Here is a 72089-nt window from a genome sequence, read left to right as displayed (position 1 = left end):
CAATTTTGCATTCCTATCTGCAATGAATGATAACTCCTGTTGCTCCATATCCTCTTCAGCATTTGGTGTTGTCAAAGTTCTGTTTTAGCTATCCTGGTAGCTCAGCTGGGAAAGAATCCACTTGTGATATAGGGCACCCCAGTTCAATTCCTGGGTCAGAAAGATCCCCTAAAGAAGGAATAAGGTACCCACTCCAGTATTCTTGGGCTTCCCTGGTGGCTCAGATGGTAAAGAATCTGCCCACAATGTAGGAGACCAAAGTTCAATCCCTGGGTTGAAAGATCCCCTGGAGGAGGGTATGGCAACCCACACCAGTATTCTTGCCTGGAGAATCCCCATGGACAGAGGAACCTGGTGGAATACAGTCCATGGGGTTGCAAAGAGTCGGAAAGGACTGAGCGACTTTCACTTCATTTTTCTAATAGGTGTGTTGTAGTATCTTATTTCTGCTTTAATTTGAAATTCTTTAATGATATATAATATTAAGCACCTCTTCATATGCTCATTTGCCATCTCTCTTCTTTGGTGAGGTGTCTATTCAGATCTTTTTGCCAAGTTTTAAATCGAATTTTTTGTTGTTGTTAAACTGTAAGAGTCATTTGTGCATTTTGGATACAAGTCTTTTATCACATTCATGTTTTACAAAAACTTTCTCCCAACATTTGGTTTGTATTATCATCCTCTAAACATTGCATTTCACAGAACAAAAGTTTTTAATTTTAGTGAAATTCAGCTTTTTTATTTCTTCTTTCATGGATCATATCTTCGGTGGTATATCTAGAAAGTCATTACCAAACCTAAAGTCACCTAGATTTTTATCCTCTGTTATCTTCTAGGAATTGCAAAGTTTTGCATTTTACATTTAGACCCATGATCCATTTTGTTTTCATTTTGTGAAAGGTGTAAGATCTGAGTCTAGATTTATTTTGAGTGTGGATGTCGGTTCTTTCAGCACATTTTGTTAGAAAGACTATCCTTTCTCTATTGAATAGCTTTTGTTCCTTTGATAAAGATCAGTTGATTATATTTGTGTGAGTTTATTTATGGCTCTTCACTCTGTTCCATTGATATATTTTTCCCTTTTCTTTCACCAGTACCATGTTGTCTTGATTACTGAAACTGCGTGGTAAATCTTGAAGCTGGGTAGTGTCAGTCTTCCAACTTTATTCTTCAATATTGTGTTGGCCATTCTGGGTCTTTTGCCTTTTCACATAAAGAGTAGAGTCATTTGTTAGTATCCACAAAATCACATGCTTGAATTTTGATTAGAATTGTGCTGAATCTATAGATCAGGTTGGAAAGCACTGACTTCTTCCCAAGATGTTGACTGATATCATGAATTCAATTCCTCAGTAGACTTCTGCCTTGCCTTCCACTTGAGGAATAAAGTCATATGCGAAGGAACTATAATATCTGGGCAGGAAGTATTTTTAAAGATTTAATATATTTGAATCTTTAGAACAATTTTAGATTTGTAGAGTAATTGGGGTATAATGCAGAGAGTTTTGAATAGTGAAATATAGATTTTAATATAATGATAAAAGGAATATCCCATTTGCTAAATACATATAATTATATGAGATCAATTGCTCTGTACTTGATTCAACCATTTTAAAGTGCTTTTTGACCTTTCAAATTATAATTGTGATGTCAATTATACTTAGCAGGGAACTTTGTATCCTTCACCTATATATATTTCTTTAATTAGTAATGTTATTCCTTTTAACTTTCTAAAATAAAACTAAAGACAGACATCTAACCAGATTGCATACAAAAGACTTTCAATACTGGTTTGTTGTAGAGCATATGCTGTAAGAGAGAAAAGATCAAATGGGAATGACCTTGGGGGGCCTCAGCCTGCGGCAACTTGAAGTAGGGCTTCAGTTCCTGGCCAGAGATTGAGGTCATTTGTAGCAATGAGAGCACTGAATCCTAACCACTAGACCAGTGGTCAGTGACAAAGCCCTGACTCTTAGGCTTTGTAGAAAAAAACGTTCCCACAATGATGGAAAATAGTAAAACAAGAATTTATTAGGAGAAAAAATAGTACAGTACATGTGTATAGAAATAATTGGACTCAGAGAGAGAAAGAGTCATGCTGTCATAGTAGTTTGAATTAGTTTTATGGGACATTTCATCTGGGTTTGCCTGGCTTTCAGTCCACATTTGGTATGTTTCAGGGTCCTCCCATATGTGCATGCCCATCTTTTAGCCAAGATGGATTCTAGCAAAGAGGCCTATGGGTAGTTACATCAGGACTTATAAGATGATGCTTCCTTTTATGACCCCCAATCACTGCAGATGGTGACTGCAGCCATGAAATTAAAAGACACTTACTCCTTGGAAGAAAAGTTATGACCAACCTAGATAGCATATTGAAAAGCAGAGACATTACTTTGTCAACAAAGGTCCATCTAGTCAAGCCTATGGTTTTTCCAGTGGTCATGTATGGATATGAGAGTTGGACTGTGAAGAAGGCTGAGCACCGAAGAATTGATGTTTTTGAACTGTGGTGTTGGAGAAGACTCCTGAGAGTCCCTTGGACTGCAAGGAGATCCAACCAGTCCATTCTGAAGGAGATCAGCCCTGGGTGTTCTTTGGAAGGAATGATGCCAAAGCTGAAACTCCAGTACTTTGGCCACCTCAGGCAAAGAGTTGACTCATTGGAAAAGAGTCTGATGCTGGGAGCGATTAGGGGCAGGAGGAGAAGGGAAATACAGAGGATGAGATGGTTGGGTGGCATTACTGACTCGATGGATGTGAGTTTGAGTGCGCTCTGGGAGATGGTGATGGACAGAGAGGCCTGGCGTGCTGAGATTCATGGGGTCGCAAAGAGTCAGACACGACTGAGCAATTGAACTGAACTGAACTGAGTGAGCCTTTCCTCTCATGTGTAGGCAGGGAGGTCTTCTTAACTTCAAGAATAAGGAGTATATGGTCTTTTATCTCTTATTTGAGAGAGCCCAGCCTCCTCCATTATCTTGCTATTATGGAGTTTCTTTCCACAGGGAAGAAACTGTTCAGCCTAGGGCTCATGTATCTCTTACTTTAGGAACATTGTCTTCTAATGAGGAATCTTTACAGTTAAATATTCTTCTTTATAAAGAAGTCTATAAAATTTACAGCCTCCTAGGCATGAAAGTTATGATTTCTCCAGTAGTCATGTGAGGATGGGAGAAGGCAATGGCACTCCACTCCAGTACTCTTGCCTGGAGAATCCCATGGACAGAAGAGCCTGGAAGGCTGAGTCCATGGGGTCACTGAGGGTCAGACACGACTAAGCGACTTCACTTTAACTTTTCACTTTCATGCATTGGAGAAGGAAATGGCAACCCACTCCAGTGTTCTTGCCTGGAGAATCCCAGGGATGGCGGAGCCCAGTGGGCTGCCGTCTATGGGGTCACACAGAGTCAGACACGACTGAAGTGACTTAGCAGCAGCAGCAGCAGCAGCATGTGAGGATGTGAGAGTTGGACCATAAAGAAGGCTGAGCAATGAAGAATTGATGCTTTCAAATTGTGGTGCTGGAGAAGATTCCTGAGAGCCCCTTCAACAGCAAGGAGTTCAAACTAGTCAATCCTAAAGGAAATCAACCCTGAATTTTCATTAGAAGGGTTGATGCTAAAGCTGAAGCTCCAATACTTTGGCCATCTGATGCAAAGAGCCAACTCATTGGAAAAGACCCTGGTGCTGGGAAAGAATGAAGGCCAAAGGAGAAAAGAGCAGCAGAGGATTCGTGGGTTATATAGTACTACCCACTCCCCTATTCTTGCCTGGAGAATCCCAGGGACAGGGGAGCCTTTTGGGCTGCCGTCTGTGGGGTCACACAGAGTCTGACACGACTGACGCTACTTAGCAGCAGCAGCATAGCATTACCGACTCAATGGGGAGGGGGGGATTTACCTGATAGCTCAGTTGGTAGAGAATTCGCTTGCAATGCAGGAGACCCCAGTTTGATTCCTGAGTCTGGAAGATCCACTGGAGAAGGGATAGGTTACCCACTCCAGTATTCTTTGGCTTCCTTTGTGGCTCAGCTGGCAAAGAATCCACCTGCAGTGCGGGAGGCCTGGGTTTGATCCCTGGATTGTGAAGATCCTCTGGAGAAGAGAACGCCACCCACACCAGTATTCTGATCTGGAGAATTCCATGTATTATATAATCCATGGGGTCACAAAGAGTGGGACATGACTGAGGGACTTTCACTTTCACTGACTCAATGGATGTGAATTTGAGCACATTCTGAGAAATAGTGAAAAGCTGAGGAGTCTGGTGTGCTACAGTCCATGGGGTTGCAAAGAGCCAGACACGAACAACTGAACACCACCACCACCAAGATATAAAAATAATTTTTTTCTAATATAACCATATCTACTTTTTTTTTTTCCTAAAAATAATGCTGCTACTGGATGTGACTTACTTTTGCTATAAATCCTTTCCATGTTATATCCTGGTCTAGGATCTCATCTTACCATATTCACATTAATGTGACAAAAAATATTTTAAAATATTAACTGATTTTTTCCTTGCATTGTGTATGACTTTTGGACCCTTGTGGGGTTTTTTGTTTGTGTGTGTGTGTGTTTGTTTTGGCTCCAATGTGCAGCATGTGGGATCTTAGAACCCTGACTAGGGCCTGAAGCCCCTGCATTGGAAGTGGAGTCTTAACCACTGGGCATCCAGGGAAGTTCCAAGACCCTTGGGTTTTGATTCAACACTTCTTCACCAATACCTAATCAGTTGCCAGCATTACCAATCTAAATATTTTACCTCTTGGTAAGGATGTGAAAAGCAGCCCTGTCCCCCAAAAAAATATTTCAAGTTCTTGACATTTTCAAAGCTATGCTCTACTGCCAAATGTAAGGATGCAGATCAAAGACAATAGATTTGGAAGTAGGGGAATGTTGACAGATGATAGTTCTTCTCATTGCTGAGGCTAGAAAAGAGAAAAGAATTCCCTGAGGTGCAGGCAGATTGAGGCAGGACCATGCAAAAGAGAAATGCTGCTGGATGATGGGTCCCTTCTTCTTAGGCTAAATTCCAGAGGAAAAGAAGAAAAAATCATTCAAGAAAGAACCAGGCAGAGTAAAACATTTTAAGGAAGAAGAGGAGTTATGGCTGTTTACTAGTGCTGCTTGCACTTGGGGAGAGCCCAAAGAAGTGAAAAACTGGGCTTTAGAGAGACCCTTTGTAGCTTGATTTTCCAAATCACTTATTTATTTCTGGAATAAATCATGAGCTCCTACAATTGATACAGGTTTGGGAAGACTGGAACAGATTTAAAGGAGACTGTAGAGGGGATATTTGGTGTCAATCTGAAAAGACTAATGCCTGGAGACTCAGTTCAGCTCAGTTCAGTCGCGCAGTCGTGCCTGACTCTTTGCGACTCCATGAATAGCAGCACGCCAGGCCTCCCTGCCCATCACCAACTCCCGGAGTCCACCCAAACCCATGTCCATTGAGTCGGTGATGCCATCCAACCATCTCATCTTCTGTCGTCCCCTTCTCCTGCCCTCAATCTTTCCCAGCATCAGGGGCTTTTCCAGTGAGTCAGCTCTTCGCGTCATGAAGCCAAAGTATTGGAGTTTCAGCTTCAACATCGGTCCTTCCAATGAACACTCAGGACTGATCTCCTTTAGGCTGGATTGGTTGGATCTCCTCGCAGTCCAAAGGACTCTCAAGAGTCTTCTCCAACACCACAATTCAAAAGCATCAATTCTTCTGCACTCATCTTTCTTTATAGTCCAACTCTCACATCCATACATGACCACTGGAAAAACCATAGGCGCTACTCTAGATAATGTGCATGACGGTGACAGTATGGACAGATACCTTTAAAGACCCTTCAGCTCCCCTCATTCCCTCATGGCATGTACACTGTGAGCCCCCTTTGGACCTTGGTTACAAACCTTGGAAATGGATGAAAACACAAACTGTAAGTGATGCGTTCATTCATTCATTCTACTTTAGTGAAATAAAAGTTATAAAAATGTAAAATAATTACTATGGAAATAAAATGAATTAAATGATTAAACGTAAAAGCAGTTACCTTCCAACACACCCTATTACTTGATTGTATTCTTATCAACAGTTTGACATGATGTTGTTCTTGACATTTTTGTAAACTGCTATGCTCTGTTTCTGTTTTCCCTTCTCAGATACACTGCAACTGATTAACTTATTCTATGTGTGACTGCCCATGCCTTTCTTTAACTTTGTGCTCATTGACTACCCAATTGTGTAACAAATCAATTGGGCATGCTCCTAACTTTTCATTTGGAACACTGATCCAGAGAAATCAACCAACCATATAAAAATAAAAACCTCAGTGAATTCAAGGGCCTAAGTGAACACAGAATGTATTATTTCATTGCTATTTCAATTATTTCAGTTATCAATGAATGCTTTCAGAAACAGACACAAGCATACAAATACATGTGGTTAAACATAAACATGGAATGCTATCTAGCAGATATGGATTTTGGAGAAGATATATTATGTTATTATACATATAAATCTAATCATACTCAGGTTGGCATAGTCTTGCATGGTCTGGCTTAGGCTTCCTCTTTAGACTGTACTCCCTGGACCCCAGAAATATTAACATCTTTTTCTTTCACCTCAAGCACACAAGTTAGTTTCTGCATTATAGATTTTGCATAAATGTTTTTTCCTGATTCTAATGTTGCTCTCCAGATCTTCAAAAAGATGTCTCCCACCTATCTTTTGATATGAGCTGTTATGACACTTCCTTAGGGATAGTTCACATTTTTGGTATACCTCACACCAGTTAGGGCTTCCCAGGTGGGACTACTGGTAAAGTACCTGCCTGCTAATAATGCAAGAGATGTAAGAGATGCAGGTTCAATCCCTTGTTTGGGAAGATCCCCTGGAGGAGGGCATGGCAATTCACATCAGTTTTTTTTGCCTGGAGAATCCTATGGACAGAGGAACCTGGCAGGCTTATAGTCCATGGGGTTGCAAAGAGTTGGACATGACTGAAGCAACTTAGCATGCACACATGCACAGAAATTATCTGTGTGGCCTTTATAATTTTATTCTGATCTGACATATAACCACTTTACTCTGATCTTTTAGTTTTCATAGCACTTATAAGCTTCTATAATTTACTCATATGTTATGTAATTATTGCTAGAATGCAAGCTATATAAGATAGAGATTTTTATCTGCTTTGTTCAGTGGTCTAACTGAGGGATTCAGTTAGACCAGGGTCTAATTTGAGGGATTCAAATATTTCTTGAACTTTAATAAATGACTTGTTATGCTTTGTTATTGTTAATCTATTTATTAGTTTTTTATATGCATCCCACCATTAGAATTTATGGTCTATAAGGAGATCTATATTTCCCACCATAAATTTTTTTTCTTTCTTTTTTTTATTTTTTAACTTTACATATTGTATTGGTTTTGCCATATATTAACATGAATCTGCCACAGGCATACACGTGTTCCACATCCTGAACCTTCCTCCCTCCTCCCTCCCCATACCATCCCTCTGGGCCGTCCCAGTGCATCAGCCCCAAGCATCCAGTATCGTACATCGAACCTGGACTGGCAACTCATTTCATATATGATATTATACATGTTTCAATGCCATTCTCCCAAATCATCCCACCCTCTCCCTCTCCCACAGAGTCCAAAAGACTGTTCTATAAGCCAGAAAGAAAAACACCAATACAGTATACTAACGCATATATATGGAATTCAGAAAGATGGTAACAATAACCCACCATAAATTTTAACCCTATGGGACTTTGCCTGCCTTCATCACCACATAGATCCAATGTTTATTTCACACCTAACACACATAGTGAGTATTCAACAAATATTTGTGAAATAAAGAGCTTCATTTTTGTTGCAGCATGCAATTATTTCAATTCAATTTCAGAATTTGTAATAAGGCAACCTCATAAATACTTGCAATATATCTGAGAAATTAAAAATTCATTTTGTTAGCTGCTTCTCACATTTATTTATACTTAATAACTAGAGATTTAAATACTTCAGAAGAATATATTTATTAATATAACCACATAACAAAAATTATCAAAGATTATCAAAATAAAACTCTTAAACAGGATCCATGAATTTTAAGAAAATATTTTAGAATAATTCATAAATGCTTAGAAGAAGGATTGGCATTTAAATTGTTTCAGTTATCTGTATAATTCAAGTATGTGGAAAAGTGAATTTACTAATGACCCTACTTAATTATTATATTACTGTAAATGATTTCCTGGATTTCTGTGCCCTGTCTTAAAAAAAGGCATAGAATAACCTACTTTTATTAAAATTCTTCTGACATTTTAACAATTGACCTAATCTTCTATTATGTTTTTATTGAAATAATAATGTTAAAGTAGACATACCTCATATTGACTCATTCCTTTTCTATTTTGTAGTAGTTCAAGAAGTGTAGCTTTGTAATGTACCTTTAAAATGTACTCCTGCTGCTTTAAGCAACAACCAATCAGAAAACAGAGAATAATGCTAACTTCACATTGAAGGAGGATGCTGTTTTCCCAAAAAGGAGCCGTGTAAACACTGCCCTCAAGGTGACAGCCACAAGGACCACAGAATCAAGAAGAATTCTCCCTCTTGCCTCAGGGAAACTTTTCATTTATTTCTTGATATCGTAAACTCTGAAAGTTCTCTACTGAGGAAAATGTCCATTTGCAATAGTAATTGAGGGACTTCCCTGCCAGTCCAGTGCTTAAGACTTCACCCTCCATTGCAGGGAGTGCAGGCTTGATTCCTAGTCCGGGAACTGAGATCTCACATACCTTGCCACCAAAAAACTAAAATATAAAACACAAGCAATATTCTAAAAAATTCAATAGAAACTTTAAAAATAGTCCACATCAAAAAAAAAATCTTAAAAAAAAAGAAATGGTAATTGACTTTCATTTATGCTTCTTAAGGACCCACTGTGTGTGTGCCATCCCAGTAATGATAAAATTACACTGTTTAATTTCAGGGCAAACTTTTGTTATTAAAGAAATCAAACTTGCCTGTGCTTTACCTTCTGGGACAATATGAACACTGCATTTCATTTTCCTAAATCTACTTACTATAAGTTTCATTGATAAAGCATTTAGCATTCAATTTAACAGTTTGTTTTCTGTATGCATTATATATTACTTTGGCCACCTGATGGGAAGAACTGACTCATTGGGAAAGATCCTGATGCTGGGCAAGACTGAAGGCAAAAGGAGAAGAGGGTGGCAGAGTGTGAGATGGTTAGATAGCATCACTGACTCAATGGACATGAGTTTGAGAAAAGTCTAGGAGATAGTGAAGAACAGGAAAGCCTGGCATGATGCAGCCCACGGGGTCGCAAGAAGTCAGTTAGTGACCGAATAACAACAAATGCATGTGCTCAGTGGCTCAGTTGTCTTCAACTCTTTTTGACCCCATGGTGGTGGTAGCCCACCAGACTCTGTCCATGGAATTTTCCAGACAAGAATACTGGAGTGGTTGCCACTTCATACTCCAGGTGATCTTTCTGACCGAGGGATCAAACCCGAGTCTCTTGAGTCTCCTGCATTGGCAGATGGATTCTTTACCACCAGTGCCACCTGGGAAGTCCCATGTGTATGCATATGTACATGTAATCTATATATGTTTTGATAGATATATTCATTAAGTTCTGACTACATTTAAAGTAATTTAACATATGGTCTCTAAGCTCCAGTGATAAAATACCCCCTGCCTACTACGCTTATCCACTGAAGCTTTCTAAAGAATGTATTTTGTGGGCAAGACGAGAGGCCATGTATCTCATATAAAACCAAGGCCACTTTTTATGGCTTTGCCATGCCTGCTTATGCCCTATTTGGGTTGTTGATGTCGAATATTTTCTTCCTTTTCTCAGGCTAGTGTTCAGCCCATTCAGGGAGGCCCCATATCAGAGACTGTCTTTGGGAAGCATATTGTGAGTTTTACCTCAAACCTCTCTCCTTCTTTGATAGATATACAAAACAGGGTCCAAGACACAGTGAGTTCATAAAATTATTTCATACTGTCTCAGGACAATTAAACCCCTATGGTATCTAAGCTTTCGAGCTGAGTTTATTTTGTCATAGGTTTTATCCCTGGTAACTCAGCTGGTAATCTGCCTGCAATTCAGAAGACCTCAGTTGGATTCCAGACTTGGAAAGATGCCCTGGAGAAGGGAACCGCTACCCACTCCAGTATTCTTGCCTGGAGAATCCCATGGACAGAGGAGTCAGGCAGGCTACAGTCCATGGTGTTGCAAAGAGTCAGACTTGACTGAGCAACTTTCACTTTCACTTTCCTGTTTACTGTGAGATTTTATTTTTCTTGAGGCAATATTTTTTCCTCTTCTATATTCTGGATTTCCTTAGGGCTCCACTAAGTTCTGGAGCCCCTATATTGGTGCTGTGACTCTGACTTGATACTTTAAATTTATGCGCCAATGAAAAGCGTGTTATAACATGGCAGAGTTCTACAGCTTTTAAATAACAATTTAATGATATAATTTCTAATATAAAGATGAATTTGCTTTAAGGAAGCTCTCTAATGATTAAATCATGCAGAGTCAAATACTCCAAGTCATGAGTTTCTGAAATAGTTGTTTTTTTTTTTTTTAATTATGTGTGATTGTGGGAATATATGTCATTTGGCAAAGTGATAATTTAATGCTGATGTGAATAATAATGCTGACTGAAACTCCTAATTTTTACTCTTGTTGACTTATTCTAAATGTTTTCAGTTTCAACTATTTTAAATGAAATGACATCTTGTTGACATCATCTAGTAAGAAGTAGAAGTAGTATTCAAACCTGGTCTTTGTGATTTTATAATTAGCATGGTTTCTCTGAGCACACAGCACCTTCTGTGACAACATGAGCTTTGGAAGCAGAATTTTTTCCCTCACACCATATGGTTTCCATCAGAGATAGGAACTTAGAATGTTGCTTCTCTTTAAGATAGTCAGCATTTACCAAGAACAAACTATTATACCAAACAATGTAAGTGAACACACTGCATTAGTATTTCAGTTAAGTTTAACTATTTATCACTTTTAGGTGTACACATGCTGATTAAGTTTATACAACTTCTGAATGATTGAACAAGGATTTGAATTCAGGCAGTCTCATTCTAGATTTTTCATCCTTGTCCACTCTACTCTTGTTTGGAGTATTGTAAGTATTGCATCCAACAATACTTAACATGTACATGTGTGTGTGCATGCTAAGTCACTTCAGTCATGTCTGATTCTTTGTGACCCTATGGACCGTATCTCGCCGGTATTCTCTGTCCATGGAATTCTACAAGCAAGAATATTGGAGTGGGTTGCCATGCCCATCTCGAGGCTCTTCCCAACCCAGGGATCAAACCCATATCTCTTATGTCTCCTGCATTGGCAGGCGGGTTTTACACCACTAGCGCCACCTGGGAAGCCCATATAGAGTCCCATACATTAAGGTAAACTCTTATGGTAACAATAACCCTGTGTACGAGACAGCAAAAGAGACGCTGATGTATAGAACAGTCTTATGGACTCTGTTGCAGAGGGAGAGGGTGGGAAGATTTGGGAGAATGGCATTGAAACATGTATAATATCACGTATGAAACGAGTCGCCAGTCCAGGTTCGATGCATGATGCTGGATGCTTGGGGCTGGTGCACTGGGACGACCCAGAGGGAGGGTATGGGGAGGGAGGAGGGAGGAGGGTTCAGGATGGGGAACACATGTATACCTGTGGTAGATTCATTTTGATATTTGGCAAAACTAATACAATTTGTAAAGTTTAAAAATAAAAATAAAATTAAAAAAAATAAAAGAGAAAAAAAATGAGTGGCTTGATAGAAATTCACTGGTAATTGGGCCATCAATATTTCAACATCCTTTTTCTCTTCTAATTTTCTCCCCTTTGTGACTGATATAAGTGATACATTAACAGTGCCAAGTCTTTAGTCAATTAGACTCTCTAGTAAAAGATAGTTTATCATGATCACTCTTCCTTTTATGATCTAGTTGCCCTTAACCAGATCTTGTCCTAATCCTCAACCTTAAATGATACACTGCATCTCCCAATGCCATTTGATGTCCTGCCCCCACTATTTACAATCCTAACTGGGCACTCTTGGTCTTTATAAGATTGATGTGAAAGTGAAAGTCACTCAGTCACGTCCAACTCTGTGACTCCACGACTGTAGGCTGCCAGGCTCCTGTATCCATGGAATTCTCCAGACCAGAATACTGGAGTGAGTAGCCGTTCCCTTCTCCAGGGGATCTTCCCAACCCAGGGAAGGAACATATGTCTCCTGCATTTCAGGTAGATTCTTTACCGTCTTAGCAAATAGGAAGTCCAAGATTGATGTGAGATATTTCAAATAACAGATGTACAAATGTGTAGCTAATTATTTTAAGAGGGTAGAAAAGAATGTCTGTGGGCTTTGCAGAACCATGTCATAAACGGAGGTTCCTCTGTCACTGCTACAGATAGATTAAAAACACTTAAGCTGTTGATTCTTCTGTGAGTGACTGCCTGCACAATGTTTGACAAGAGGTCCTTAATAAATGCATCTTTTGTAGGAAATTTGTTCTTGTTTACTTCTGTTTCCTAAAACCAGTAAGGGAAAGCTGAAAAAAAGCCTCCCCAAACTGAAAAAGACATATATTTACACATGAAAGAGTGAACACATTCTTTTTATTTACCAGTTAACAGTATTTATTCAACTTATTTTTCCCCCTTCTGCTTCATAATATGTCATTGTCTTCTTAATCAATTCAGTTAGCATTAGCTTCCCCTGAATATACTGGTCATACCCTACCATGTCTAATAGTATGGTGAAAAGATTAGTAATCAGCATTTATTATATTACTGAATGTAATTTGAAAGAAATACAGAAATACACAAGAAACCATACATTTATTTGTATATAGAACTTACAAATTGCTAACTTATACTCTTACAAATGAGAGTAAGAGGCCAGGTTTTCAGATTCTACTGGTTTCCATCAAATTAATGAGCAGCTTCTAAAAGATTGCTCTGTTTCTTGAAATGTACACATTTCTTTTTGCTATTTGGAAATAAATGTATAATATTGTGTTATAAATTGTTATCCATCATTGATGAACCATTTAGGCACTCTGAAGTAAAATAGTATAATATTTTATTCTGCCTTTGATGGAGCTGTTTCTCCACTTAAGTAAGCAAACTTATATGTGACATTTTGCAAACTCAGTAAAGATTTAAGGGAGTATTTTGCTAAAATATTTGTTTTGTATTTTTGATTGTATACAGATTCTTAGTACACTAGAATTCACAATTCATCTGGGCAATCATATTAAATTTTTAATTATTTAATAAGTGTATTATTTAATAAGCTTATCCTTGACAGAAAAATGTGAAAAGCAACCAGTATTAACTCTGGAAGGCATTTATCAAGCTAAATATGTGAAATGTCTCTGCATATATATTCTTATAGCTGAGAAGGAAATTATGAAAATTTAGGAGGAAAATACAGTACATTTAATGTATGCTTCTGCTCAACACAGGGCAAATCAAAAATTAAGTTCCTCATGAATCTGATGCTGCAATAATGATACTTTAGATATGCACAGAGCACAAAATAAAAGTGAAGTAACACACTGATAATACATTTCATCAGATTTTGGCACAGAGGAGCATAAAACTGATAATCAAATTACCTCATACTAGAGAGGAGAAAGACAAGAACAATGCTATCATTCTTTATGGTTGATGAAGCCTGGAGAGTTGTGTTGACATATGCAATATCATATAGCAAGTGGCAGACCCTGGAATAGATCCTTACTCTTATAACTCTTGGTCTCTTGATGCCATTCCAGGCCAGTGGAAATTGGTCAATTAAGCTGACCTCCCTGCATTAACTTTAGGGCACTAGACAATTAAAGACCTCAGACTATATTATGTACTTTTTCAATACTTTCTAACAAAAGACTTTGCTTTAAAATAGATTATTTTTTCCAGTTATAATAAGAATAAAATACTGATTTAATTTTGAACAACACTGATATCTGGCCATATAACTTATTTGCTATGGAATTAAGGGGGTCAAGGAAAATAGTTTCTTGATCCAGTATGAGATTATCTTACCATTCACTGATAGACTCAAGCAGAAGTGCTTTTTCTTAGCATAATGTATACATGTGCTAGGCTTACTATAATTACTGTCCTGGAAAAACTCTACAATCAGTTTTAAAAATCATTTGTCCATAATGTCAGTGCAGTTGAGTGTGTTAAGAATATGGGCAAGGAAGTGAGGCAGACCTGAATATAATCTTAGCATCACCTCTATTTAACGTAACACTTAAAGTCAATTTTTCTCAGATTCCATTCTTCATCATTAAAGTGGAGATCACTAATTTTACTTCCTGATTGTGAAAAATCAAATGAAATTATTTTATATATCACCTTCAAAACACTACCTTAGTAAATAGTAACAATTTTAACATATTGACACTGTCATTATTACTATAGTTACATTTCTAAAACATAAGGTAAGACAGTATGCATGTTCATCCATGCTCCATCGCTTAACTGTGTCTGACTTTTTGCAACTCTATGGACTGTAGCCTGCCAAGCTCCTCTGTTCACGTGATTTTCCAGTCAAGAATACTGGAGTGGGTTGCCATGCCCTATTCCAAGGGATAGTCCTGACTCAGGGAACAAACCCATGCCTTCAGCATTGCAGACGGATTCTTTACTGCTCGAGCCACTGGGGAAGCCTTCGCTTCCCATTAGCGAATCAAACCCTGGTCTCCCTCATGACAAGCAAGGACACCTACCACTATACTAATGATGAATCTTTTTGAATTTATCCCCAAACTCCAGATTGATACAGAGCTGTACAGAATTTTAGGGAATATTTAGATACCTTGATTCTCACATGATATTTGTTCCTCTGTCTGGGAATACCACACTACCTTACCTGCATCCTGAGAAACCTGTATGCAGATCAAGAAGCAATAGTCAGAACCAGACATGAAACAATGGACTAGTTCCAAATAGGGAAAGGAGTATGTCAAGGCTGTATTGTCACCCTGCTTATTTAACTGATATGCAGAGTCAATCAGTCAGTTCAGTCACTCAGTCATGTTTGACTCTTTGCAACCCCATTGACTGCAGCATGCCAGGCCTCCCTGTCCATCACCAACTCCTGGAGTTTACTCAAACTCATGTCCATAGAGTTGGTGATGCCATCCAACCATCTCATCCTCTATTGTCCCCTTCTCCTCTCGCCTTCAATCTTTCCTGGCATTGGGGTCTTTTCAAATGAATCCACTCTTCACATCAGGTGGCCAAAGTATTGGAGTTTCAGCTTTAACATCAGTCCTTCCAATGAACATTCAGGACTGATTTCCTTTAGGATGGACTGGTTGGATGTCCTTGCAGTCCAAGGGACTCTCAAGAGTCTTCTCCAACACCACAGTTCAAAAGCATCAGTTCTTCTGCACTCTTTTTAGTCCAGCTATCACACTCATACATGACTACTGGAAAAATCATAGCCTTGACTAGATGGATGTCTCTTGACAAAGTAATGGCTCTGCTTTTTAATATGCTGTCTAGGTTCATCATAGCTTTTCTTCCAAGGAGCAAGCATCTTTTAATTTCATGGTTGCAATTACCATCTGCAGTGATTTTGGAGTCCAAAAAAAAAAAAAAAATCTGCCACTGTTTTCACTGTTTTTCCATCTATTTTCCAGGAAGTGATGGGATCATCACTTTGCCATGATCTTTGTTTTCTGAATGTTGAGCTTTAAGCATATTTTTTCACCCTTCTCTTTCACTTTCATCAAGAAGCTCTTTAGTTCTTCACTTTCTGCCATAAGGGTGGTGTCATCTACATATTTGAGGTTATTGATACGTCTCCTGGCAATCTTGATTCCAGCTTGTGCTTCATCCAGCCCAGTGTTTCTCATGATGTACTTTGCATATAAGTTAAATAAGCAGGATGACAATATACAGCCTTGATGTACTCCTTTTCCTATTTGGAAACAGTCTGTTGTTCCATGTCCAGTTCTAACTGTTCCTTCTTGAACTGCATACAGATTTCTCAAGAGGCAGGTCAGGTGGTTTTGTATTCCCATCTCTTGAAGAATTTTCCACAGTGCAGAGTACATCATGCAAAATGCCAGGCTGGATGAAGCACAAGCTGGAATCAAGATTTCTGGGAAAAATATCAGTAACCTCAGATATGCAGGTGACACCACCCTAAAGACATAAAGTGAAGAGACTCCAAAGAGACTTTTGATGAAGGTGAAAGAGGAGAGTGAAAAAGCTGAGTTAAAACTCAGTGTTCAAAAAACTAAGATCATGACATCAGGTCCCATTACTTCATGGCAAATAGATGGGGAAACAATGGAAAGAGTGAGAGACTATTTTCTTGGACTCCAAAATCACTGCAGATGGTGACTGCAGCCATGAAATTAAAAAACAGTTGTTCCTTGGAAGAAAAGCTATGACCAACCTAGACAGAATATTAAAAAGCAGAGACATTACTTTGCTGACAAAGGTCCCTATAGTTAAAGCTGTGGTTTGTCCAGTGGTCATAAACAGATGCTAGGTTTGGACCATAAAGAAGGCTGAGTGCCGAAGAAATTGATGCTTTCAAATTGTCTTGCTAGAGAAGACTCTTGAGAGTCCCTTGGACTGAAGGAGATCACACAAGTCAATCCTAAAGGAAATCAATCCTGAATATTAATTGGAAGGACTGATAATGAAACTGAAGCTCCAATACTTTGGCCACCTAATGCAAAAATCCAACTCATTAGAAAAGTCTCTGATGCTGGGAAAGATTGAAGGTAGGAGGAGAAGGGAATGACAGAGGATGAGATGGTTGGATGACATCACTGACTCAGTGGACATGAGTTTGAGCAAGCTCCAGGAGATGGTGAAGGACTGGGTGGCCTGGAGTGCTGCAGTCCACGGGGTTGCAAAGAGTCTGACATGACTGAGGGACTGAACAACAACAAAATCAAACCAAGATGTCTACTAAAAAAAAAATACATATCAAAGACTATAACTTCAAAAATGATGGTTTCTTATCATCCTGATTCCAGGGGGAAAAAATGTCAGTGAGAAGTGTTTTGCATATGCATTTCTGAAGTTTATTTTTCTAATGTGTACACTGTAACTTGAAAAACAGAAATGGGGTCAAGCCATGCACATTTCAACTGCTTGCCTGGCATATGATTATTTAATTATGTTTAAACCTTATTTATATATCTATCTCTTTTCTCATGTATGAGTGTGCATATTTGTGTGGTTTTTTACTGATTGAAAGTTTTTGTTTTTTATTTATATATTCATTATTATTTAAGAATTTATATTTTGTTTCTGTTATGAAAGAATGCTGTAGTAAAGAGCTTTATAAAATTCTGAGATTCTCTATTATTCAGGGTAAATTCTTAGAACTATATTTTTATGTCAAATAATTGGGTCCCCTAGTAAATGAAGGGAGAAGGCAATGGCACCCCACTCCAGTACTCTTGCCTGGAAAATCCCATGGACGGAGGAGCCTGGTAGGCTGCAGTCCATGGGGTCACTAGGAGTCAGGCACGACTGAGCGACTTCACTTTCACTTTTCACTTTCATGCATTGGAGAAGGAAATGGCAACCCACTCCATGTTCTTGCCTGGAGAATCCCAGGGACGGGGGAGCCTGGTGGGCTGCCGTCCATGGGGTCGCACAGAGTCGGACACGACTGAAGAGACTTAGTAGTAGTAAATGAAAGTGTCTATCTTTCACTTATCACTTACTTTCAGAATCTGTGAGAGTTATCAAACTGATTTAATCATTGACATTCAAGTAAGGAGATGAAAAATGACATTTAATTATTGCTATACTCTGAATTAGTTTAATTATTAGTGAATTTTGCAGGGGAAACGACTTTTAATTCTAGCAGATTGTGTGTACAGATCCTGTATTACCTAATGCATACAATCCTACCATGATGTCAGTAGAAGAGCATTTCATACTCATCTGGTACTGCAACTTTTAAAATTGATAATATCATATTTAACTTCCCATTATTACAAAATTTTTGAGTGATTGGTGAATTTATCAGACTACATTAAAGAAATGCAAAGTCAACAAATATCCATATAAAGATCCTGTCAAAATCATTATGATGTCACTGCAACAATTTGAAATCTAATTAAAAATAAGTTACATCTCCTCTAAAAAAACAAAGGATACAATTGAGTGCATTGAGAATGAATGCAATCAGTATGAAATGCTATAGGTATATTAAAAACATAGCACTCCAGGGTGATCAAAGACAACTTGATTAGCACTTGAAGAATGAACTTTAAAATTTTCTCAAGTTCTGGCTAAAAATTCTCCCCTTTTCTGTTCCCAAGACTCATATAGGGATTATATATTTTTAGTACAGGGATTATGAAAAAAAGTGTGGAAAAATCAGTCATTTTTTCACCTTATTTTTCTCCCTAAAATTGGGGATGAAAATTTTTGCCTGACTCTTTTATGAGATTATATGTAATGAATACAAATGTCTTCAGGAGAACTATTTACATTCAAAATGCTGCTAATATTATAAGTACTAGTATAGTCTAAACAGCAGAACTTTATTGGTATCTCTGTACAAGCACAGTGGTTTTATTAAAATGCTGCTGTATTGTAACATTTTGTATCTTGTCTGATTTTCTCTTTAATAACAATCTGGAATTCTGTCAAAGTTAACTTGATATAAAGAATAAATAAACATATAGAATGGCATGACATGAAAAATAATTTCATTAGTCTGTATTAAAAGAAATTTTAAAGAATGTGCATGGGTTGATATGAAATTTTAATAATGCAATAAAAATTTCAAGCAACAGTATATGAACCATATGATGCATTTTAGATTTATTATGGCATGACTAATTATGATAAAAACCCTAGAGTTAATGAAATTTCTCTATGTCTTGCTATGACAAATATTTATTGCAATAGTCACTAAAGCATTAACTTAAAATTATTTTTTAATTTACTTAAGAAAACATTTTGTTATGAAGAGCATGTGCTTATTGTTTATTTTTTAGATTTGTTTTTGTTTCAGTATCATCTAAAGCACAGCACACTCTTACAGAAATATTTTGGTTAATCATTTTAAAGCATATAACATAGGATAGACATATTAAATGCATAATGGTTTCCCCAGGAAATAATATTGACTATGTAAACAAAGGCAGCAGTACAGCTGATAAAAATACTTCAGTAAATCCAGCAGTGACTGTCGACATTATAGTATAAATAGTTTATAATCTGTTGTTAGGATACTGCAGGAAAAATAATGATACAGCCATGCTGACTCAATGTGCTGAAAGCATAGATTTCCATCCAGCAGAGCCAGAGACTAGAGTCTGAGAGTAAGAAAGAATGAATTAAATAAAATAAGGAATGTTACTCTTAGAAATGAGACAGTCCTGATCTACCATCAAAACTGACACTGACATCCTCCCTGGTAATATCAGGAGACATCAGGAAGGGTCAGCTTCCTTGATTACAGTCTAAATAAGATGATTTCAAAAGCAAAATGGAAGATAGTAATAATTTACTGTAGAAACAGAGAAACTACACTCAATTGCAGTACAGTAATTATATTTTATTAGAAGTGAGCCTTACAGGCTTAAAGATAGTATATTTGAAGTTTAAACACTTTAAGATACTATTCCACAACATTACCACTGCATTTTGCCTTTGTGTACTGACTCATCTTTACCTGTTGGATACTTGTGTGTGTGTGTGTGTGTGTGTGTGTGCACTATGTTAAATGCATGTTAGGTTATAGAAGTTGCCGTTTACCAGATAAATATTCTGCGTCATGATTTTACACCCTATGCCATACTATCTGAGCAGGATATGAATAGTAAAAAATAAACTGAGGCATATTAAAAAGATTCAGTAAAGACTGATTTGAATAAGGGAAGGCCACATGGCAAGTGGTTAGGAATGCTCCACTGATAGCTGGGGAGACACTTGTATAGAAAAAAGGCAGGAGGAAAGTAAGGAAAATATCAATTGTCTTTAGCTTAAGCCAAAGTGGCTCTTTGCGATTGGTGATCTTTAGGTTTCAATTTCATAACCTTAAAGTAATTACAAACCTAGATTTCCGATTGCTGGCCTAGGCTACCACAGCAGCTAACAAGCATTAGAATTCCAGGCTTTGTCTGTGGGTTCAATGTGCAGAGACAAGAATCTGTGACCTGAAACAGTTTGTTTTACAAAAACTGGTTTCCACAGTGGGACAGACATAATTAGGCAGATGAGCAAATCTATTCAAAAATTATCCCCAATTGTAACCTGGAACATCAATATCAAACTAAATTTTAAAAACTTTGTGTGTATGTGTGTACACGCACACATGTACAGTGTTTTAATGGGATAGATTTTTGTTGTTGTTGTTTTAACCCAGTTTATTTATCTGTAGGGAAATCTACCCAAGGAGAATACATTTGAACTCTGTCCATGAGAAAGTTCACCAAGTTGGGGAAAAAAACAATGTTTTCAATGAATGCCTCTAGGGCATGTCACCATTTCGTATCCCACTTGTTGAGGGAATAAAGATTACCACTAAACTTTACCATCCATCTGTCACTACCCCTTGGAACAGACTGATTAAAGTTTGGGCAGTGTGAAATTGCTACACATCTATCTGTCTGTGAATTTATGTGTGAAGAATTGAAACAAATAAGAGAGCTTATTATGGACTATGATCTGGTTGACATGATTTCTAGAGCTGCTTCAGCCATAGTTATAGTCATGAAAAAAATTAGTTTATATAGCAAGATACAAAAGTTGAAGGAAATAGGAACAAAATGTATAATTGTTTATAAGATAGTTCACAGAGTCTACTATAATATGAAATTTTGATAGGGTTAAATCTTTGAAAAGCTATTGTATTACCTGAATAAACTAAGGTATTTCATTGTTGTTCAGTTGCTCAGTCATGTCCGACTTTGCTACTCCATGGACTGAAGCACGCAAGATTTCCCTGTCCTTCCCTATCTCCCAGAGTTTGCTCAAACTCCTGCCCATTGAATTGATGATGGTATGCAACCATCTCATCCTCTATTATCCCCTTCTACTCCTGCCCTCAATCTTTCCCAGCATCAGGCTGTTTTCCAACTAAGATATATTTAGTGCTACTTAGTGCACATGAGAGGAAAGTTATCACACAGCATCAGAAAAGATATATTAGGTTTCTCGTGTTATAATCAATGTGCTAATAATATAAAATAGATATAGAGAGTGTTAAAAGCAAGCAAACAAGGCACTCTTAAAACACACACAGTTTGTGAAGTCTGAACCCAGTCTGAGGGTGAGCATCTTGTATTTCCTCCCAGGTGGAGGAGTAGGATTTCATTCAGACCTCTGACACACCATGGGAGAAATAGAAAGTTATGGTCTAACCCCTGTATTTTAGACAAACCTGTCACTCTGGAAAAACTGCCACGCAGAAAACTCTAGGTATACGTTAACCACCTATCTTCATTTTCCTGTTTCATTCCTCAAAGCCCTGTTCTTCTGTCTTCTCCTACCTTTTCTAATATCCATAGTAAGTTTCTGATCATATTCTTTGTTTCTTTTTCTCCCTCTAGACAAGTAAATCTTTCAGTGGAGCTCTCCCTGTTACTGGGTAAGGATTCTGCAAAACCACAAGTGGAACTTCAGGGTAGCTCACAGCCATAATATTTCCCCTGGAAAGATATGGATGTCTTAATGGAATAACACATGAGTGTAATTTACACCACGAAGTACAGTTTTCTTTAGGAAAATTTAAATATTCTTGTCTTTCTAAAACTAATATTTTATAAACTGTTATATACTTGAAAAAAAATGGTCAAGGTAAATGAAAAATAGATACATTTAGATGCAAATATAATATTGTTTTAAAATATCTTTTTAAAAATTTTTATTGAAGTACAGTTGACTTATAATGTTGTGTTACTTTCTGCTGTAAAGCAAAGTGACTCAGTTCTACACACACACACACACACACATATATATATATATTCCTTTTTATATTCTTTTCCACTATGATTTATCAGAAGATATTGAGTATAGTTCCCTGTGCTATACAGTAGGATCTTGCTGTTTATCCATTCTATCTATACTAGCTTGCATCTGCTAATCCCAAACTCCCAATCTTTCCCTCCCCGACCTGCTACTCCATGGCAAACACAAGTCTCTTCTCTGACCTTGAGTCTGTTTCTGTTTTGCAGATACGTTCCTTTGTTCAAATACAATATTGTTTTTATATGACTGACATGACTAAAATTATAAAAGGAAAACTATATTAAGATAAAGTATTTGTAGGAATTAGAGAAAATATCATTATCCTTTATTTTTATCTCAAATTAAATAATCAAAATACTAACAAATTGCATAGGCATGTGATATAAAATGGGCTTCCCAGGTGGCACAGTGGTGAAGAATCTCCTGCCAATGCAGGAGATGCATGAGGCTTGAGTTTGATCCATAGGTCAGGAAGCTTCCCTGAAGTAGGAAATGGCAACCCACTCCATTATTCTTGCCTGGAGAATCCCATGGATAAGGAGCCTGGTGGGCTATAGTCCATGGGAGTCACAAAGAGTTGGACATGACTGAGTGACTTGGCATCAGAGGGTTTTGAATTGAAACACTCCTATTATGCCCAGGAGACTTATTAACTAGAGTTTTAAGTTGATTTTCTTACAGAGAAAGGTGGTCGGGGATAGCCCCCCGTTAATGTCAGAAGAGTTGGTGAAAGTCGCGAAATAGTAAAACAGACAGATTTTGGCTTTGGGGTAGATGCTCGGGCAGGTTCAGGGGGGCCCCTTGAGTTCTGATTCACCTTTGCATGTCAGATCCTCTCCTCATGACCTTTGTCATGGGTGGGAACTTCTGTGCTGGCTCCCAGCAGGCATGCATGACATAAAATAACTTTTTCACAAGAACAGACACAACTATTATCAAATACAGTAAAATATATTTAACAACCAGAGGTAAGATAAAGCAAAACAAGATAAAAGAAAAATAAAGTTCTGATTAAACAAATTAAAATGTATAATAATAATAATACTATCTGCTTCCCAGTTTTCACTGAAAATTTTATACTTGTATGTAACTGTTGGGATGTAAATAGTGATAACTATTCTGGGGAGTAGTCTGGAAATATGCTTTAAGAGCTGGGAAACTATTCTCTTTGATTATTTGGTTAAAGATGTGAACACATTATAAGGGGGAAATCTTATAAAAATGTTTATTGCACTATTATTTAAAATTAGAAAAATGCCTTGATATCTAATAATAAAGAATAGACATTAACATGATGGGATTTCTTGCAGCCTTTCAACTGCTAAATTTGTTAGCAACATAACAAGCCAGCCTTCTCAATTATCTCCTCCTTTCTCCAGTAACTAACGAAATCTTTGAAAGTCTGGGAGGCATGAATTTTAACAACAAACAAGACAGCAGAGAATTTTCAAAATGGTTTTCCATTTTATTCACACTTCTACTCCTTAAATTTTCTCTAATATTCAAAAGGCCTACTTTATTTCACCCTCATGATCTTCCTTCCCTCTGGCAATTTATCACTGTTCTGCTCTAGTCCACGGACTTTTTTTTTTTGGAAGATAAATGCTTTACAATGTCAAGTTAGCTTCTGCTGCACAGCAGAGTGAATCAGCTATATGTATACATATGCTGCTGCTGCTGCTAAGTCCCTTCAGTCGTGTCCGACTCTGCGACCCCAGAGACGGCAGCCCACCAGGCTACCCCGTCCCTGGGATTCTCCAGGTAAGAACACTGGAGTGGGCCGCCATTTCCTTCTCCAATGCAGGAAAGTGAAAAGTGAAAGTGAAGTCGCTCAGTCGTGCCTGACTCCTAGCGACCCCATGGACTGCAGCCTACCAGGTTCCTCCATCCATGGGATTTTCCAGGCAAGAATACTGGAGTGGGGTGCCATTGCCTTCTCCATGTATACATATATCCCCTCTTTTTTGAATTTCTTCCTATTTAGAGTATCACAGAGCTTTAGTGAAGGTTGCTTAGTCATGTCTGACTCTTTGCGGTCCCATGGACTATACAGTCCATGGAATTTTCCAGGCCAGAATAGCCTTTCCCTTCTTCAGGGATCTTCCCATTCAGGGATTGAACCCAGGTGTCCAGCATTGCAGACGGATTCTTCACCAGCTGAGCCACAAGGGAAGCCCTAACAGAGCATTAAGTAGATGCGTTAGAGTGGAGGTTCTCATTAGTTATCTATTTTATACATATAGTGTATCGATGTCGATCTCAGCCTATCCCACCCCGCCTTCCCCTCTTGGCATCATACATTTGTTCTCTGTTTGTGTCTCTATTTCTTCTTTGCAAATAAGTTCATCTATACCATTTTTTTAGATTCCCCATATGTATATTAATATAAAATATTGGTTTTTCTCTTTCTGATTACACTTCTTTAATACATCTAATCTCCTATAAATTATTCATTCAGAACCACAGAAGCCTATCTATGCAGACACAGAAAGGAGTGGGAGTTCTCAGAATTTATCTTTGAGTATTTTCATTTTCATCACAAAATTGTAAATAAACTTAATCTAAACCTGAAAACCAGGGTAAGAAATTAGAAGTATGTTATGGTCTTATTTTACAAAGAAATAGGTTAAAAGTACTATTTTACTTCTAATATTAAAACTAAACACATTCTTATATGTAAAGGGAAGTAGAGATTACATGTAACTTTTCATAGATTGCCAGGATGTTTTGGTTTTAAAACATTAACAATAATAAATTGAATATTTTGTGTATTTTACAGTAAAAACATCTAAAAATCTAAGCTTATGGAAATAATTTGCTACTAATGATTTCAAAAAATTAGTAGTTTGTGAAAAATATAAATTCAAGTTTTCTCTTAATAACATAGAAATAAATTTAAAATATATAAAACAAAAGAACTATATTAAAACCGGAAGGAAAAAAAAAGGAGACTTATTGGTTTAGGTAGAGGAAAACTTCCTAAACAAGAAAAGGACTATTATCATTGATTAATATATTAGGCCAGTAAGATAACAAATATAAGTGAAGTCATTCAGTCATGTCCGACTCTTTGTGACCCCATGGACTGTAGCCTACCAAGCTCCTCAGTTTGTGGAATTTTCCAGGCAAGAGTACTGGAGTGGGTTGCCATTTCCTTCTCCAGGGGATCTTCCCAACCCAGGGATTGAACCCGGGTCTCCTGCATTGCAGGCAGACGCTTTTTTTTTTTATCATCTGAGCACCAGGTAAGCCCCCTAATTATTAAAGCTAATAGCCTGAAAATTTTCTTTGGACCAATATTACTGGTTATGCTTTAATATGCTGCTGCTGCTAAGTAGCGTCAGTTGTGTCCGACTCTGTGCGGCCCCATAGACAGCAGCCCACTAGGCTCCTCTGTCCCTGGGATTCTCCAGGCAAGAATACTGGAGTGGGTTGCCATTTCCTTCTCCAATGCATGAAAGTGAAAAGTGAAAATGAAGTCGCTCAGTCGAGTCCGGCTCTTAGCGACCCCATGGACTGTAGCCTACCTACATATGTGAAAATTCTCATAGATTAATAGGAAACATCCTAACATCCCATGTATATAAAGAGAGTTTTCAGAAAGAAATACAAATTAATTACAGAGAATTGTTCATTCTCATGATATAAAAAAAAATGGTTAAATGTACTTTTCCAGTTGTCTGTTATAGTTCATGAATATAATACATAGATGACTATAATTCAGTAATGAATAATGGATTTTTTATATATTCTTGAGATATTAAAAGTGAGACATGATGCAACAGCTTTAATGACTTGCAGTTTAAATAGTATTCCTAAATAGAAAATTTTGGAGAAGGCAATGACACCCCACTCCAGTACTCTTGCCTGGAAAATCCCATGGATGGAGGAGCCTGGTAGGCTGCAGTCCATGGGGTCGCTAGGAGTCGGACACGACTGAGCGACTTCACTTTCACTTTTCACTTTCATGCATTGGAGAAGGAAATGGCAACCTACTCCAGTGTTCTTACTTGGAGAATCCCAGGGACAGGGGAGCCTGGTGGGCTGCCGTCTCTGGGGTCGCACAGAATTGGACATGACTGAAGCGACTTAGCAGCAGCAGCGAACAGAAAATTTTACAGGAAGGTAGTATTTGAATATACAGTGTTAACTGTTAAGAGAAATATGGATCAAAAACAAAAATATTGTCCTTTAGACACTTTTTTCCTAAAATAAGTTCTCATAGACTCACTTCTAGTTTAAACTTTAAGATTTGACTATTTTCTTCTCATGTAAACACAATGAATGATATACTTTAATTCAACTCTATCCAAAGTAAATCACTAATTATATCATATGTAATAATCCTTAACAATCTTTATAAATCCCCTCAACTTGCTGTGTGTAACTTTAGGTTTCTCAGGTTATTAAAAATAATCTGCTAGTGAATTTATCTCTTTCTTACCCCATACTATTTTAATTAACACACTACTTGTTTATAAGCATATTCACCCTCTAAGCTGATCTCCTCCTGCTGTTCTCTCACATGCCTGTACCTAATTCCTGAAAAAAGGAGCCATTTGATAAGTATTCACAGGGTGAACTCTATTCTGCCTGTCAAAAAAAAGGAGCTTACAAATTTATAAAGAACAGCATAGTCTAGGAAAGGGTCAAGGACTAATATGCCTACACAGGATTCTTAACTTATCTCTGTTTTGGTCTGATCATACTACTCTGTTTACACAGAGATAATATCATGTTATTGAAAGTTTTCCCAAACAGTCTAACCAATTTCCCAATCAAAACAAACTACTGAATCAAAAAAGTTTAATTTCTATTAGGACAAGAAGGTAAAGGAGAATGAGGGCTCACACAGAGGTGATTTAGATACTTATCAGGAAAGAATCAGAATTATATTAAATTTAATAATGTCTGATTTGTAAAAAATATTAGTAGAAAAATGTGAATATCATAATTTTTTAAACACAGGAGATAAGTGGGTAGGGTTGATTTTGAAGGCAAATAATTCAAATGTTTCTATATAAATACTAATAAGGGGCTCAGGGAGCAAAGTTGCGAGAACAATACCAAAAAGTAGTAAACAGTGTTTATATTCAATGAAAAAATTAATTAATAACAGATAAAAATATAACTACTATCAGATCAGATCAGATCAGATCAGTCGCTCAGTCGTGTCCGACTCTTTGTGACCCCATGAATCGCAGCATGCCAGACCTCCCTGTCCATCACCAACTCCCGGAGTTCACTCAGACTCACGTCCATCCAGTCAGTGATGCCATCCAGCCATCTCATCCTCTGTCATCCCCTTCTCCTCCTGCCCCCAATCCTTCCCAACATCAGAGTCTTTTCCAATGAGTCAACTCTTCGCATGAGGTGGCCAAAGTACTGGAGTTTCAGCTTTAGCGTCATTCCTTCCAAAGAACACCCAGGGCTGATCTCCTTTAGAATGGACTGGTTGGATCTTCTTGCAGTCCAAGGGACTCCCAAGAGTCTTCTCCAACACCACAGTTCAAAAGCATCAATTTTTTGGTGCTCAGCCTTCTTCACAGTCCAACTCTCACATCCATACATGACCACAGGAAAAACCATAGCCTTGACTAGATGAACCTTTGTTGGCAAAGTAATGTCTCTGCTTTTGAATATGCTATCTAGGTTGGTCATAACTTTCCTTCCAAGGAGCAAGCGTCTTTTAATTTCATGGCTGCAGTCACCATCTGTAGTGATTTTGGAGCCCAGAAAAATAAAGTCTGACACTGTTTCCATTGTTTCCCCATCTATTTCCCATGAAGTCATGGACCGGATGCCATGATCTTTGTTTTCTGAATGTTGAGCTTTAAGCCAACTTTTTCACTCTCCACTTTCACTTTCATCAAGAGGCTCCAGAGTTCCTCTTCACTTTCTGCCATAAGGGTGGTGTCATCTGCATATCTGAGGTTATTGATATTTCTCCAGGCAATCTTGATTCCAGCTTGTGTTTCTTCCAGTCCAGCGTTTCTCATGATGTATTCTGCATAGAAGTTAAATAAACAGGGTGACAATATACAGCCTTGACGAACTCCTTTTCCTATTTGGAACCAGTCTGTTGTTCCATGTCCAGTTCTAACTGTTGCTTCCTGACCAGCATACAAATTTCTCAAGAGGCAGGTCAGGTGGTCTGGGATTCCCATCTCTTTCAGAATTTTCCAGAGTTTATTGTGATCCACACAGTCAAAGGCTTTGGCATAGTCAATAAAGCAGAAATAGATGTTTTTCTGGAACTCTCTTGCTTTTTCTATGATCCAGTGGATCTTGGCAATTTGAACTCTGGTTCCTCTGCCTTTTCTAAAACCAGCTTGAACATCTGGAATTTCACGGTTCACGTATTGCTGAAGCCTGGCTTGGAGAATTTTGAGCATTATTTTACTAGCATGTGAGATGAGTGCAATTGTGCGGTAGTTTGAGCATTCTTTGGCATTGCCTTTCTTTGGGATTGGAATGAAAACACCTTTTCCAGTCCTGTGGCCACTGCTGAGTTTTCCAAATTTGCTGGCATATTGAGTGCAGCACTTGCACAGCATCATCTTTCAGGATTTGGAATAGCTCAACTGGAATTCCATCACCTCCACTAGCTTTGTTCATGTGATGCTTTCTAAGGCCCACTTGACTTCACATTCCAGGATGTCTGGCTCTAGGTCAGTGATCACACCATTGTGATCATCTGGGTCGTGAAGATCTTTTTTGTATAGTTCTTTTGTGTATTCTTGCCATCTCTTCTTAATATCTTCTGCTTCTGTTAGGTCCATACCATTTCTGTCCTTTATCGAGCTCATCTTTGCATGAAATGTTCCTTTGGTATCTCTGATTTTCTTGAAGAGATCCCTAGTCTTTCCCATTCTGTTGTTTTCCTCTATTTCTTTGCATTGATCACTGAAGAAGGCTTTCTTATCTCTTCTTGCTATTTTTTGGAACTCTGCATTCAGATGTTTATATCTTTCCTTTTCTCCTTTGGTTTTTGCTTCTCTTCTTTTCACAGCTATTTGTAAGGCCTCCCCAGACAGCCATTTTCCTTTTTTGTATTTCTTTTCTATGGGGATGGTCTTGATCCCTGTCTCCTGTACAATGTCACGAACCTCATTCCATAGTTCATCAGGCACTCTATCTATCAGATCTAGGCCCTTAAATCTATTTCTTACTTCCACTGTATAATCATAAGGGATTTGATTTAGGTCATACCTGAATGGTCTAGTGGTTTTCCCCACTTTCTTCAATTTAAGTCTGAATTTGGCAAGAAGGAGTTCATGGTCTGAGCCACAGTCAGCTCCTGGTCTTGGTTTTGCTGACTGTATAGAGCTTCTCCATCTTCGGCTGCAAAGAATATAATCAATCTGATTTCGGTGTTGACCATCTGGTGATGTCCATGTATAGAGTCTTCTCTTGTGTTGTTGGAAGAGGGTGTTTGTTATGACCAGTGCATTTTCTTGGCAAAACTCTATTAGTCTTTGCCCTGCTTCATTCCGTATTCCGAGACCAAATTTGCCTGTTACTCCAGGTGTTTCTTTATTTCGATCCAGCAATCCTAATCCTGGGTATTTATCTGAAAAAAAAAAAAAAAATTCAAAAGGATACATGTACCCTGATGTTCATCAGAGTCTTCTTTCACTTTCATCAAGAGGCTCTTTAGTTCTTCTTCACTTTCTGCCATAAGGGTGATGACATCTGCATATTTGAGGTTATTGATATTTCTCCCACCAATCTTGATTCCAGCTTGTGCTTCATCCAGCCCAGCATCTTTCATGATGTACTCTACATATAAGTTAAAAAAGCACAGTGACAAAAAAGCAGCATTATTTTATGCAAAGAGGGCTGAGTAAAGGACAGAAATGGGAGGGAACTAACAGAAGCAGAATATATTAAGAAGAGGTGGCAAGAATACACAAAAGAACTGTACAAAAAAGATCTTCACGACCCAGATAATCACGATGGTGTGATCACTCAACTAGAGCCAGACATCCTGGAATGTGAAGTTAAGTGGGCCTTAGCAAGCATCACTATGAGCAAAGCTAGTGGAGGTGATGGGATTCCAGTTGAGCTTTTTCAAATCCTGAAAGATGATGCTGTGAAAGTGCTGCACTGAATATGCCAGTAGATTTGGAAAACTCAGCAGTGGCCACAGGACTGGAAAAGGTGTTTTCATTCCGGTCCCAAAGAAAATGCCAAAGAACGATCAAAGTACTACACAGTTTCACTCATCTCACACACTAGTAAAGTAATTCTTAAAATTCTCCAAGCCAGGCTTCAGCAATATGTGAACCGTGAACTTGCAGATGTTCCAGCTGGTTTTAGAAAAGGCAGAGGATCATTCCAGTGCACCAGGCCCAAGCTTCCTGTATCCTGCATCGAACCTGGACTGGAGATTCGTATGGCAAAACTAATACAATATTGTAAAGTAATTAGCCTCTAATTAAAATAAATAAATTTAATTTAAAAAATTATAAAGAAGAAAAGGCAGAGGAACCAGAGATCAAATTGCCAACATCCCCTGGTTCATTGAAAAAACAAAAGAGTTCCAGAAATGCATCTACTTCTGCTTTATTGACTATGAAAACGCCTTTGACTGTGGGGATCACAATAAACAGTGGAAAATTTTGAAAGAGATGGGAATACTGGACTACCTGACCTGCCTCTTGAGAAATTTGTACGCAGGTCAGGGAGCAACAGAACTGTACATGGAAGAATATACTGGTTCCAAATAGGTAAAGGAGTACGTCAAGGCTGTATATTGTCACCCTACTTATTTTACTTATATGCAGAGCACATCATGAGAAACGCTGGGATGGATGAAGCACAAGCTGGACTCAAGATCATTGGAAGAAACATCAATAACCTCAGATATGCAGATGACACCACCCTTATGGCAGAAAGTGAAGAAGAACTAAAGAGCCTCTTGATGAAAGTGGAAGAGGAGAGTAAAAAATTTGGCTTAAAGCTCAACATTCAGAAAACTAAGATTATAGCATCTGGTCCCATCACTTCATGGCAAATAGATGGAGAAACAGTGGAAGCAGTGGGTGACTTTATTTTTCTGGGCTCCAAAATTACTGCAGATGGTGACTGCAGATATGAAATTAAAAGACGCTTACTCCTTAGAAGGAACGGTATGACCCACCTAGATAGCATATTCGAAAGCAGAGACATTACTTTGCCAACAAAGGTCTGACTAGTTAAGGCTATGGTTTTTCCTGTGGTCGTGTATGGATGTGAGAGTTGGACAATACAGAAAGCTGAGCGCCGAAGAATTGATGCTTTTGAACTGTGATGTTGGAGAAGACTCTTGAGAGTCCCTTGGACTGCAAGGAGATCCAACCAGGCCTCCTAAAGGAGATCAGTCCTGGGTGTCCATTGGAAGGACTGATGCTGAAGCTGAAACTCCAATACTTTGGCCACCTCCTGAGAAGTGTTTACTCATTGGAAAAGACCCTGATACTGGGATGGATTGGGGGCAGGAGGAGAAGGGGAATACAGAGGATGAGATGGTTGGATGGCATCACTGACTCAATGGACACGGGTTTGGGTGGACTCTGGGAGTTGGTGATGGACAGGGAGGTGTGGCATGCTGTGGTTCATGGGGTCGTAAAGAGTCGGACATGACTGAGCGATTGAAATGAACTGAACTGAAGATATGAAAGCAACCTAAATGCCTACTGACAGATGTTTGGGTAAAGAATAAGTGGTACTTACTTATCTGCAATACCTCAGAGATATTACAGATCAGTTCCAGGTCAACACTATAAAGCAAATATAGCAATAAAGCAATAAAACAATATTTTTTTTGTTTGCCCACTGCATATATAAGTTATATTTACAGCATACTGTAGTCTATTATGTGTGCAATAGCATTATGTGTTAAAAATGTATAAAACTTTAAGAAATGCTTTATTGCTAAATAATATTGACTATCATATGAGCCTTCAGTTCAGTTCAGTTCAGTTCAGTTCAGTTGCTCAGGCTTGTCTGACTCTTTGCGACCCTATGAACCACAGCACGCCAGGCCTTCCTGTTCATCACCAACTCCTGGAGTTTACGCAAACTCATGTCCATAGAGTGAGCGATACCATCCAACCATCTCATTCCCTGTTGTCCCCTTCTCCTCCCACTCTCAATCTTTCCCAGCATCAGGGTCTTTTCCAATGAGTCAGCTCTTTGCATCAGGTAGACAAAGTATTGGAGTTTCAACTTCAACATAAGTCCTTCCAATGAACATCCAGGACTGATCTCCAATCCAGGCTGGATTGGTTGGACTTCTGTGCAGTCCAAGGGACTCTCAAGAGTCTTCTCCAATACTGCAGTTCAAAAGCATCAATTCTTCGGCGCTCAGCTTTTTTATAATCCAACTCTCACATCCATACATGACTACTGAAAAAATCAAGGCTTTGACTAGATGTACCTTTGTTGGCAAGGTAATGTTCTGCTTTTGAATATGCTTTCTAGGTTAGTCATAACTTTCTTCCAAGGAATAAGCGTCTTTTAATTTCCTGGCTGCAATCACCATCTGCAGTGATTTTGGAGCCTTAAAAAGTAAAGTCTGTCCCTGTTTCCACTGTTTCTCCATGTATTGGTCATGAAGTGGTGGGACCAGATGCCATGATCTCAGTTTCTGAATGTTGAATTTTAAGCCAACTTTTCTACTCTCCTCTTTCACTTTTATGAAGAGGCTTTTTTTTTTTTTACTTAAATTTATTTATTTTAATTGGAGGCTAATTACTTTACAATATTGTATTGGTTTTGCCATACATCTACATGAATCCACCACAGGTACACATGTTCCCCATCCTGAACCCCCCTCCCACCTCCCTCCCAGTACCATCCCTCTGGGTCATCCTAGTGCACTAGCCCCAAGCATCCTGTATCGTGCATCAAACCTGGACTGGTGATTCGTTTCTTATGTGATATTATACATGTTTCAATGCCTTTCTCCCAAATCATCCCACCCTCTCCCTCTCCCACAGAGTCCAAAGGACTGTTCTATACATCTGTGTCTCTTTACTTCAGTCTGTATAATACAAGAGGCTCTTTAGTTCTTCTTTGCTTTGTGCCATAAGGATGGTATCATCTGCATATTTGAGGTTATTGATATTTCTCCCAGCAATCTTGATTCCAGCTTTTGCTTCATTCAGCCCAGCATTTCTCATGATGTACTTTGCATATAAGTTAAATAAGCAGAGTGACTTCAGCAAGTTGTAATCTTTTTGCTGGCGGAATGTCTTGCCTCTATGTTGATAGCTACTGACTGACCACAGTCATGGTTGCTGAAGGCTGGGATGGCTCTAGAAATGTATTAAAATAAGAAAGCAATAAAGTTTGCTATATTGATTCACTCCTTCTTTCAGGAATGATTTCTCTGTAGCAGACAGTGCTGTTTGATAGCATTTTACCCCCAGTAGAATGTCTTTGAAAAGTAGAGTCAATCCTCTTAAACCCTGCCACTGCTTCATCAACTAATTTTATGTAATATTTTAAATCCTTTGTTGTTGTTTCAACAGTATTCACAGCATCTTTACCAGAATAAGATTCCATCTCAAGAGACCAGTTTCTTTGTTCATCCATAACAAGCAGCTCCTCATCCCTTAAAGTTTTAGGATGAGATTTCAGCAAATCGGTCACATATTCATGCTTCACTTCTACTTCTGATTCTTTTGTTAATTTCCACCACATCTGCAGTTACTTCCTCTATTAGAGTCATCCATGAGTGTCAGATCAGGTTCTTCTAAACCCCTCTTAACATTAGTAGTTTGACTTCTTCCATAAATCATGGGTGTTCTTCATGGCATGTGGAATGGGAAATTCTTTCCACAAGGTTTTCAGTTTACTTTGTTCAGACCCATCAGAGAAATCACTATCGATGGCAACAATAGTTTTACAGTGCCCTTCTTAAATAATAGACTGAAAAATGGAAACTACTTGATCTGTGGGCTACACAATGGATGCTGTTTTATCAGGCACGAAAACAATAGTAATCTTGTTGTACACTTCCATCAGAACTTGGGTGAACAGGTGTATTGTCAGCAAACAGTAATATTTTGAAAGGGGTTTCTTTTCCTGAGCAGTGATTCTAAACGGGCTTGAAATTTTCAGTAAGTCATATTGTCAACAGATGGGTTGTCACCAAGGCTTAGTTGTTCCATTGACACATGATAGGCAGAGTAAATTAGCATAATTATTAAGGGCCCTAGGATTTTCCAAATGACAAATGAGCATTGATTTCAGCTAAATGTCACCAGCTGTATTAGTCTATAATTAGAGAATTAGTCTGTCCTTTGAAACTTTGAAGCCAGGCATTGACTTCTTTCTAGCTATGAAAGTCTTGGGTGGCTGGGCGCCTGGGCCCCCGCCCCCTGACGTCGGGTCGCTGCTGTTTCTTGGGCTCTGTGCAGGTTGCTACTTAGCCAGGTCTTGTGCCTGTAGCTGCTTTCGCCATCTGCTCCATGGCTTTCGTGACCAGGCAGTTCGTGCGCTCCATGTCCTCCTCCTCCAGCGCCTCGGCCTCGGCGAAAAAAATCCTCGTCAAGCACGTGACTGTCATCGGCGGTGGGCTGATGGGCGCCGGCATTGCCCAGGTTGCTGCAGCAACTGGCCACACAGTAGTGTTGGTGGACCAAACAGAGGACATCCTGGAAAAATCTAGAAAGGGAATTGAGGAAAGTCTTCGGAAAGTGGCCAAGAAGAAGTTTGCAGAAAACCCCAAGGGCACTGATGAGTTTGTGGCGAAGACCCTGAGCAGCATATCGACCAGCACGGATGCAGCATCTGTGGTCCACAGCACAGACTTGGTGGTGGCCATCGTAGAGAATCTGCAGATGAAGAACGAGCTGTTCAAGAGGCTGGACAAGTTTGCCGCCGAACACACAATCTTTGCCAGCAACACTTCCTCTTTGCAGATCACAAGCCTAGCCAATTCCACCACCAGACAGGACCGATTCGCCGGGCTCCATTTCTTCAACCCAGTGCCTTTGATGAAGCTTGTGGAGGTCATTAAAACACCAATGACCAGCCAGAAGACATTTGAATCTCTGCTAGACTTCAGCAGAGCCCTGGGGAAGCATCCTGTTGCTTGCAAGGACACGCCTGGGTTTATCGTGAACCGTCTTCTGGTGCCGTACCTCATGGAAGCGGTCAGGCTGTGTGAGCGAGGTGAAGCATCGAAGGAGGACATCGACACGGCGATGAAGCTGGGCGCCGGCTACCCCATGGGTCCGTTTGAGCTTCTCGATTATGTTGGGCTGGATACTACGAAGTTCATCCTAGATGGTTGGCATGAAATGGACTCAAAGAACCCCCTGTTTCAGCCCTGCCCATCCCTGAATAAGCTGGTAGCAGAGAAAAAGTTTGGCAAGAAATCTGGAGAAGGATTTTACAAATACAAGTGAGCAGCTTCCCTGGCTCAAGGACGAAGCCCTGTAAGCACATACCAGCAGCTCCCCAAGTGCCCACGGGAATGGTCTTTGGTCAGATGTTCCCTCCCACAGCATGATCTGTTCGATGTACGTTTTGATTGTAATCTATCTGAATTAATCATTTACAAGAGTTAGAGTAATGGCAGATTCCTCCACTGAGAAGCTAATTCCCTTTCCCTTTTTCAGTCTGTTCATTTCTATGTATCTTCTAAAAAGCTTTACACCCTTGGTGCCTTGGAGCAGACATTTCTTTTGAACCTGTTGTTTTCATGAAGAGTTGCCAGAACCTGAATTCGTTTACTTATAGCGAGAGCATCCTGTGTCCATTGTTAGCGCACAGGAAAGTCTCCAGCCACTGACACTGTGTTGTGTCTGTGGAGGCTGCGAGGCAGCACCTGCCTCTTGCCTTTACCGGGTTATCTCCTGCCTGCAGCCTCAAGCCTTAGCCTCCTTTGGGCATGATGTCAGGTATCATGTCTTGATTCAACTTATCATTGAGATGTTGCTGCTGGATTAGTGGGAAGATCTCCAAGTGCAGGAAGATGTTTTGTTCAAATCCGAAATCTGAATGATTATTGTCTCTCTCTCTTTTTTTTTTTCCCATAAGAAATCATTGCTGCAAATTGACTCTAATAAAATGCAGTTTTTTTAATCTGTGAAAATTTGAATTGAAATAAACATGTATAATTTAAAATCAAAAAAAAAGAAAGAAAAAAAGTCTTTGGTGGAATCTTCTTCCAAAATAAAGCTGTTTCATCTGAATTGAAAATCTGTTGCTTATTGAGGCCACCTTCATTAATTTTCTTTGCTAGATCTTCTGGATAACTTTCTGCAGCTTCTATATCCACCCTTGCTGCTTCATTTTACACATTTATGTTATGGAGATAGCTTCTTTCCTTGCACTTCATAAACCAACCTCTTCTAGCTTTACCTCTTCTGTGGCTTCCTTACCTTGCTCAGTCTTCATGGAATTGAATAGAGTTAGGGCCTTGCTCTGGATTAGGTTTTGGCTTAAGGGAATATTGAGGCTGAATTGATCTATTATCAAGGTCACTAACCCTTTCTCCACATCAGCAATAATTCTCTTTTGCTTTCTTATTATTCATGTGCTCACTGGAGGAGCACTTTTTATTTCCTTCAAGAACTGTTTCTTTGCATTTATAACAGTAAGCTTAATTGTGTCTAGCTTTTGATTGAAATTGAGAGACAGAGACTCTTCCTTTCACTTGAACATTTAGAGATTGTTGCAAAGTTATTAATTGGCCTAATTACAGTACTGTGTCTCAGGGAATAGAGATGCCTGAGGAGAAAGACAGAGACAGGGGAATGGCTGGTCAGTAGAGCAGTCAGAAAACACAAATTTATCAATTAAGTTTGCCATTTGTATATGGTTGTGGTTTGTGGTGCCCCAAAACAATTACAATAGTAGCATCAAAGATATAGATCACAGATCACCATAACAATATAATAATGAAAAAAATTTGAAATGTTGCAAGAATTACCAAAATGTAACATAGAGACATCAAATGAGCAAGTGCTATTGGAAAAATGGTGTCTATAGGCTTCATTGATGCAGGATTGCCGTAAACTTTAAATTTGTAAAAAAAAAAAAATGCAATATCTAAGAAGCACAATAAAGTGAAACATAGTAACTGAGGCATGCCTGTAATAATTTTAATAAAGAAATAAGTTTCTACCTTCATCTATTGTGTCAGTAAGTAATGATATGGAGAAGGCAATGGCACCCCACTCCAGTACTCTTGCCTGGAAAATCCCATGGATGGAGGAGCCTGGTGGGCTGCAGTCCATGGGGTCGAGAAGAGTTGGACACGACTGAGCGACTTCACTTTCACTTTTCACTTTCATGCATTGGAGAAGGAAATGGCAACCCACTCCAGTGTTCTTGCCTGGAGAATCCTAGGGACGGGGGAGCCTGGTGGGCTGCCGTCTACCGGGTCACACAGAGTCGGACACGACTGAAGTGACTTAGCAACAACAAGTAATGATACAGTATATACAAAATTTTAATTATAATACTATACACAAATGTGTATAAGGAGCAAAGGAGGAAGGAGCAAAAAGGGAAGGAGTAGATAAAAACGGTAAGGAACAGGGAAAGCTTCAGAGAGAAAGTAATATCTGACAGTTTGTATATGGCAAGAAGATGATCACAAACTATTCAACTCATCTTGTCTGTCAACATGTTATGAAATTACCTCATTACAAAAATCAGCAGATCACCTACATTAATGTGGTGCAATGTGCTTGGTATAGTGAAGGATACACTAAAAACTTAACCAGGAGACCTTGTCTCCCAGTTACGCTTGATTAAACTGTAGAGCTTGAAAAAACTTTTGAATCAAAATGATGGTGTTATCCAAAAGAATACTGTCTGTTTGACTATCCCTGATTATTCAAAACCAAAAGAGCTCCTATCTATATGTAAATATATTATAGGATAAGAATCTGGGCTTACTTAGGTTAGCCTTCTGCCTTTAAATTTCTCAGATTATCTATTTTCCATAATTTTACCATGTAATTCAGACTTTTTATATTTTCTTCTGGAGTTGTAATGGCATTCATATGATATTAAAGACACATCAGATGCTTTCTCTCTAAAGCACATGTTTCTTGTTCAGCCCTTTTGCTGAAATTGTGAAGCTACCTCCAAGCAATCCAGAGTAATTGTGCATTTAATTTGTCATTTTCTGGAACATTGGTTTTCAAAACCAAGGCTTTTCCAATTAAATTCAGTGGCATTTTTATCCAAAGAATTTTTCTAAGGGATTGGTTTCCTGCCCTGGATCTGTGTTTTGAACCAGGCAGTTGAAATTTATTATAGATCCAGGACAATTACTTCACATGTAATTCAGGCCTCTCAGGTACTTTCTCCACATAGCGTTGTGATTCTGTGTTGTTGATCAGTTCACATCATGCCTTCTCTCATAGAGAATGGTAGTCTGAAAAGAATCTCAAAATGTCAGTGTAGTAGGAAGAAGGTATATAATTATATATATATGTATATATATATATATCAATCACAAATCAAAAGAAATGTTGACTATCTTTTTAAAAGGCCCACTTTTAGACCTTTTCTTATCAAAGTAAATATCTGTGCATTTTTAAAATTTTGATTATTGAGTGGACATAAGCTTGATGTTTAGGTTAAAAGCCTAAGTTCTGTTTTGGTAGAGTTTAATTCAATTTTGTATGTGTGTGCTTGGTTGCTCAGTTATGTCTGACTCTTTGCCACCCTTTGGACTATAGTCCAACAGCCTCCTCTGTCCATGGGATTTTTAGCTTTTGTTTAAATCATTTAATAATGAAGTTCAGATTTAAGACTGCATTTTTCTGGGTATATATAGGACAATTACAGTACCCATTAAAAAGTTATTTAATTTGATTATAAGATATATTTTAATAGATTATAATATATATTATATAATTATTTTATAGATTATAGATATATTTGTTGATATGAAGATCTTTCTAGTTGCACAGGGAGTTTTTTCTAATGTCCTCTTATAAATTTAAAATCCACTCATATTTCACTCGTTCTACACACACACAAACCTCACAATGTCTCAACATTTCACAAGGATGAAAAAATGTGTGTAAAAAAGATGACAGATATATAAGGAATCTAAGATATAAACTATGAATATTAAAAAAATAAATGTAAATTGTGAAGCAGAAGTCCCTTCATCTGTGTAATAATAGGACAAACATTGCATCATTTTTAGTTAAAGGGCATAGTTCATAGAATGGTCTCTTCTACTCTAAACTTCTCTATTATAATACCTTTCCAGCTCTGATATTAAATGAAACAATGAATTATGAAGGGTATGGTGTTATGCTCTAGTTCTCTTCCTCCTTTAAACACTTACACAATGGCATTTGAAATAAAATACTTTCCAAATATTTTATGTGATTCATATTATATTTGCTGTGTGTTTACAACAGCATTGGTTATATCAGGCAAAGGAGTAAGATCTTAAAGGAACTGGTTGTATTTTTAACAGATGAGAGGTAAATGATTAAAGGTTCCTAAAATATTCTGTAAAAAGAAAATTTGAAAATTAATTTATTATAGAATATTGACACATGGTATGAACAGATAATTCACAAAATAAAAGCTATGCACCATTCTGTATATGTACCACATCTTTCTTATCCATCTATTGATGGATGTCTAAGTTGCTTCCATGTCCTGGTTATTGTAAACAGTGGGGCAATGAACATTGGGTACAGGTGTCTTTTTGAGTTATGGTTTTCTCAGGGTATATTCCTAGTAGTGGGATTGCTGAGTAAGTCAGAAAGAGAAAAACAAACATTGTTTGTTTATATATATATATATATATATACATATATATGGAATCCAGAAAAATGGCTCTGATGAACCTATTTGCAGGCCAGGAATAGAGGTGTAGATGTAGAGAATGGAGGACTTGTGGACATAGAAGGGGAAGGAGAGGATACAGATGGATAGAGTAGCACTGACATATACACCCTACCATATGCAAAATAGCTGGCAGGAAGCTGTTGTATAGCACAGGGAACTCAGCTCACTGCCCTGTGAATAACCTAGATGAATGGGGAACAGGAGAGTGGAAAGGAGGCTCAAGAGGGAGGGGGATATATCCATATGGCTGATTCATGAGGTTGTACAATTGAAACTAATAGAGCATTGTAAAGCAATTATATTCTAATAAAAGAGATACATAAAAATGTGACAAAAATATGAAAGTTCATGAAATAAGGCATACATTATGTTGCTGGTGGAATAAAAATTAAATCTTCCAATGGCAATTTTTGGTAATATTCATTGAAATTCTTTATAATAGTCACATATCTTGACCTGGCAATTCTAGTCTTAGGAAATAACTTAAAATAACCAGAGAGGCACTTGGATATTTATTTATGAAACTAAACACTACCACATTATTTATAATGGAAAAAGATTTCAAAACAATATTTATACAGTTAAAATACTGTTGTGCACTTATCCAGGGGAATAGTATGCTAAAATGGAAACTAATGTTTTAAAATATATATCCATCTGTGTCTGAGTCTCCATCTAGCTAGCTATCTACCTATCTATATTTATAATGGAAGTGAAAGTCACTCAGTCGTGCCTGACTCTTTGCAAACCAAAGGACTATACAGTCCACGGAAATCTCCAGGCCATAATACTGGAATGGGTAGCTGTTCCCTTCTCCACGGGATATTCCCAACCCAGGGATTGAACCCAGGTCTCCTGCATTATAGGCAGATTTTATACCAGCTGAGCTACCGGAGACGATATTGAATGTTATTATGTTAAACAAAAGGAAAAATAACTGCATGTGGAGTAGGAACTCAATTGTATAAACATGGAAAAAAGGTAAAATTAATTGTGTCAGCCAAATTTTCCCAACTCCCCACATAGAAAGTAAATGCTAGAGAAGGGGCTGTAGATTTGATTTCCTTTTGATAATTCAGTTCAGTTAAGTACTCAGTCATGTCCGACTCTTTTCAGCCCCATGGAGTGCAGCACATCAGGCTTCCTGGTCCATCATTTCCATGAGTTTACTCAAACTCATGTCCATTGAGTCAGTGATGCCATCCAACCATCTCATCCTCTGTCATCCACTTCTCCTCCCACTCTCAATCTTTCCCAGCATCAGGGTCTTTTCCAGTGAGTCAGCTCTTCACATCAGGTGGCCAAATATTGGAGTTTCAGCTTCAACATCAGTCCTTCCAACGAATATTCAGGACTGATTTCCTTCAGGATGGACAGGTTCGACCTCCTTGCAGTCCAAGGGATTCTCAAGAGTCTTCTCCAACACACAGTTCAAAAGCATCAATTCTTCGGTGCTCATTTTCCTTTATAGTTCAACTCTCACATTCATACATGACTATTGGAAAACCATAGCTTTGACTAGATAGACATTTGTTGGCAAAGTAATGTCTCTGCTTTTTAATATGCCGTCTAGGCTGGTCATAATTTCCTTGCATTTAATTTCCGGGCTACAGTCACCACCTTCAGTGATTTTGGACCCCCCAAAAATAAAGTCTGCCATTGTTTCCACTGTTTCCCCATGTATTTTCTATGAAGTGATGGGACCAGATACCATGATCTTAGTTTTCTGAATGTTGAGGTTTAAGCCAAAATTTTCACTCTCTTCTTTCACTTTTATCAAGAGGCTCTTTAGTTCTTCTTCATTTCTGCCATAAGGATGATGTCATCTGCATTTCTGAGGTTATTGGTATTTCTCCCGGCAACCTTGATTCCAGCTTGTGCTTCATCCAGCCCAGCATTTCTCATGATGTACTCTGCATAGAAGTTAAATAAGCAGGGTGACAATATACAGGCTTGACATATTTCTTTTCCTATTTGGAACCACTGTTGTTCATGTCCAGTTCTAACTATTGCTAACTGACCTGCATACAGATTTCTCAAGAGACAAGTCAAGTGGTTTGGTATTCCCATCTTTGAAGAATTTCCCACAGTTTATTGGTTGAGAGTTCTGACGAAATGTGGTCCACTAGAGAAGGGAATGGCAAACCGCTTCATTATTCTTGCCTTGAGAACCCCATGAACAGTATGAAAAGGCAAAAAGATAGGACACTGAAAGATGAACTCCTCAGGTTGGTAGGTGCTCAATATGCTACTGGAGATCAGTGGAGAAATAACTCCAAAAGAATGAAGAGATGGAGCCAAAGAAAAACAACCCTGAGCTGTGGATGTGACTGGTGATGGATGCAAAGGTCTGATGCTGTAAAGAGCAATATTGCATAGGAACCTGGAATGTTAGGTCCATGAATCAAGGTAAATGGAAGTGGTCAAACAGGAGATGGCAAGAGTGAATGTCAACATTTTAGGAATTGGTGAACAAAAATGGACTGGAATGGGTGAATTTAACTCAGATGATCAATATGTCTACTACTGTGGGCAAGAATCCCTTAGAAGGAAAGGAGTAGCCATCATAGTCAACAAAGAATCTGAAATGCAGTACTTAGATGCAATCTCAAAAATGACAGAACTATTTCTGTTTGTTTCCAAGGCAAACTATTCAATATCATGGTAACTGAAGTCTATGTCCTGACCAGTAATGGGGAAAAAGCTGAAGTTGAACGGATCTATGAAGACCTACAAGACCGTCTAGAACTAACACCCCAAAAAACGATGTCATTTTCATTATAGAGGACTGAAATGCAAAAGTAGGAAGTCAAGAAACACCTGAAGTAACAGGCAAATTTGGCCTTGGAGTACTGAATGAAGCAGGGCAAAGGAAAATAGAGTTTTGCTAAGAGAACACACTGGTCATAGCAAACACTGTCTTCCAACAACACAAGTGAAGACTCTACACATGGACATCACCAGATGGTCAACACCAAAATCAGAATGATTCTATTCTTTGCCGCCAAAGATGGTGAAGCTCTATACAGTCAGCAAAAACAAGACCAGGAGCTTACTGTGGCTCAGAACATGAACTCCTTATTGCCAATTCAGACTTAAATTGAAGAAAGTAGAGTAAACCACTAGACCATTCGGGTATGACCTAAATCAAATCACTTATGAATTTACAGTGGAAGTGAGAAATAGATTTAAAGGACTAGATCTGATAGACAGAGTACCTGATGAACTGGATGGAGGTTCATGACATTTTACAAGCGGCAGGGATACAAGCTCATCCCCAAGAAAAAGAAATGCAAAAAAGCAAAATGTCTGTCTGAAGAGGCCTTAAAAATAGCTGAGAAAAGAAGAGAAGTGAAAAGCAAAGGAGAAAAGGAAAGATATACCCATTTGAATGCAGAGTTCCAAAGAATAGCAAGGAGAGATAAGAAAGCCTTCCCCGGAGATCAATGCAAAAAATAGAGGGAAACAATAGAATGGGAAAGACAAGAGATGTCTTCAAGAAAATTAGAGATACCAAGGGAACATTTCATGCAAAGATGAGCACAATAAAGGACAGAAATTGTATGGACCTAACAGAAGCAGAAGATATTAAGAGGAGGTGGTAAGAATACACAGAAAAACTATACAAAAAAAAACCTTCACGACCCAGATAACCACCATAGTATGATCACTCACTTAGAGCTAGACATCCTGGAATGTGAAGTCAAGTGGGCCTTAGGAAGCATCCCTACAAACAAAGCTAGTGGAGGTGATGGAATACCAGTTGAGCTATTTCAAATTCTGAAAGATGATTCTGTGAAAGTGCTGCACTCAATATGCCAGCAAATTTGAAGAACTCAGCAGTGGCCACAGGACTGGAAAAGGTCAGTTTTCATTCCAATCCCAGAGAAAGGCAATGTGAAAGAATGCTCAAACTACCTCACAATTACACTCACCTCACATGCTAGTAAAGTAATATACTGTCTAGTTTGGTCATAACTTCTTCCAAGGAGCAAGAGTCTTTCAATTTCATGACTGCAGTCACCATCTGCAGTGACTTTGGAGTCCAAAAATATATAGTCTATCACTGTTTGCACTGTTTCCCCATCTATTGGCCATAAATTGCTGGGACCAGATGCCATGATCTTAGTTTTCTGAATGTTGAGTTTTAAGCCAACTTTTTCACTCTCCTCTTTCACGTTCATCAACAGACTCTTTAATTCTTCTTCACTTTCTGCCATAAGGGTGGTGTCATCTGCATATCTGAAGTTATTGATATTTCTCCCGGCAATCCTGATTCCATCTTGTGCTTCATCCAGCCCAGTGTTTCTCATGATGTACTCTGAATATAAGTTAAATAAGCAGGGTGACAATGTGCAGCCTTGACATACTCCTTTTCCTATTTGGGACCAGTCTGTTTTTCCAGATCCAGTTCTAACCGTTGCTTCTTTACTTGCATGCAGATTTTTTAAGAGGCAGGTCAGGTGTGCTGGTATTCCCATCTCTTGAAGAATTTTCCACAGTTTGCTGGGATCCACACAGTCAAAGGTTTTGGCAGAGTCAATGAACAGAAGTAAGTGTTTTTTCTGGACCTCTTGCTTTTTCAATGATCTGACAGTTATTGGCAATTTGATCTCTGGTTCCTCTGCCTTTTCTAAAACCAGCTTGAGTATCTGGAAGTTCATGGTTCATGTATTGCTGAAGCCTGGCTTGGGGAATTTTGAACATTACTTTACTAACATGTGAGATGAGTGCAACTGTGCAGTAGTTTGAGCATTCTTTGGCATTGCCTTTCTTTGGGATTGGAATGAAAACTGACCTTTTCCAGTCCTGTGGCCACTGCTGAGTTTTCAAAATTTGCTGGCATATTGAGTGCAGCACTTTCATAGCATCATACTTTAGGATTTGAAAGAGCTTAGCTGGAATTCCATCATCTTCACTAGCTTTGTCTGTAGTGATGCTTCCTAAGGCTTGACTTCACATTCCAGGTTGTCTGGTTCTAAGTGAGTGATGACATCACATCATTATCTGGTCATGAAGATCTCTTTTGTGCTGTTCTCTGTGTATTCTTGCCACCTCCTCTTAATATCTTCTGCTTCTGTTAGGTGCATGCCATTTCTGTCCTTTATTGTGCCTATCTTTGCATGAAATATTCCCTTGGTATCTCTAATTTTCTTGAAGAGATCTCTAGTCTTTCCCATTCTACTGTTTTTCTCTATTTCTTTACACTGATCACTGAGGAAGGCTTTCTTATCTCTCCTTGCTATTCTTTGGAACTCTGCCTTCAAATGGGTATATCTTTCCTTTTCTCCTTTGCTTTTTGCTTCTCTTCTTTTCACAGCTATTTGTAATGCCTCTTCAGACAGACATTTTGCTTTTTTGCATTTCTTTTTCTTGGGGATGGTCTTGCTCCCTGCCTCTGTACTATGTCACAAACGTCCTTCCATAGTTCATCAGGTACTCTATCAGATCTAATCCCCTGAATCTATTTCTCACTTCCACTGTATAATCATAAGGGATATGATTTAGGTCATACCTGAATGGTCTAGTGGTTTTCCCTACTTTCTTCAATTTAAGGCTGAATTTGGCAGTAAGGGGTTCATGTTCTGAGCCACTGTCAGCTTACTCCATCTTTGGCTGAAAAAAATATCATCAGTCTGATTTCACTGTTGACCATCTGATGATGTCCATGTGTAGAGTCTTCTCCTTTGTTGTTGGAAGAGGTTGTTTCCTATGACCAGTGCGTTCTCTTGGCAAAACATCTGAGATTTTGCCCTACTTCTTTCTGTACTCCTACACCAAATTTGCCTGTCAGCTCGGAAGCAGTTATGGAATGAGAACGATGCCCCTTTTCTCTAGGCAACATAATTCTCCTAAAAGAAAAGGGGGGAATGAGAGAGTCATTTCCTAGGTAGGTTGATAGGGAGTCTAGGGGTCCCCAAGGAGAGAGGGGTCTGGAATTCTCAAGGAGGAAGAAAGGACAAACTTCTTTTGTTTCTCCACATTCCTTAGGATTATATAACAATAATGTATCCTGCCTGAGGACAGTCTTTGGATTAAACCTTCTGGCTAATTCTGTTATCTTAAAATGTAACTTATGGGAGTAGGTCTGATGAGGTCTTTACAACCTCCAGACATTCTTTGGATTATATAACCTCATTGTTAACACTAGCAAGCGGGTACTCTTTCTGCCCCCTTCTGATGCCTAGGTCAGAAGATTTCTCTATCTCCTTTATACTTTAATAAAACTTTATTACACACACAAAAAATAAATAAAAATAACTGTGTTTGTGTTTTTCTTTTTGACTTACTTTTCTCACTAATGCATATATATATGGAATTTAGAAAGATGGTAATGATGACCCTATATGCGAGACAGCAAAAGAGACACAGATGTATAGAACAGTCTTTTGGACCCTGTGGGAGAAGGGAAGTGTGGTATGATTTGAGAGAATAGCAGTGAAACATGTATATTATCATATGTGAAACAGATCACCAGTCAGTTCAATGCATGAGACAGGGTGCTTAGGGCTGGTGCACTGGGATGACCCTGAGGGATGGAATGGGGAGGGATGTGGAAGGAGCTTCAGGATGGGGGAAGCATGTACACCCATGGCTGATTCATGTCAGTGTATGGCAAAAACCACTACAATATTGTAAAGTAATTAACTTCCATTTTAAATAAATAAATTAATTAAAAAATAAAAATAACAATTTTTCAATTACTACCTTCTCTGCCATTTTGCTTAGACAGCTGCTTTGTTTTTCTAGCTACCTTTATATTTATTATATGCTGGAAAGAATGACAGAATTGACAAGAATTTAGGGGACCCGGTCTCTGCTAAGATTCAGTGTGTCTCTAAGTAATCTACACAGGCACTATTTTCTTTTGTGAATAAAATGGAAGCAGAACCATCTGACCCAATCCCTACTCAACAGACTTTGAGGATTGCATGAAATAATGGAACTTAAGAGAATGGCTATACAAACACTAATTTATTATTTTTTTATTGGAGTATAATTATTTTATAACATTTCTTTTATTTTTGATGTACAACAAAGTGAATCAGCTATATGCGCACATTATATGCCCTCCCTATTGAGCCCCCTTCCCATCCCAGCCCCATTCCAGTGAAGACCCCATTTATATCTTCAGAGAGCACTGAGCTGAGCTCCCTCTGCTATATTGCAAGTTCCCACTAGCTGTCTGTTTTACCCATGCTACTGTATATATGTCAGTCATAATCTCCCAATTTGTCCACCCCCTACTGTGTCCACATGGACTTTCCAGGTGGCTCAGTGGTAAATAATCCTCCTGCTAATTCAGGAAATGTGGGTTCAATCCCTGGGTGGGGAAGAGCCCCTGGAGAAGGAAATAGCAACCCACTTCAGTATTCTTGCCTGGGAAATCTCATAAATAGAAGAGCCTGGAGGGTTATAGTCCATGCAGTTGCAAAAGAGTCAGACACAACCTATTGATTAAACAACACCTTCCCCCATTGTGACCATATATGTCCAATTTCTATGTCTGCATCTCTGTTCTTGCTCTCCAAAGAGGTTCATCTGTACCATTTTTCTAGATTCCACATATCTTTTTTAATATATGATGTTCATTTTTCTCTTTCTGACTTACTCCTCTCTGTAGGATAGACTCTAGATTCATTAACATCCCTGCAGATGACCAAATTTTGTTACTTTATTTTTTATCTTATTTGTCTCTCACCTCTCTATATATCGCCATTGTTCACTTCGTAATGCCAAAGTGGTAACCAAGAAAGATTAAAGAAACTATACTTCCATTTCTCCTCTTTTGGAAAGAAGGGGAAAAAAATCAAAATTTTTGAACTTACAACCTGCTGGAGAAAAAGAAAATCCCTCCACTTTTCCTGCTTCAATTTCTTATCTAAACTTCAGTATTAAGGACTTAGATTGGAAGATCATTTATTTAGAATACAATATCTGTCACTGGTCCAGGTGCAAGAGAGGGTTTGTAAACATCTACATATTGATGTGTGTTTCTAACTTTGAAGAAAGTTTATCAAGTGTCAAAACTTATTCAATAAAATAACTATTTTGTATCAACTACAAAATACATAGCCAGCAGGTAATGGTTATTGGCAAATGTGGGCTTTGAAGTGCTTCTTCTCTAATATAGTTTTATTTTGTGTTTTCTAAAAAACATACTGAACTGTATTTTCCTAAAACCGAATTGTTCATTTGTCTTCTGAGACATGTTTCACAGATCCATAGTTTCACAAACAATTCAGATTGACTTTGCTTCTTTATTTTTTACTACTCTAAAAACTAGAATAATATTTTATCTTGTTACTCTAGAAACTGAGCACAATAAAGCCTATAAAGACAAACCAATTTATTTATCCCCTGAAATTTGCCATTTTAAAAAGAACTTTTAGAAAAGTCTGTAGATCCCTTTAAGAGAAAAACATTTTTCAACAAAACCAGAGTAATTATTTGGTAGTGAGATAAATGTCTAATATTTATTTTCCTAACCTTCTTTGCCTGGTTATCTATTTTAATTACATTAATAGCTTTTTTCAAGAGTCAAAATTTTCTTTTTCCTTTTTAAGAAAATGTTTGCAGCTAAAATAAATACACTGACCAGGGAGTCTCAAACCAATTAACTGCCCGTCTTAAGGAAATCAGCTTAGTTTCCACAGCTGAAACAACAGTAGAAATGATATGATGATGAAATAAAATATAAATGGATAGTACTATTTTAATTCTTTTTCATGATTTCTTGTGAGAATTGAGCACAGCAAGACTATATTTAATTAGACTAAAAGGTAGTATAACCCAGTGGGTTGTATATGCATTAACTGAATCAAATATTACTCTTAGCTTTATCTAAATTTGTTTTAATTCTAAGATTTTGCATATGCATCAAAATGTATTGTGTCACAGAAAATATTGCAGTCTTGACACTTCGTTATTGACAAGATAAAGCAGACTCTCAGGATATGTTGCAGCATGTCTAAAGAAAAGGCACATATTAAGCTTACATTTCAGTTTTAATTATAAAGGTTGGTTACCTACAGCCTGAGTCACTATGTAATTGTCACATTCTCAATTCATTCCTCTTATGAGAATCCAGTTCAATGTTGTTCTTTCCAGAGTTCTAAAACCACATGATTTATAATCATCCATATATCTATATTTTATCTGTGGTATATAAATGTGAAAGAACATTCTCTTTATATTTAAATATGTATTACCGGTTTAGCTGGGGTTTTCGCATAAACTACATGAAGCATTTGTTTGATTACCCACTGTATATCAAGTGATGAATTCATGGTCCCCATCTCTATCTAGTAAATTCTGGGGGACATAAGTAAAGCTGGATTATCTAGCTAAGTGATAGCTTAATTCTACCTTTAATTTCCTCAAGTGAAGGCTTTTTACTAAAAGAGGTGGTAAAACCTTGGATAATCCTAATCTTTGCATGCAATTCACAAATATTAAGGACCATAATTATAAACAAATGTTCTTGTTTTTTGTCCTTTATTTTTCTTCCTTATTGTTTTAAACCACTGAACTAAGATCTACATACTTTTTCAAGATCACACTGAAACTCAGGTCTCTTGAACCTCCTTGAGCATGCCTGCATACTAAATTGCTTCAGCTGTGGCTGTCTCTGTGAGACCCTATGGAATGTAGCGTGCTAGGTTCCTCTGTCCATGGGATTCTCCAGGCAAAGATAATGAAGTGGGTTGTCATTTCCTCTTCCAGGGGATCTTCCTGACCCAGGCATCCAACAAGCACATCCTACATTGGAAGGTGGGTTCTTCACCACCAGCGCCCCCTAGGAAGCCCAAGAGCCTCCTTTGAGAACTGTGTCCTGTGTCCATAAAAGGGTGGCTCCTCTTATCAAATGTCTTAATCAAATTACCTACATTTACAAATAATTTTTCCCCCAATAAATTTAATGGGAGGATATCTTACCTTGGGAGGTGAACATGGCAACCCACTCCAATATTCTTGCCTGGAGAATCCCATGGACAGAGGAGCTTGACAGGGTACAGTTCACAGGGTCACAAAGAGTCAGCCATTACTGAAGTGACTGAGCATCTTACTTTGGTGTATAAACCATTCATTATTTTTATTTAAAAATGTGTCACTTAAAAACTGAGAGGACTGCTGTAAGTCAGAGGCTATACCAGGTAATTTCTTGTATGCATTAAAGATTCACTTTTTTGGATTTAAAATCTGATGTCAGTTTGGTATATCTTTTAGGGTTTTACATATTAAATATTAGATGCAATTAATTGACAATATTGTATCAGTGGCAGAGTCAAAATCTACTTCATTCCATGAAAAGAATCTGTGTAATGTGTACTTTGTTTTGTTTCAATCTATTATAGTCATAATAGCTGTAGTTGTGGTAGCAATGTTTTCTTAATCTAACGAATATATTGTCTCTTTGATGTAACAGTAAATCAGCCAGTTGTCAAAGTCCCTTACAGATTCTGATTTTATACTTTTGCTTCAATTACAATTGATTTCTGTACTGTAAATAGCAATTTTATGCTTAATCATATATAAAACGGGTGACTGTGCAACATAGGCAAGGTACTGAGGAAAGCACTCAACCACAGTGGTGGTGGTTGCAGAAATCTATCCTCTTGAATTGTCTATGCTGGGTAATTCTCTTTTAAAGTATTCTCTTAATTCACCTGATAAAGCAAGAGTAGGTTTTTCCTTAGGAAATGATTTTTCTATGAAAGTATATACACTACTTATTGCTATGGTCAGCAAACACATTGACATGACTTTTGAACCAATAGCTATTTTTTGGTTGTGAGGCTATGGGCTTTGAATATCTGATTTCAGCAGACTACAGGACTTTTTTTATATATAACAGAAAGACACTGTGATCTAGCCAGCTATGACATTTTCTCTCCACAATCAGTCACACTTTGTGCCTTCGCATACAGTCTTGCAATGTCTTTCACAGGATTGTTTTTGTCCAAAAAAAAAAAAAAAAAAAAGCCATATTTTCACAGAACATTTTCTCCTAGTCCTGAGATGCTATATATTTCTAACATACATGTCATACAATTAATAGATAAAAGTATACAATATATAAGAGCTTCCCATTCTGTCTCCTACTTAAATTGAATTAAGTATTTTCCTATTTTGTTTGTTTGTAATAACTACTGTGTCCTTAGAATGAGTATATTAAGGCTTCTTCTGTGATTTCACTCTTCTAGCATGGAAGATAAAAATCAGAATCCTTGAGATACAGGATCTATAGAAGTCAAGTTGAGAGTATTAAAATAAGATATTATAGGCTTATAATCCATAGACCTTTAATAAATATGTCTTTAGAAGAATCCTCTCAGTTGATTTTCTGACATGTAGCCTCTCTGAGAATAATAATAGGTTATTATTATTAATAATAGGTGCAATAATACCATTGCACCTTTTTATAAAATTCTATACATTGCCAACAGTCCAATCCTCAAACAAGGAGATCAAGTCGATTCATCCCTGTATCAAAATTTTCTATGAAAAAATAAAACAGATGAATGTATGTAGCAAAAATTTCTATAAATTTGATAAAAATGTAGAGGATCTTGAGTGAAAAGCATGACCCTATAGTAAATATCTAAGAATATTTTTCAGAAGTATTTCCATTCTGACTCTTACCATGAATCCATAAGGTCTGAATTCAATTAAGTATTAACATCACTATTTAGTTCAAAAGGCAACACTGAATCCAGCTCCCAGCTGCGCAGGCTGAGGTACACCTTCCCAATTACTTTTCCATCCAGCACCTATGAGAGTTAATGGAAACTAAATAATTTTCTTTAGGAAATATCCATTTGTGGATATCTCAAAATATTTTTTTTTTTCTGCTGCAAATTTTAAGGCTCAGTTCTTGACGTTGTTTTTCAGTTGCTCATTTGTATCTGACTATTTGCAACGCCATGGACTGCAGCACTCCAGTCTTGCCTGTCTTTCACTATCTCACAGAGTTGGTGCCAACTCATGTCCATTGAACCAACAATGCCAATAAAAAGCCCCTCCCCCCAAATTTATAAACTCAAAGTGAATTCTACATGTAAGGTTGTGATCATGTTTTTTGAGTCTCTAGTTGAAATATTTTATAGAAGACAAAAAATTGCCATAAGCATAGTACCTATTTTGTATTCCCTTCAAAATGAATACGTTTTGAAAGCCTTTTAAACCATAGTCTGGAAACAAAGGAGATTTTTTTTAAAGTTAAGGGCCCTTTAAAAAAAAAAAAAGTTGAGTAACAATATCTGTAATTCCTTTGCAAGGAAATATTACTAATTAAAACCCAAACCACTTTATTAGTATACACACCTGCAACTGCAAAAATGATCCATTTCTTACCTAACAGCTTAATTCTGGAAGAAGGCAGAATCCCCAGTTCTTCTCCCTAAAGAATTTCCACTTTAAACTCCTACCTTAGTTTTGCCAATGTTGATCACTGACTTTCTGAGTAATCACGTGGAGCACCAAAGCAAAAAAGTCATTTTAATCATGGGAGTTGTCCCTGTAGATATTGTTGTACTGAGTGGAAGAGAAATAAATGGAAGAGAAAAAAAATCATATTCAAAACACTGTTATCCTTTATTCATTTATTGCAAAATTCAGACTTAAATTGAAGAAAGTAGGGGAAACCACTAGACCATTCAGGTACGACCTAAATCAAATCCCTTATGATTACACAGTGGAAGTGACAAATAGATTCAAGGGATTAGATCTGATAGAGCACCTGAAGAACTATGGATGGAGGTTCCTGACATTGTACAGGAGGCAGGGCTCAACCATTCCCAAAGAAAAGAAATGCAAAAGTCAAAATGGTTATCTGAGGAGGTCTTACAAATAGCTAGAAAAGGCATGAAAGGCAGAGGAGAAAAGGAAAGATATAACCATTTGAATGAAGAGTTCCAAAGAATAGCAAGGAGAGATCAGAAAGCCTTCTTCAGTGATCAATGCAAAGAAATAAAGGAAAACAATAGAATGGGAAAGACTAGAGATAGCTTCAAGAAAATTAGGGATACCAAGGGAACATTTCACCCAAAGATGAGCACAATAAAGGACATAAATGGTATGAAACTAACAGAAGCAGAAGATATTAAGAGGTGGCAAGATTACACAGAAGAACTGTACCAAAACGATCTTCACAACCCAGATAACTACTGTGGTATGATCATTTGTCTAGAGCCAGACATCCTGGAATGTGAAGTCAAGTGGGCTTTAGGAAGCATCCCTATGAACAAAGCTAGTGGAGGTGATGGAATTCCAGCTGAGCTATTTCAAATTATAAAAAATGATACTATGAAAGTGCTGCACTCATTATGCCAGCAAATTTGAAAAACTCAGCAGTGGCCACAGGACTGGAAAAGGTCAGTTTTCATTCAAATCCCAAAAAGGCAATGAATGCCAAAGAATGTTGAAACTACAATTGCAAACATTTCACACTCTAGCAAAGTAATATTCAAAATTCTCCAAGCCAGGCTTCAACAGTAAATGAACTGAGAACTTCCAGCTGTTCAAGATGGATTTAGAAAAGGCAGAGGAACCAGAAATCAAATTGCCAGCATTTGTTGGATCATAGGAAAAGCAAGAGAGTTCCAGAAAAACATCTATTTTTCCTGCATTGACTATGCTAAAGCCTTTGACTGTGTGGATCACAATAAACTGGAAAATTCTTAAAGACATGGGAATATCAGACTCCCTTACCTGTCTCTTGAGAAACATATATTCAGGTCAAGAAGCATCAGTTAGAACTGAACATGGAACAACAGACTGGTTCCAAATTGGGAAAGGAGTAGGTCGAGGCTGTATATTATCACCCTGCTTATTTAACCTATATGCAGAGTATATCATGACAAACGCTGGGCTGGATGAAGTACAAGCTGGAATCAAGATTGCCGGGAGAAATGTCTTACCACAGATATGCAGATGACACCACCCTTATGGCAGAAAGTGAAGAAGAACTAAAGAGTCTCTTGATGAAAGTGAAAGAGAAGAGTGAAAAAGCAGGCTTAAAACTCAACATTCAGAAAATGAAGATCATGGCATCCAGTCCCATCACTTCCTGGCCAATAGATGGGGAAATAATGGAAACAGTGGTAGACTTTATTTTCTTGGGCTCCAAAATTACTGTAGATTATGACTGCAGAAATTACAAGGGGCTTGTTCCTTGGAAGAAAAGCTATGACCAACCTAAACAGCATATTAAAAAGCAGGGACATTACTTTGCCAACAAATGTTCATCTAGTCAAAGCTATGGTTTTTGCAGTAATCATGCATGGATGTGAGATTTGGACTATAAAGAAAGGTGAGCGCCAAGGAATCTATTATTTTGAACTGTAGTGTTGGAGAAGACTCTTGAGAGTCCCTTGGACTGCAAGGAGATCAAACCAGTCAATCTTAAAGAAATCAGTCCTGAATATTCATTGGAAGTACTGATGCTGTAGCTGAAGCTTCAATACTTTGGCCAATTGATGCGAAGAACTGACTCATTGGAAAAGACCCTGAAGCTGGGAAAGACTGAAGGTGAGAGGAGAAGGGGATTACAGAGGATGAGAAGGTTGGATAGCATCACCGATTCGATGGAAATGAGTTTGAGCAAGCTCTGGGAGTTGGTGATGGACAGGAACGACTGGCATGCTGTAGTCCATGGGGTCACAAATAGTCGGACCCTACTGAACAACTGAACTGAACTCTTATCCCCGATCTCAAGTTACAGAATTTTTCTTAAAGACCTCAATGCACAGACTTAGTATTTTAATCAATGTAGGAACAGAAGATGTTCCTACAATGTAGTAACAAAATCTCTTTCTTTTTGTTTGGAAGAGTAGTCTCTTGGTATTTTTTAAAATATTTATTTTAAATAGATATTTAAATATCACTTCTTTTTTGCAATCATTATCATGTTAAATGAGGTCTTTTTCCCACATTTGTTCAGTATTTGCTTTAACTACTGATATTCAAAAAACTGGTACTTGCTCTCACTTAGTAACAGCAGTAATAACAACAACACAAACCCCCAAAAAGGTTAAAACCTACAGAACATTTATTCTATATCAAGCACCATGCAAAATAATTTGTTAATTGTCTGTGTGCATATTTTTTTATTTTTGTCAATATGATCATATTTGTTTTATTTCATTCATATAAATGTCAAAAACTCACAAAAGCATTTTTCAATTTATAGCCAGTTACTGGCATCTGTGCTATTAATAATCTATTCCCTTTCATGATATATAACTAGAATGCATATTGGATTTTTTATTGTATACTAAACTGCAAATAAAGTAAACGTTGCCTATAATTTCACTGCCAATATATCTCTTGTTCACTTAGCCATAATACTGTTTATATGGTTAAGCATCTCAAACAGAATGAAAAGGTAGAAAATGAAAAGTGAGTGCCTCTCTTCCTGGTTCCTTAAGGTAGATAATCAAAATTCTGTTGTTTCTTCTCATACTTAAATATATATATATAATTTTAAGTTTTTAAAATTTGATCATCTCTTTTTTAAATCAGCAAATAAAAATAGGTGTCATTCGTTTAGTAACAGAATAGTAGTATGTAATTTTCATTGAATATTATTTAAAAGTTGCTTGCTGATGGGTACTTTGTCTCCAGGTTTTATTATCACAGTTGTTACATGTGTGAATGACTGTGTGGTAGGTTCCATTGTAAAGCTCAGTAAACAGTGAAGGAAAAGAAGGTACAGAACATTTGGAGAGATTGCTTAGGATCACTCGTTGCCTAGTGGAATGAAAATCCAAATTAAGACAGTCAGACTGCAGATCTGGGCTCTTACTCCTGCATATATTTCTAACAAGCAGAGGCACTTCTTCTAGTTGCTTCGACGTCAGGTGTTTCAAGATGAGCTCTGAGTTGAATAAGTTTCATTTTTCTCTCAATAAAAGTATATCTAATAAATGCTTGTTTATAACTCAATAAATAATATATATGCCTATCTACGTAGAATGAAAAAACTGGATTTCTGTAATTTTATGCTGAAAGATGAGATTCCGGAATCAAGGTACATTTTTTAGCAGAGACATTAGTGAGTTTTTGGAAATCCAAATGGTGGTAAAGACCTAAGAATTTACAGTTTAATGGGTCTTTAAAATTGAAAAGGAACACTTGAAGGAGGAGAAATCCAAGGGAAGAGGGGGCTAGCAATGTGAAAGGAATCTGGAGTCTATTGAAAAATATAACCAGTGGGATATCCCTAATAGTGCATAGTGTGACAACAGGAAAACTTTGTAAATGTGAGATGCCTCATGTTCTTTTTACATTGTCTTCTTTGGTACTGAGCATGAGCAAGGTATCCTGGGAAGGAGGCTGGATTCCATATGCTGGCAAAGAGTAGAAGTATAGACAGTACAGGAAAAGTAAATGGTACAAGGGAAATGAGTTTCCAAGCTGGAAACTTGGTGTCAGGAGTGGTAATAAAAGTAATAATTCCCCACCCCCACCCCTATATTCCTTCGCTAGAACTTGAAGAATTCTTATTGGCAATGTTAGATTTGCTATAGAACCTGAGAAAGGATAACTCTTGAAAATGTGTATAGTTACCTGTCAGCAAGTTGGAACCTCTTGCTGATACTGGAATTGCAAAATGATTTAAGAAGGAGTCTAAGGAAAAGAAGTCTAGAGAAGAGACTGAGAAATATAATTTAAAAGGAGGAGCATTTGGAGAAGACAGAACAGGAGGTCCCACTTAAATTTCCTTTATTAATATTTTAGAACTATGAAAAATTTGCATAAATATTACAAAAAATTCTTAGACACCCTTGATCCAGATTCATCAAATGTTAACACAGAATTAAAGCTTCAACTATAGGTGTTTTTTCATTCCACTTTGTCTATCACTCTCATGATATCTAGCTATCTATTGATATATTTTTATATATTTGATATTTTTTGTGGAAATATATTTTTCCTGTAGTGTTGAAGAGTAATTTGTAGATGGGATACTCCTTAACCTCCAAAAAAATTCTGTGTTTCCTAATAGTAAGGAATTATTTTACATAATTGCACCAGAACTACCAAATCTTGATTCAATAACATTATCTAATTCTGTGGATGACAAATTTATTTGGTTAAGGGTCAGATAATAATTATTTTAAGCCTTGCAGACCATAAACCTTTTGTCTCAACTATTCAACTCTGCTCTTGTAGATTAAAAGTAGCTGGAGAAAATAATGTAAATGAAAGGAAGGGCATGACTGTGTTCAGTATAAATTCATTTTCCAAAACTGGTGATTGGATGTCTTTGCTCAGGGGTCATGATTTTCTGATCTCTAATCTAATACACAGACCATATTCAGATATGTCTAATTGTCAATAGAGCAGCACTTACAGGAAAAGAAAATTGTTTTATCTTTGCAATCCCTAGAATTGGAATTGGTCATTTCTCTCAAGGATACTTTGTTCCTTTTAAGATGTTGATATTTAGAAATCAAGATTTGTGAACAGGTTTTGCCAGTGCTGCCGGGTTTTCGTTGCTTCTAGTCCTTCTCAATGGGCAAATCTGGGAAATTTAGCACATATATGGATGTATATACACACATGCATATATATATATATATATATATATATATATATAAAATTCCCAAGAGTTCACACTGACGCTAATGACAATCTAACTTGACAGATTTTATTCAGTCCTTCCTTCTCCTTTCATACTATATTTCTCTGCTAAGTGAAACCTAGCTTTCATGATCCATGATATATTTACTTATTTTCTCAATCCCTGAAATATAAAAAACTTGTTTTAGTACTGCTAATATACACTTAAAAAAAATAACTACCAGTTAAGGCTTAATATTTGAAGATTTATTTATTTATGGCATGCTGGGTCTTTGTTGCTACACACGGGCCTTCTTTCGTTGTGGCAAGTGGGGGCCACTGTTCACTGCAGTGTGTGTTTCACATTATAGGAATTTCTCTTGTTGCAGAGCACAGGCTCTAGGTATGTGGACTTCAGTTGTTGTGGTTTCTGGGCTCAGTAGTTGCAGATCTCAAACTCTAGAGCTTGGGCTCAATAATTGTGATTCACAGTCTTTGTTGTCCGGCAGCAAGTGAGATCTTCCCAGACCAGGGATCAAACCCGTGTTCCTTGCATTGGCAGGCAGATTCCTTACCACTCAGCTACCAGGGAAGACCTAAAGTTTAATGTTTGATTAAAAGTATTTTTGTCTTTAGTCTGTGGGCTTAGTTAAAAAATGAACTTAAAAGTTACCTGGGTTAGATCTTCCCTCACACTGCCACTTTGGTGTATAGTTACATTAATTTGTTTCCATTAATATTCAGTTTTGAATTTCCTACTATATTTGCGAAGAGTTGACTCATTGGAAAAGACTCTGATGCTGGGAGGGATTGAGGGCAGGAGAAGAAGGGGACGACAGAGGATGAGATGGCTGGATGGCATCACTGACTCAATGGACGTGAGTCTGAGTGAACTCTGGAAGTTGGTGATGGACAGGGAGGCCTGGCTTGCTGCGATTCATGGGGTCACAAAGAGTCGGACACGACTGAGTGACTAAACTGAACTGAACTATGTTTGTCAATTTTATTTACTTCTCTTAGTGAATGTGAAACATTAGCATAATTCCCAAAATCAGTACAGTACCAGAAAATAGAGTCTTCATCTCCTCTTTTCTATCCTTTCTACCATATTCTCATCCATGCTCTGTAGCTGACCAGTCTCATTATTCACTGATCTATTCTTCCTTCATTTATTTTGTTCAAGTGAGCAAACACTTGTATATTTATTTTTATTTTTAATTTCCTTTTTTACAATAAAGGTAAAACAGTTGAGATGATTTATGGTATTTTGATTCCTTCATTTAACAGAGTAGCATGGAAATTATTTCACATAAGTTCATAGCTCTCAACATCATGCTTTGTAACTGCTGCTTAGGATTTATTGTGAATATATCAATTTATTTCCTTAGAAATGAGCACTTAGACAGTTTCTACTATTTTAAAATTACACACAGATCTCGGATGAACAGCCTTCCGCATACGTATTTCTGTAGTGTCACAAGTTTAGCTTTAGGGGAAATTCCTAGACGTGGGAGAGTGGGGTCAAAAGACAAACATACATTGCACTTTATTTTTCTAGACAAAGATCTTTTTGTTTTTGTTTTCTTCATTTTCAATAGATATAGTACCTAATCCTCTTCTGCTTAATCTTTAGTACTGGACACATAATAAAACCATTATGCATATTTGCTAATAAATAAAATTCTGCCAGGTATGACACATTTGTTGAGAAATAAAACTACTTTGCCTAAAATCGTGGGAAGGTGAATTTAGTTTTGAGAGAAGCTCTGAAGGAGAAATAGGGTGCAGGCATCACAGAAACCTGCCAATAGAGACAGAACTTTGGAAGTGACTGGGCTCAGCTACCACCTGCAAAAGAGGCAGTAAACAGCCTCAGAGTAGAAACTGAAAATGAGGGATGGAGAAATCGTTGCTTTCAGTCCTATTGGCCTCCTTATGAGCAACATCAGCAGCATATGTTTTCAGATACAAGATACTCTATAAAAAATCAGGTACTGAACTTAAATTCTCTGCAGAAATTGAACTTGGGCTTCAGAAAACACAATAGCCTATACCCAGCTTTAAAAAAAATCTATTACAAGCTTCCCTCTTTCATCACTTTTCATTGCTTAATCCAGATTCAGAAAAATGTGAATAATTCATAAACTCAGACACTTCCTCCATTATGGTAACACCACAGTGCTGAAGCTGCTGAAGTGCTGAAGCTTCAGCAACTACATTTTGCTAAGAAGTATCTTTCAGACTTTGCACCATTTCTTTTCAATAAGGTGTTTGCTGCCTTTTAAATCCAAGGTATTTGTTGTGAAATCATTAGTAGTGAAATAATTTGTTTTATTTTCAAATATTTAAGTTTATTAAACACTCTCTATTAATTCTATGATTTTCCTTAACTTGTTTTTTATGAAAAATGTATCACAAGTGCTATTATTTATCCTTTTTCATTTATAAACATTTTTTAGGCACTCATCCTATGCTACCTGCTTTAATTGCAGTATTTAAAATCCTCTTAAAATCCCTGACAAAGTTGATATTGCCTTCATTTTGCAGATATAGAATTTAAGGCTCAGAGATGTTTAGTAGCTACTTGTAATGACAGAGCTAAAAGATGACAGGACAGGAGTTTCAATCTGACAGTAGAGCCCACATTTGATTTCAACGTGGGTTTGTCTCACACCGTCGCTTGTCACATGATGCTGTTGAACTCACAGTGAGTTCAACTAAGCCAAAATGTGACAGAATAATATTAGGTTAGAACAACTTTTAAGCATCATCTCCCTGTGGTCCTTATGGAAATTAAATAACAATTGCATATAAGAGGTAAAAGAACTTCTACATGCTGTTCAGTATTAGAAGGTAGATTTAGAATATTAACAAATTAATTTCTGTGTGTATCATTTTTAAAATATTCTCCATTTTATAAAAGCTTACAGTTGTTGAGTCATAGCAGATACCAAGTACTGAGCTATGTATTGCAAACAATTTATGTCACTTAGCCCTGATCGGTCATCAAAGTCCACATGTATACATCTTGCTGCCTACTTGACAGTAACACTTAGATGCCACATGGCATTTCCAACTGTGCTTATCCCTCCTTTCGGACAACCTGCTTATATCTACTCTTATCCATCTCAGAACTGGGAACCAATGTTGCTTGACATCTCAAGTCAGTACCCTAAGGGTTAGATTTAAACATATCCTTTTTCCTATCTTCTACATCCAGTTTATTGTTGCTGCTGCTACAGCTGCTAAGTCGCTTCAGTCGTGTCCGACTCTGTGCGACCCCATAGATGACAATTCAAATCTCTAGATATTTTTTAAATTCAATTACTTTTCTCCATATTCATTGCTATCACTATACTCCACATAAAATCTCTTACCTTACATACTGCTTTTCATCAGCACCAGTTTCTCTGCCTCCAACCTTGCCTCCTTCATCTCAAAGTAGTGTCAGCTGTCTTTTGAAAACATCTATCAGATCATATCCATCTCTTGGTTGGCTGTCTTCCTATTTCTCCTAAATTTAAACCACAGTCTTTAAGAAAACCCCTGCCTAAATTTTTAATCCTGTTTTTTCCATAACTCTTTGCTCTTGCTCAGATGCCTCTACCCATAATGTCCATCTTTCAATTCCTTAAATATTCCAAGATTTTTCTCAGCATGAGGACTTTTAATTTGCTGCTCTATAGACTAGGAAACACTGCCACTCCCCTGCAAGTCTTTCACACAGAAGGCATTTTCTTGTTCATTTAAATGTCACTTTCTCAGAGGGCCTTTAATGATGACCTTGTATAAAATGACTCCCTTCATTTATGATATGTCAAGTCATAGTAAATGTAATATACCTAGAACATGTCTATCTATTATTTATTAATTTGCTTATTGGCTATCACTATATATTAGATGCAAGCTATAAGAGAAAGGGGTCATTTTCCTACAAGCATGCCTAATACAGTTTAGGTATTAATAGCTGTTAATGAGTGAATTACTTTTCCATGGGGATGGTCTTGATCCATGTCTCCTGTACAATGTCACGAACCTCAGTCCATAGTTCATCAAGCACTCTATCTATCAGATCTAGTCCCTTAAATCTATTTCTCAGTTCCACTGTATAATCATAAGGGATTTGATTTAGGTCATACCTGAATGGTCTAGTGGTTTCCCCTACTTTCTTCAATTTAAGTCTGAATTTGGCAATAAGGAGCTCATGATCTGAACCACAATCAGCTCCCGGTCTTGTTTTTGCTGACTGTATAGAGCTTCTCCATCTTTGGCTGCAAAGAATAGAATCAATCTCATTTCGGTGTTGGCTATCTAGTGATGTCCATGTGTAGAGTCTTCTCCTGTGTTGTTGGAAGAGTGTGTTTGCTATGACCAGTGCGTTCTCTTGGCAAAAATCTATTAGCCTTTGCCTGGCTTCATTCTGTATTACTCCAGGTGTTTCTTGACTTCCTACATTTGCATTCCAGTCCCCTTTGAAAAGGACGTCTATTTTGGGTGTTAGTTCTAAAAGGTCTTGTAGGTCTTCATAGAACCTTTCAACTTAAGCTTCTTCAGCATTACTGCTTGGGGCATAGACTTGGATTACTGTGATATTGAATGGTTTGCCTTGGAAATGAACAGAGTCCATTCTGTTGTTTTTGAGATTTTATCCAAGTACTGCATTTCGGACTCTTTTGTTGACCATGATGGCTACTCCATTTATTCTAAGGGATTCCTGCCCACAGTAGTAGATATAATGGTCATCTGAGATAAATTCACCCATTCCAGTCCATTTTAGTTTGCTGATTCATAGAATGTTGATGTTCATTCTTGCCATATGCTGTTTGACCACTTCCAATTTGCCTTGATTCATGGACCTAACATTCCAGGTTCCTATGCAATATTGCTCTTTACAGCATCGGACCTTGCTTCTATCATCAGTCACATCCACAGCTGGGTATTATTTTTGCTTTGGCTCCATCCCTTCATTATTTCTGGAGTTATTTCTCCACTGACCTCCAGTAGCATATTGGGCATCTACTGACCTGAGGAGTTCCTCTTTCAGTATCCTATCATTTTGCCTTTTCATACTGTTCATGGGGTTCTCAAAGCAAGAATACTGAAGTGGTTTGCCATTCCCTTCTCTAGTGGACCACATTCTGTCAGAAAAGCCTTCTTCAGTGATCAGTGCAAAGAAATAGATGAAAACAACAGAATGGGAAAGACTAGAGATCTCTTCAAGAAAATTAGCGATACCAAGGGAATATTTCATGCAAAGATGGGTTCAATAAAGGATAGAAATGATATGGACCTAACAGAAGCAGAAGATATTAAGAAGAGGTGGCAAGAATACATAGAAGAACTGTACAAAAAGAGATCTTCACGACCAAGATAATGATGATGGTATGATCACTCACCTAGAGCCAGACATCCTGGAGTGTGAAGTCAAGTGGGCCTTAGAAAGCATCACTATGAACAAAGGTAGTGGAGGTGATGGAATTCCAGTTGAGCTATTTCAAATCCTGAAAGATGATGCTGTGAAAGTGCTGCACACAATATGCCAGCAAATTTGGAAAACTCAGCAGTGGCCACAGGACTGGAAAAGGTCAGTTTTCATTCCAATCCCAAAGAAAGGCAATGCCAAAGAATGCTCAAACTACCTCATAATTGCATTCATCTCTCACACTAATAAAGTAATGCTCAAAATTCTCCAAGCCAGGCTTCAGCAATATGTGAACTGTGAACTTCCAGATGTTCAAGCTGATTTTAGAAACGGCAGAGGAACAAGATATCAAATTGCCAACATCAGCTGGATCATGGAAAAGGCAAGAGAGTTCCAGAAAAACGTTTATCTCTGTTTTATTGACTATGCCAAAGCCTTTGTGTGGATCACAATAAACTGTGGAAAATTCTTCAAGAGATGGGAATACCAGACCACCTGAACTGCCTCTTGAGAAACCTATATGCGGGTCAGGAAGCAACAGTTACAACTGGACATGGAGCAACAGACTGGTTCCAAATAGGAAAAGGAGTATGTCAAGGCTGCATATTGTCACCCTGCTTATTTAACTTATATGCAGAGTACATTATGAGAAACCATGGGCTAGAAGAAGCATAAGCTGGAATCAAGATTTCCCGGAAGAAATATCAGTAACCTCAGATATGCAGATGACACTACCTTTATGACAGAAAATGAAGAGGAACTAAAGAGCCTCTTGATGTAAGTGAAAGAGGAGAGTGAAAAAGTTGGCTTAAAGCTCAACATTCAGAAAATGAAGATCATGGCATCTGGTCCCATCACTACATGGGAAATAGATGGGGAAACAGTGGAAACAGTGTCAGACTTTATTTTTGGGGGCTCCAAAATCACTGTAGATGGTGATTGCAGCCATGAAATTAAAAAACGCTTACTCCTTGGAAGGAAAGTTATAACCAACCTAGATAGCATAGTGAAAAGCAGAGATATTACTTTACCAATAAAGGTCTGTCTAGTCAAGGCTACGGTTTTTCCTGTGGTCATGTATGTATGCGAGAGTTGGACTGTGAAGAAAGCTGAGTGCCGAAGAATTGATGCTTTTGAACTGTGGTGTTGAAGAAGACTCTTGAGAGTCCCTTGGACTGCAAGGAGATCCAACCAGTCCATTCTGAAGGAGATCAGCCCTGGGATTTCTTTGGAAGGAATGATGCTAAAGCTGAAACTCCAGTACTTTGGCCACCTCATGCGAAGAGCTGACTCATTGGAAAAGACTCTGATGCTGGGAGGGATTGGGGGCAGGAGGAGAAGGGGACGGCAGAGGATGAGATGGCTGGATGGCATCACCGACTTGATGGACGAGAGTTTGAGTGAACTCCGGGAAATGGTGATGGACAGGGAGGCCTAGCATCCTGTAGTCCATGGGGACCCAAAGAGTCGGACACGACTGAGTGACCGAACTGAACTGAAGTGAGTGAATGAATGCAAACTCAGAATTATAATATGAGATGTAAGTTATTTAACCTCATTTTGAGTGGGCTAAGAAAAATCAAGGCTCAGAACCTTTCAGAAATTTTCTGAAGCTCATTAATCTAATGATTGACACTGTTTTGATTCAGACACAGGTCTGGCTGACTCCGGAGTTTCCAGAGTCTAAAATCTACAATCATTTTAATCATATGTTCTGCTTAAGTTTATCCTTTCCCTATAATAAAGAGAGTGGTAATTTTCACACCCCGTTAAGTTGAGCTTTCACTTGACCTGTAATCAGTTGGGAACTAAAGACATTATGCTGACATAGCTCAATAAGCCCTAGTGATTGGAATCTCTTACTTTGAGCAGCAGCTAGAGTCTAGAGTGAGATGTGATGTCACCACCTCTCTTCCAGCTGAGTAGAAAGTTCTGGAATGGCCAATTTATTTTTCAGGTCATTACTAGTCTGAGTGTCTGGGCCTGCAGGTAACTCTGATAGATCTGCTTGTCACAATAAAGGGTCACTCTCTTACAGTAGCACATATTAGGAGGGAAGTTTTGCCACTAAATCTCTAGGGAAACAATTTTTAGAGGACAACCAATCTATCATTTCAGGTTATAATAAATCTTATAACACCATAAAATATCATAGTATTTGCCTAGTTATAGGACTACATTTCTCCATACTCCTACCAAAGGTAGAATGGTTTATCAACAAGGTCTCCATACAGAGTGTCTATTAAAATTGTTGCAAGTTCCAGGATCATCAGGATACTTTATAACAAACCCAGAGAAATAATTTTTCTATTGAAAGACATCCATTTGATTAATTTTTCCATATCCACCTTTAGATATTTATTGGATAGTGTTCTTGGAAATTTCAAGAAGTTTCTGTACATCTATCTATATAAATAGACGACAAAAGAAAATAAGACATTTTAGTAATTTTTTTCCAGTTCCACTAATATTCACTAGTTCAAAAAGGAGGAATTCACAGAGGCAGCTTAGGAGTCCTGGATTTATTTTCCACTCTATTGGTACACAGTTTTCTAATCTTGGATAAGCAATGACAAATGTAGGGATCAAATATGTGAGTTATACAGTGGTGGATGAGAACATGACTATCTTTTATTGTAATACGCATTTAATGTTCTTTTTCCAGTTATGGTAATGACTCTTCTGAATTCGAAAAGTTTCCTGACAGTTGCGGTCTCTTTTGTATACATACTTTACTTAAACTTATAGTAAAACATGCTCAACTGAATGGTAATGGCCTTTTACTGCTATGTGTCATCCAGTAGATGCTTAGTTCATTAAGGAAGAAATGTGTCTTAGTCACTATTTATTTCAGCTGGCTTCACTTGTAATATCTGGCACCAGCTCTGCAATCATTTGTGAATGAAAGGATGAACACTTTCTCACCTCTTCCAATTCTGAGGAATATATATTTGGAAGTCAGCAACCATAAACAGATTCAGGTTCTAAGTAACCAAGTAAAAAGAGTTATTGTTTAAAATTAACTGGGCAGACATAATCTCATTGATACTGAATCTAAATTATAGGAATTATTTTATTAGGCATATGCTAAGTAGCGGTACATGGTAGACTCCCCTTGCCCACCCTCTGCACAACAAGAACAACTATATATACTGTTGCTGTTGTTTTGTTGCCAAGTCATGTCTGAATCTTTTGTGACCCCAGGCCCCATGGACTGTAACCTGCCAGGCTTCTCTATCCATGGGATTTCCCAGGCAAAAATAATGGAATGGGTTGCCATTTCCTTCTCAAGGGGATCTTTCCACCCCAGGGATCAAACCTGTACCTCCTGCTTTGCAGGCTGAGTCTTTACTGCTTAGCCACCCGGAAACCAAATATACCATCCTTATGTTAAAGACTGAATGTAGACTCAAAGGGAACCAATGAAGCAAAGAGATCCAGGTTCTAACTGTAGTTGTAATCCTATTTTACCCAGTAAAAGAGAGTGTCAGATCAGATTTTAGTAGGGCAATGCAAGGTATTTTCTCACCATTTAAAGTAGAGTTCTCTGGAATACAATTTTTTAAATGAGGAAATTGTGTGATTACTTCATTAAATCAGCCAGACTTAGAAAAGTATGATATGAAAAACACGTGTATACCTGTGGTGGATTCATTTTGATATTTGGCAAAACTAATACAATTATGTAAAGTTTAAAAATAAAATTAAATTAAAAAAAAAAGAAAATAAACATACTGTTTGAGTTTTTAAAGTTGGTTCCTTCAAAAACCAAATCTAGAAGAGCTGGATATACTGAATGAGAGTAAGTATGCAACAAAACCAATGTCCCTTCATTTCACAAGGGAATGACTTTACAGAAAACTGAAGGGTGAAATTTGATAACTCAAAAGTGTTTCAAAATCATATCTGTAAGAGAAAGAACCTCTTATTTCCATAGGAGATAAAAGTCACAGTATTGAAATGACTAAGTTACTCACTAGCAAAAAAATACAATGTCTCTTTTTACACATCTAAAAACAAAAATAACAAAATATGTGTTGAAATGTCTTTAATATATTACATTGCTTTAGAAAAATTATACATTTTTGAGATGTATGTATAAAAGAATGATGTCAAAACCTAATGTGTTTTATGACTGGGGAATGGAAATCAGAGCACAGCTAGCAAATCTGAGAAGCAACTCTGTGTGGTTGAAAAATGTGAGTGGTTAGAGTTCACTTCTGAGCTCACATGTTGATGAGTTTCATAGCTCATCAGCAGCATCCTGTTTCAGAGATAGGGGAAAAAATGTATGTGTGAAGTGTCCCCTTTCCTAGCTCTCATCTCATTGTTGAAAGTGTCTCGTGTAGTTAATGGATCTGGCTGGCATTCTGCCGGTTGCTGACCTGACAGGAAGTTGCTGGGAGGAAGTAAGAAGGGATCTGCATTACTTGCCAACTAGCCTCCTTCTCCAACAATCATGCTAATGTTGCTGAGTTCAGTTGAATAGGACACAATTCTCCTTCCCAACCCCTTGGTTAACATTTTATGCATATTACCTCATAATAAAGGGAGGTCTTTTATTTTTTCCCATATTCAGATGAAAAAACTACAGTACTGAGAGGTCAATTATCCAAAAGGCTAACCACTGACTGAACCATAATTCAAATTCTGGCCCCAGAGTCTGTGTGTAAAAAAACACAACTCTATGTCAGTAGGACTCTTTTTATGGTTATAAAACTCAGTAGAAAAAATCTATATTGAATCCATCATTGACTTCAGGAGGTTTTTATGCTAACAAAACTCTGTAAGGACATGTAAGAAAATCCAGAGTTCTTCTCATTTTCTATTCACTTGAGCCAAATGAAGGAGCAAAACAAATAGGTAAGCTGAAAGGCATTGGGTGAACAAAACTGCATCAGAATAAGCTCTTCATGCCTTACCTTTCTTTTTTCTTTTTTCCCTCTTTCTTTTCTTACATAAACCAGGGCCTGCCATTAGATAACATCATTTAGGTTCTGTAAGACTTAATCTATCTTTGGGTGTAGATTTTTAATTTGAGTAGAGCTGTGAATTAACTACACAATGAGAAGAGCTGGGAAAAGTTGTTAATGAAGAAAGTGTTTCTGTCCTGCAGTGTCCAAAATGAAAGTCTTTAAGGATGCTTTATGCAATATCCAACTCATCCTTAATAATGACACCTTTTAAAGACTTCCTAGCTCTAAAAATAATTTCCCTTTAGTTACTTTTCCAGAACTACAAGGCACAAAGTTATTGTCACTTTAAATACGATTACATCAACTCTTCTCAGTATTTCTGTCTAGGCTTATTTAAATGCCTTTTCTCTATTTTTTATTAAACGTCTTTGTCTATTGGTAACAGCATCATTGTGTTGTTTATTTGAATTATTTTTATTTGAGCTGATTAACACCCCTGATACAACACCACACACACAGAAAAACACACATACACACAGGCTTCCCTTGTTCAATCCTTTAATTTTTCACATAAGCTTATTCCCAGCTTTTATATGTGTTGAAATCAATGGCTTTTGAGAACATTCATTATCAGTAATATCTTTTTCTGTAATTAGTTTTTTTATTACCTTAGTTTATCCACTCATTACTCTTCTATTTTAGTGCAAATAAACTAGGCAATTAGGTGCAGAACTAAGTAGTGTACTTTACCGTAAATATTTTTCCTCTTCTAAATTTGCATTGATGTTTTATTTCATTTCATATTTTTTATCATTGCAGTTTGCGATCCTCTCATTAACCTATTGAGTTTTAGGGCAAGGATAACACTGTCTTTCTTTCTGTACTCCATCATGGTTGGAAGCAAAAGCCCTTTCTATATTCTTTCTGAACCTATATGAGCCTATGGAAAAGCTCTGGCTTTTCTCAGAGCCAGACATATATGAGGCTCTGTCTGATTCTGACAGACTTTATGTTTCAAATTACCATACTCGGTAAATTCTAACTGCAGAATATCACATAATCATATAATATCTAAATCATTCTGAACACTGCTACAGGATGGAATCAGTGTAACTAGGGCTCAACTTAATTCAGTCATCAGTGGAGAGTGTCATCACTCTTTAGACTCTGGATCCAGCAACCTACAGTTGTTCTACTCTCTCCACACACATACAAACCATAAACATCATCTTCTCAGTCCTGGTTCTACAAGCTCAACTTCACTTCTGCTCAATGGTTTATATTAAAGACAAATAAGTGAGAAGGATGATTATGTAGTGTCAGTATTGTAGAATTTCATAGACAGAGGAGCCTGGTGGGGTACGCTACTAGTATCCATGGGGCCATACTAGAGTGACTAATACTTTCACTTTTCAATATTATAAACTGTTTTAGTCCAAAGGCTTTGAAATTAAACTGCCTGCCTCTGACTAACTTGTGACCTTAACCTACCTAGGTCTCTTCTTCAATTTGCAAAATAGGGATAATAATGTTATCTAATTAATAGTGTGTCTGTGATGACTACAATGAATACTAAATCTGAAAAATCTTAGTTCAGTGTCAGATAGGAAGTAAATCTTTGTAGATATTATGCATGGCTTTATAGTTTTCCCTTTTAAAAGTGTAATTATATAATATATGTTCTAACATAGTTTTGATTTCTTATATTCTTTCACATACTTACTTTAATAACTCATTACGGAAAAAACACAATCATGAATAGCAGTGGGAAATCTCTGGTTTAGACAGTTTTATACATTTCAAAGGTTATACCTACATGATAGGAGGTAATTTTATTTATTTAAAGATGGGGAGGGAGGTGGGAGGGGGGTTCAAGATGGGGAACATGTGTACACCCGTGGCAGATGCATGTTGATATATGGCAAAACCAATAGAATATTGTAAGGTAAAAATAATAATAATAATAATAATAAATTTTTAAAAAACTTTTAAAAAGATATATCTTTAATCTTTGAAAACTTGTAAGGCTATTGGAACTGAATTGCAGAAACATTTGATTTATCTAGCTGGGTTTTTTAAGTGACTGATTATTTGTCTATTTAACTATTTACCAGAATTATTTAAATGATTGAATCAATTAATTAAGTCAATCAAACAGTTTACAGTTCCTAACAGACCTGGAGTCAAGTGTCCTACTCTCAGATTTGGCACTAACTGACTATGTGACCTTAGGTGAATTGTATTTTCAGTTAATTCCTTATTAGTAACATGAGATCATTTTGTTAGGTGTTCACTAGCTTAAATGAACTGATGGGGGCCTGACAGTTTTTATTATCAAGTCAGAATAAATAATTCAAAAAATTGCAGATCTGAAGGGATATTAACTTGTCTAGTCTAAAGACACTAAATCGGAGTGCCTATAGAGCCATGTAGGTAATTAAGGTGAAGAAAGAATAATAACAACTCAAACAAGATGATAAAAATGTGATTAATAATCAATATTAGAAATGTAGGAGAGAAGGCTTTTATCTTCTGCTTACAAAAGATGGAATCAGGAAGTCTATCTAAAGTGGATAGTAACTCCTTGCTTCTCATTTCTTAATGCCACAAATAAAACAGTCCAATTTTGCCAGATTTTCTGATGTTCAAATGTCAAAAGATATCCCAAGAGGTATCAAAAATTAAGATTTTTCACATGAAACGTTCTGAATTTTATATGTAAGCAACAAATTTAAATAATAGTTATAGCCAAAAAAATAGACCATGGGACTGCAGTTTAGCCCAAGAAACACCAAATTGCCACTTTTCCATTCACTGCTGGAATTCCTCCAGAACATACCAAAGAAGTGATTATTAAGTTTATGTCTATACAGTCAATTTGGTATAATGGTCAAATATTCCTACATTTGGGAAAGATTTTTTTTTAAGTATTAAAAAAATAATAATACTTTTCTAGCTATGTCACATGGCATGTGGGATCTTAGTTCACTGACAAGGAATTGAACCCATGCTTCCTGTGTGGAGACTTAACTACTGGACTGCCAGTCCAATTTGGGCAGTTTTGAAAGAAAGTTATTTTATTGTGTTGCTTTTGCTAAAACAAAACAAAACAAAACAAACAAACAAAAAAACTAACCTCAGTAACTGTAATATTTATCTTTTTCTTCTTTTAAAACCATGATAAGAAATCTAATTCTGCCTATTCTTCTGTTGAAGAAAATTATCCCATTCCTGCCCCCTGAGTAACACCTAAGTTTTTTTGATTGAAACTGCAGAGTTGATAGACTTTCTCTGCCTAACCCGTCTAGTCCAGATAGGGTCCATCAGCATAATATAGGAGGGTTATGTTTTTACCATACTGCAAATGAAATGCAAATGAAAATCTCTTTGTTCCTGGAATTACTTTGCTATTTTAATTAATTATTACAACTATTAACATTACTCTCATTTATGTTTTCTGAATTTCCATCTTAACTTATGCTGCATAACCCTAAAATGAGATGTTCTTAAGCTTCCACCTTCAGTAAAACCTTGTCAGGATTTAGGGCCAAATAATGTTTTCCCCCAAAGTTGGATAGTTGTTTAGTCATTTTTTTATATTTTTATGATATTTTACATTTAATTAATGGTTTTGGTCATAGTTTTAAAAGCTACAAGATTATTTTAAAAATTGAAAACATTTTTTACAAAATTATTTTCTGACTTTCCTTTAAAAATCAAAACCAATCATTGCAACTAGAAGAACTACACGTTTAGCTCATTAGAAGTTTGACATGGTTCCTGTTTATCTTAAGAAGTAGCAATAGAGTTTGTGAAAAAAAAAATGGGAAAAAAAAATCAAAGCAAATGAATGGGACAGTGATCTCTGTTGGAATTCTTTGGGTTAGATATGTGAAATAGGGTCACAAGTCCATTTTTATAAAAGTTCATGTGTTACCCACATATAACAGTTCAATTATCAAGCAAAAATTGTAGCTTTATTCTGTACATTGAAAAGTTTTCCAGATTTTATATTTCTTTTCATTATATTCTCAAATTATTCACCTAGTATCATTCAAGGAAAATGTATTTGTTCTAATATGTTGATCAAATAAAGCATTGAAAAGGGAAAAAAAAAATAGAGTTTGTGAAATCCCATGTATGGAATTTAGGGTAATATTGAGTATAGTCACCCTGCTTATTTAAATTATATGCAGAGTACATCATGCAAAATGCCAGGCTGGATGAAGCACAAGCTGGAATCAAGATTGCCAGGAGAAATATCAATAACCTCAGATGTGCAGGTGACACCACT

General features: G+C 37.4%; 2 pseudogenes; one reads left to right on the top strand and one right to left on the bottom strand.

The window, feature by feature from the left end:
* Nucleotides 1-29612: 29612 nt before the first annotated feature.
* On the bottom strand, nucleotides 29613-38247 carry LOC112444530 (tigger transposable element-derived protein 1-like; annotated as a pseudogene).
* LOC613570 (hydroxyacyl-CoA dehydrogenase pseudogene) lies at nucleotides 34417-35859 on the top strand (annotated as a pseudogene).
* Nucleotides 38248-72089: the final 33842 nt, after the last annotated feature.

This window comes from Bos taurus, chromosome 26, assembly GCF_002263795.3.
Source record: "Bos taurus isolate L1 Dominette 01449 registration number 42190680 breed Hereford chromosome 26, ARS-UCD2.0, whole genome shotgun sequence".
Lineage (NCBI taxonomy): Eukaryota > Metazoa > Chordata > Mammalia > Artiodactyla > Bovidae > Bos > Bos taurus.
This window is presented reverse-complemented; position numbering and strand designations above follow the sequence as displayed.